The sequence below is a fragment of the Chionomys nivalis genome, chromosome 1 (genome assembly GCF_950005125.1).
Source record: "Chionomys nivalis chromosome 1, mChiNiv1.1, whole genome shotgun sequence".
In the NCBI taxonomy this organism is placed as follows: domain Eukaryota; kingdom Metazoa; phylum Chordata; class Mammalia; order Rodentia; family Cricetidae; genus Chionomys; species Chionomys nivalis.
This window is the reverse complement of record NC_080086.1, coordinates 27,494,991-27,555,938: the sequence shown is the minus strand read 5'-3', so window position 1 is coordinate 27,555,938 and position 60,948 is coordinate 27,494,991. Positions and strand designations below refer to the sequence as shown.

The following is a 60,948-nucleotide window of genomic DNA, read 5'->3' as shown; positions in this document are numbered from 1 at the left end:
CCCAGAAGTCGGGAAGGGTAGTGGGACTTGAAGGACCCGGAGTGAGACCGTCCCCACTCCTCACCGCACTCCAGACAGTTCGGGACTTTGGAGGCCGAGAGAAAGGGAGCCATGCCTGTGGAGTAGGCACCCCGCATCCCACCCAGTACTCACCGCGGAGAGGCGTCCTGACACGCACAAGCCAGGACTCTCCGGGGAACCGGCAGCAATCGGTTCCAGTTTGCTGCAGAGTGGAGGACCTCGCCCCTCAACTTCCGTGCACCTAGACAGTGGACCCGGGCAGAGCCCCTCCGCTCAGATCTCCAGCAGACGGAAAGAGCCCTCAGCCCCTGAAAGAGCCAGTTTGGGGGAAAGGGGGATTCCCCCAAGGGGGAGGAGACAACTCCTGGTTGGGAGAGGCTCCTCCCCTCCTCCCCAGGGTAGCAGGCAGGGTGTGGGGGGTGTGCCACCTTCCCCAGGTAGGTCCTCCCTCTCCCCCTCCGTCGACTCCTCTTCCTCGGGAGACAGAGTTCCCCGCTCCAGCTTGGGAGGCTCCGCCAGGCGCTGGAAGAGTCACAGAGGATGAGCCCCGTCACCTGCCTGTGAAGAGGGGAATCCCTGCAACCACAGACTTCTGTACCAGGTGGTTTCCTCCGGTAGCTGGGGGAACCTTGGAGGCAGGTTAGTGCTTTCTTGCATCTTCTCTCTGTGGTCTTTACGCACCAGTAGTATGGGGGGGCTGAAATGGTGGATCTCGGGGTTCATGCCGGTGGAAGGTAGAGTTCCCTGGGGGATGTTTTCTGATGGACCTTCTGCACCGGAAGCCACATGTTGTTACAGAGACTCTGAGAAACGGGCTTTTTAGGTAGGTTTCGGAGACCAAAGAGATGGGCCATTTGCGGTCCCTAAAGAAGTGGATGCTCTCTCTGCACTGAGAACAGACAACAGGTGCGTTTCAAGGACGCCATGGTTACTGTTAGGAATGCAGGACACAGCATAGCCAGAATCCCACAGCACTGTTTGGGTCTTGTCCTCTGCTGAGTGGACCTGCCCGTAAAGTCATGGGGCATCTCGTGTCTTGTCTAGGGCATGCTTACGTCAGCTTAATGGCCAACAGAAGTCTTCCTTCCAGTCTGTGACAATGACTGTTTGCCTGACTATCTGTCCCCACCTATCTATCTTGGGTACCAGGAGGCCTTTCTGACATCCCTGCTTCAGGTTGGATGTCTGCCCTCCATAAGAAGGGTGAATTCACATGTCCGGAGGTGAGAAAAAACTGTCCAGGGTAGTGCACACTGCTGGGCTGAAGTCTTCCCCAGATACTGGTTCTGCCTCAAGTCCTCTATATTCGCTGACAGTTGCTCCGGAAAAATCAGATTGTGGTTTAGAGGCAGCGAGTGTTTCCTAGCGCCCCCCACCCCCACACACCTTGTCTGTGAGTGAGTTGACCACCAGGGAGGTCTGACCTTCTGCGGAGTTTTTTTTAGAGTTTCCTCCCAGGAAAACATCTACTGGTCTCATCCCCCACCCCCACACACCTTGTCTGCAGGAGTTGACCACCAGGGAGGTCTGACCTTCTGCGGAGTTTTTTTTTTTTTTTTTTTTTTTTTTTTTTATAGAGTTTCCTCCCAGGAAAACATCTACAGGTCTCATCATCTCTCTTCCTGTTCTCTTGTTTAGTTCTGGGTCCCAGGAACCTTGTGGTGAAAATTTTCATCCTACCTCAGGGAGTTATCAAAATCCAGAATCTTTAGAAAAAGCAGGACAAAAGACAACCAAGAAATTTTTTCTGGTTGAGCCTGGACTGTGTCTGGAGTGTAGCTGAGTTTTTACCCGAGGTCACGCGACCTGCGGGCATGCTCTCCCGTCTGGTCATTGGACTGTGCATCATCTTCTGTATGGGGCTTCCCCCTCTTGGGTTTTCAGTGTCTGCCTTCCTAGATGGGCCATGAGCAGATTGCCTAAGTCTCTGTCCTGTCACTTGACCCTGGAGGTTTCTGTAGTGACGGTGTGTGATTCAGGGCTGGAGTTGACAGGTTTGGTGGCCATGCTGTACAATGATGTGCGTGCTTCTCAGTGGAAATGAACGTAGCTCGGTGTCTGTGTTTTAAGTGTGTACACGGAGAAGGGTACATTGTTGTGTTCAGACTGCTCTCAGATCCCTTAGCATCGTTTGTGGCAGGCCTGTAGAAGCAGGTGACCCTCTCTGCAAGGACCTAGAAAAGGTGAGGGTGCGGATAACCAGTTGGGAGAAAAGCTTAGCCGTCCCCCTCCCCCACCAGTGGGAATTCTCACGACCCCCTCTTGGCAGTCATCCCTGGCAGCAGGGCAGCCCTTTCTCAGGTTGGGCCTGTTGCTTCCGCGACTGGTAGGAGAGCCTCATCATGGGTGCCTCCAGTCTTAAAAAGGATGAGGGTCCTTTACTTCCACGTCTAGCACCGCCTCTCCTCCTTTTGAAAAACAGATGTCTGGTGTAGCGGGGTGTGTTTCTTACACAGCACCTCACCAGACGCTGGGGTGTAGCTTCTGAACGGCTCAGTGTGACCGGCTCAGCGCCAACTGTCCTGTAGCTGCTCCAGGCGGACCCGCTCATTCAACTGGCTCTGCCGGGACAGGACTCCGTGTGGGGCTGGGCGGATTAACTGTGATGTGGACTGTTCTGTTTTCCAGACTGTATCTTAGGCCTGCACCTAAATCCCCTTGAAAGACAGTGATATTTCCCCATCCCTTCATCCTTGGAGGTTCCCCGATCTTACATAGTCAGGACTGGATTGGTAGGAACGTGCAGGAAGCTTGCGTTGGAAATTCGGATGTCCCGACAGCCTGCAACTTTGCTCCAGCCTTGCAACACGACCGCTGCACCTCTGGTCTTTCTGATGCTGCCTCTATGATCTGCTGTAATTTCGACGTTCTCTTTTCTTTTTCAAAAAACACGTATTTTATGTATATGAGTATTTTCTCTGCAAGTATGCACATCAGAGGAGGGAAGCATCCCATGGGACTACAGTTATAGATAGATGTGAGCCACCGTGTGGGTGCTGGGAATTGAACTCAGGCCTTCTGGAAAAGCAGCCACTGTTCTTAGCTGCTGAGCCATCTTTTCAGCCCATAGTGTTCTCTTTCCATTAAAAGACTTTGGTGCTTGGTACTGAACTTTGGGCTGCACGTGCATGTTAAACACACCAAGCCATACGTACAGCCTACTAATATTCTTTTTTTTTTTTAAAGATTTCTTTCCTCTTTTTTTTTTTTTTTTTTTTTTTTGTTTTTCGAGACGGGGTTTCTCTGTAGTTTTAGAGCCTAGCTGGGAACTAGCTCTTGTAAACCAGGCTGGCCTTGAACTCACAGAGATCCACCTGCCTCTCCCAAGTGCTGGGATTAAAGGCGTGTGCCCCCACTCCCTGGCTTTAAAGATTTCTTTATTATGTATACAGTGTTCTGCCTGCCTGAAGGCCAGAAGAAGGGTCCAGATTTTAGCACGGAGGCTGTGAGCCACCACATGGTTGCTGGGAATTGACCTCAGGACCTCCAGAAGAGCGAGAGCTCTTACCACTGAGCCATCTCTCCAGACCCCCTAATATGCTTTTCTTTTTTCATTCAAAAGTAAAGGTTCACCTGATAAGTGCTTTAGGCATCTTAAGAAATATTATATAATCTTTACAACAACTGTTGTAGGAATAGTTAACCTTTATGTAAAAGAAATTTAAACTGGTCAGTGTGGCACACACCTTTAATCCCAGCACTGGAGGCAAAGGCAGGCTGGTCCAGTTTGAGTGAGTTCCAGGGCATCTGTGTAGCCAGCCAGTGTAGCTGGGGCTACCCAGGGAAACCCTGTCTTGAGAAATAAACAAAATTTTTTTTAAAAATTTTCTGGCCGGGCGGTGGTGGCGCACGCCTTTAATCCCAGCACTGGGGAGGCAGAGGCAGGCGGATCTCTGTGAGTTCGAGGCCAGCCTGGTCTACAAAGGGAGTTCCAGGACAGGCTCCAAAGCTACAGAGAAACCCTGTCTCAAAAAACCAAAAAAAAAAAAAAAACTTCAGATTTGTGTGTGTGTGTGAGAGACAGAGACAGTGTCTCACTGTATCGCAGTGGCTGGCCTTGAGTTTATTAAGCAGCTCACAATGACTTAAATAATAGTAATCTTCCTGCTTCAACCTCCCAGAGTGCTAGGAGTACAAGCTTGAGTCACTATATCTAACTTATTAGAATGTTTATTTTATAGAGATAGAAATTAAGATACAGAGACGTTAAATGACTCGTCTTTAGGAGCTGGGCTGGAAAGGCAGGCAGTGTGGCTGATCACAAGATACACTCCGCCACTGCCCTGTTAGTTTTGGCACTAGGTACAGCCCAGGAAGTTATCTCTCTGAAATACCCAGCTTGGGTTCCACCGGGAGGACAGTTATTAGCTGTCTGGGTAAGATGGGCAGCAAACAGCTCAGGCTTTTGTGACGCTTGCATACAGGTCCTGTACCTTTGGCCGTGGCTTCCCGAGAAGACGTTCTGTTTGCCTTTGTTTTGTTTTCTGCCTTTTCCCAGCACTGAAGTCTTCATTAGCTCTCCCGTGGATGTGATGGAGCCTGCCCTTTGGCTGCCTTTCCCAGATTCTCTATTTCCTTCCAGTCTTCCAGCATGCCGAGAAGAATGTGGCCCGACTCAGGTTCTGCCTCAGCCTAGTGGCACGCGGCCCACCTGGAGAGAGGTCTGGGTAACTAGGTTGGCCGGCCTGAGAAATGGAACCACCTCTTGTTTGCTGTTCTAATAATAGCCCTGGACATTAGCCTAGTGCCATTATTTTGGGGAGTGTGGAATGTGTGGCAGCTATGAGCGCCTTAGCTTCATTCCTGTCCCTCCAGGGATAAAGCTTGGTAGGGGCTATGACTTCATTTCTTTTACTGGAGGGGGAAACTGAGGCATGAAGACTTCATCAGGGAGCGAGGGGATGGCTAGGGGCAATTAGTGAGTCAGTGTTGGGGTTGGGAATAGGATGGAGGAAGCTCAATCTCCACTGCTCTTTACGAATGGGGAAGTGAGGGGGTAAGGAAGTGGGCCAGGCTAAAGAGCAGAGTGCTGGGAGACCCAGAGACAGGCCCTGTGAGCTTTGTGGATTTCATGCTGGAATGGATCCTGAGCACTGAGGTTTGCGTTTGGAAGGAGGGCTGCCTGGGAGGGGAGTGGAGAAAGGTGTCTGACTTCAGGGTTCCCCTGTGTGAGGCAAGGGGGGGAAGGGTGCAGAATAACTCAAAAGAGCGGGGAGTGTTCCCCTTCCAGGAATTCCTGGTGGTTAGCATGTGTCAAAGGGGTTCTGTAAGGCCTCTACACACTTTGAATCCACCTTCATGCTCCAGATTGCGCTCAAGAGCAGTTCAGAGGGAATAACTGAAATATGTTGGCTCTGAAGATGAGACTTCCCTGGGTTATTTAGCAGGAGATAAAAAGGGCTAGGAACTGATGCCCTGTAGTCCCAGGGAAGCTGATGCAGGAGGATTGCTTGAGTCCAGAAGTTTGAGACCAGTGTGGACAACAGACTCAATACTCACACGCACGTGAGCGCACTCGCACAGATACACACACACACCCCAGGTTGAAGAGGGCAGTGGCCGACTGACTAGGGAATAGGGTAATACCTTTCTAGGGATGAACTTGGTCCTTGAAAATTTACTAATTGACATGTCACTGTTGATCTTAGAGTATCCAGCTATGGAACAGATACTGTCAAGCTCCCTGCTGTAGTAGTCCAGAGGCTGGGATGTTTTAACCCAGCAACAGGCTAGAAGGTGTGTGGCTTCCTGGAGTGGTGATGTGTCCCTGTTGTTTTCCAAGTTTCCAAGGTTTGGGGCAAGGTGATACTATTAGGAAGAAACGGTTGGCACTGAAGGCCGAATGGTCAGGCTTTCTTGGTACAAGTTACAAACATGGCCGCATTGTTGTTCTCTGCTCAAACAACTGTTGGGGTGCAGTTAGATCTCTTGCTGACTGGGCTACCGAAGATGTTCCCTTCAGCTTTTTGGACTAGGTGTGTTGCTGATGGGGAGCACCGGGCCAGGTGCATGTGAGCACAGGTTGATTTCCAGGGTGGGACCTGGTCAGGAGGGGAGTGAATCAGAATTCTGACCTGTAGGGGAAAGGGCAAGTGTCTATGGCAACTGTCTATGGCAACACTACAGTTGAGGATGAAAAAGTGAGAGCCTGAAAGGTATGTGGTGTCCTGGGGTTAAGAGAGAGGCTAAGGGGTCGGTCCTGTGTGAGACAGAGTTTGGGCCCGCCAGGTGTGTGAGTCTGTACGTGCTTACCTGTGTCTGGTCTGGTTGTGCACCTTTTGGCTTTGGATTGCCAGAGACATCGCCCGAAGAACAGGGTTCTCACCAGCGTCCCAAGTTCTGAGGGGTAGCCGTGGCTGGTGCAGAGCACCGTCCTGCTGCCACTGAGCAAGAAATGCTCGCTGGAATCCTGCAGCGGCGCAGGCACAGACCTGTTAGACAGCAAGAGCTTAGGGGCTCGCTGGCTTCAGCTCCATGGAAGTGCCAAATGGCTACGCAGAGGTTCCTGTCAGCCTTTCTAGACCGGGCCACACAGCTACTGTCCCCCGTTCCTCACCTTCCTCCACCAACACGTCACTAGCTAGTTACACCTCCCTGGTGGTGAGAGCCTAGGCGGTTTGGTTGGCGGCTGGGCGGGCGGCAAACATCAGGCGTGGGCGGATTCTCAAGCTCTAGGAGTTTGCATGGAGGTGCAGCCAGTCTGCGTGCCTGGCTGGGAAGGAAGGAGGGAGCAGGGCGGGGAAGGGGAGCCAGCTCTTAGCCCCACGGAGGCTATTTTTAGCCAGGCTATCTGATTGTTACCGGTGTGCACACAGCTGGGTGGCTCTCTGGCTTGGTGAAGCACAGCAGGCCTGGGAAGTGGGAGGTCCCCGCTGATGACTTCTTCCTGGTGGTGTCTGTGGGCGGGAGCCTGCCAGGGGCAGCTTTAAAGGTGTGAGGGTAGCTGTGGACTCAAAATCTGTTTCCTCTGTGTGACTTTGTTTGGTAATGTACGCCGTGTATATGCTGTGATCTCTGTGCACGGGCCACTGTCCCTGGGGCAGTCTTGTATCCTGCTGTTGGTGGTTGTCATCATTTGTTATTTCTTTATTGTGGTGCTGGAGACAGAACCCAGGACCCCAAGCAGGTATTCTACACTGAGCTACACCTTCAGCTCCCCTTTTGTTTTTTTAATTTATTTTTTTAAAGTTATTATTTATTTATTTATTTATTTATTTTGGTTTTTCGAGACAGGTTTTCTCTGTGGTTTTGGAGCCTGTCCTGGAACTAGCTCTTGTAGACCAGGCTGGTTTCGAACTCACAGAGATCCACCTGCCTCTGCCTCCCAAGTGCTGGGATTAAAGGCGTGCGCCACCACCGCCCGGCTAAGTTGTTATATTTTTTATGGATGAGTGTTTTGCCTACATGGATGTATGTATGTGTATTGTGTGTGTGTGTGCCTGTGCATCATACTCTAGGAGGCCAGAAGAGGGTGTTGGATTCCCCGGAATTGGAGTTTATAGGTGGTTGTGAGCCTTGGGAATGGAACCTAAACCCTCTGCAAGAGCAACAAGTGTGCTAAACTGCTGAACAATCTCTTGCCCCTCTCTTTGCCTTCTTAGTTTGAGACAGGGTCTCATTGCCTAGGCTGCCTGTGAATTCACTGTGTAGCCCAGGCAGGCCTTGAACGTGTGATTCTGTTGCCTCAGTCTCTGGAGCAGTTGAGGATACAGCCCTGTGCTCCCAGACTCAGCTCAGGTGGAACCTGCCCTTGGGAAATGCTTAGCATGCCTTATGTTAGATGTGTGTAGCAGAAGATTGCGTGCTCTAGTTTAGTCTGGAACTCTTTTAAGAGTGTTGATGTGTGCTTCATTGGTGTATACTTGTGTTTGCTCAGACTGTCTTTATATGTGCTATTGCTATGTACTTTTGGATGCTATATATAAACATACAAGTGTCATGTAATTGGAGAATGGACTTCAGCTAATTTTACCTGCTGCTTAAGTGGGGTTGATTTTTTAAAAAACTTATTGTATACAGTTTAAAAATACTGTGTTGTAGGGCTCTAAGGAGAATTGGAATATTTCAGCTTTTGTGGTGTATGCTATCTGGTCCTGCACAAAGGGGTCTTGAGGCTGTTCTGGATGTAGAACTCAGAAGAAACTCCAGAAGAGGTCCTCAGAAATGTTGGATCATCTGGGTCATCCACTCTCATTGGAGATTTTTGAGGGGGGGGTCTTCCTTGATCAAATCTGATTTTTCTTAATCCGGAATAAATCCACAGCCTCTCATTTCCTGTGGAAACAAAAGCAAAACCTCTTCTCCAAAGTCAGTATCTTTTGACTTAAATTTTGAAGTCAAAATACTTAGGTTGAATTAATCCAGCAGTACTTATAATCAAATCTTTTAGCAGCTGTTGCTCCTTCCTCAGCCATCAAACAATTCAAAGACAGCACAATAATATACAGTATCCAGATTCTCTGTGTAGTTTCCATCTTTATGTAACTTTATTTTAAACTCTTATTTATTTATTTATTTATTTATTTAATTATTAAAGATTTCTGCCTCCTCCCCGCCACCGCCTCCCATTTTCCTCCCCCTCCCCCAATCAAGTCCCCCTCCCTCATCAGCCCGAAGAGCATTCAGGGTTCCCTGCCCTGTGGGAAGTCCAAGGACCTCCCACCTCCTTCTAGGTCTAGTAAGGTGAGCATCCAAACTGCGATCAGGGAAATGCAAATCAAGACAACTTTAAGATACCATCTTACACCTGTCAGAATGGCTAAAATCAAAAACACCAATGATAGCCTTTGCTGGAGAGGTTGTGGAGAAAGGGGTACACTCATCCATTGCTGGTGGGAATGTAAACTTGTGCAACCACTTTGGAAAGCAGTGTGGCGGTTTCTCAGGAAAGTCAGGATCAACCTATTTTTTTTAATTTTTTATTTATATATTTTTTAAGACAGGGCTTCTCTCTGTATCTTTGGCTGTCCTAGAACTTGCTCTGTAGACCAGGCTGTCCTTGAACTCACAGAGATCCGCCTCTGTGTCCTGAGTGCTGGGATTAAAGGTGTGTCCCACCACACCCGACTACTCTCTTACTTTTTTTTCTCTCACAAGTCTACATATATTTTTAAACACAGTTTAAACCGTTTAGAGTTTGTTGGGTTTTTTTTGTGTGTGTCTGAATCTGTCTTTACTGTATATCTTTTTCTGACCACATGAGTCTAATTTGCTAAGAGATATGGCTAGGATTAAAGCTGGCTTTGGTGGCTGGATCCGCTTCATTCCTTAGCTTTCTGAGAGTCTAGCTTCATAGTGGAGGTACTAGCGGGAGCCATGTTTATTGCCACAACTCTGTGGAGTATCAAGGTCCTTGCCACCACCAAGAAGCATGCTGTCGGCTACCCATAAACACCATTTAATTGTTTTGTGGCGGGGCCTTTAAAAGACCTGCAAGGTTTTTGTAACTATAACTGAGTCAGGAAGCCTGTCTTAAATGATAGATGCTTGCCTCTAGCAAACAGACTCCACCCAAGAAAATGCTACTACCAAGAAGCAGTGCTTAACGCTGTTCTTTTGGGTCTAGAATTACTTCCCAAGCTGTCTTAGGTTTTAAGTGGATTTAGTTGTCCATGTTCGTACCATTTGTTGACAATTTTTTCGTCCCTTCCAGTCCCACAGTCGTTCAGTCCCAAAGAAACACACAGAGGCCTACATTAATTATAAACTGGTTGGCCTATTAGCTTATGCTTCTTATTAACTAACTCTTACATCTTAAACCGTAATTCTTGTGGCCAATCACAAGACCATTGTCCCACAGTCTTATACTCTGTAAAGATTTGTCACTTGTATTGTTTTAATAAAACATTGTTTGGCCAGTAGCCAGGCAGGAAGTATAGGCAAGGCGACCAGAATAGGAGAATTCTGGGAAGAGGAAAGGCTCAGTCTGTAGTTGTCACACAGACACAGCGGAAGCAAGATGAGAATGCCTCACTGATAAAAGGTACCAAGCCATGTGGCTAACACAGACAAGAATTTTGGGTTTAGATGTAAGAGTTAATAAGAAGCCTGAGCTACTAGGCCAACCAGTTTATAATTAATGTAGGCCTCTGTGTGTTTCTTTGGGACTGAACGTCTGTGGAACTGGGAGGGACAGAAAATTCTGTCAACAGCAGGCCAGGCCTTGTAGTGACACTCTCCATTAAGATGGGGGTATGAGATTAAAGGCGTGCGCCACCAGCACTCGGGAGGCAGAGGCAGGCGGATCTCCCAAAGATAAAGATGGGGGTATGAAGCACTCCGTCATCTGGTGGGAGACTTGTGGCACTTGTACTTGGGATCGTGGTTGTCTCAGGAGAGCGTTCTCGAGTAGGAATTAAAATGGGAAGAAGCTGCTTGCCTTATGCATTGGACAAGGGGTTGTTCTGGCTCCAATAAACAGAAAATTAATCTGCCTTCCTCCCCTCTTTGTCCTCTTCTCTGCAGAACCCAGAAGCACAATGGCCTCCGACCTAGAGAGCAGCCTCACCTCCATAGACTGGCTGCCCCAGCTAACTCTCCGAGCTAGTATTGAGAAGCTGGGGAGCGCTTCTCAGGCTGTGCCTCCAGGGGGCAGCCGAAAGTGTTCCCCAGGCTCTCCCACAGATCCTAACGCCACCCTCAGCAAAGATGAAGCAGCAGTCCACCAAGATGGCAAGCCACGCTACAGCTACGCCACCCTCATCACCTATGCCATCAACTCATCGCCAGCCAAGAAGATGACCCTCAGTGAGATTTACCGCTGGATCTGCGATAACTTCCCCTATTACAAGAATGCTGGCATTGGTTGGAAGGTAGGATTTTTTCTACAACCTGGGCTTGTACTTTGCCGTTAGCAATCTTTCCCCTACTTTTATTTCTTCCTATATCCTGGTCTGGTTCATTCCGACTTGTCTCAGGGATATATAAACTCTTACCTTCTACCCCTACTTTTATTTACTTGAGTATAAATCAACCTCAGCACTTTTATCATGGAAACACTAGTGATGCCAAGTAATTAAGTATAGTTATGGGATAGCAGGATGCTGTTGGTTACCACACCCTCTTATTGTCTGGTTCCCCCAAAAGGGCAGTCTTTGATTTCTTGTCTTTCTTGTGGCTCTGCAATGTCCAAGTCATTGAGCAATGCAAGGCATGACTCCTGCTTTGGTAGGAAACTCATCAAATTTCTATAGCTCCCTTGTCATTGTCTTTTGAAACATTGTATGTATATTAAGAAAGAGAGTAACCAGGTCCTTTACCAATAGCTGGTTCACTAACCAAGCAATGATGTTGTTAGGGAGAGACAGTGGGAACCCTCCTTGCAAAAAGAAGGAAGGTTGATATTAAACTACATATTTTTTAGCCAGGTTTAGTCACACACACCTTTAATCCCAGCACTTTGGAAGTATACGTAGGTGGATCTCTGAGTTCAAGACCACCCTGGTCTACATAGCAAGTTCCAGTTCAGCTAGGGCTACATAGTAGGACCCTTCCCCAAACAAAAAAGAAGAAAAAGATGGAGGAGGAGGAAGAAGAAGTAGAAGAATCCAAACAATAAATCCCCCAAAGATCTATGTATTTTGGGACAATGTCTCATATGGCTTGGGCTGGTCTGGTCTGACCTGGAACTCACAAACGTAGCTGAAGCTGACCTCGAGCTACTGATTCTCTTGTCTTGACCGCCCAGTATTGGGATGACAGGCCTGCAGTACCAAGCCAGGCTTTCTTGTAGTCATTTGGAGCAGCAACTCATTTGCCAGATGTTGAGGAGGAGTGGGAATTAAATGTTGTTTTCTCATTTCTCACTCCATAAATCACCATTGACTTACAAACCAGATGATGAGCTGAGGCTGTTGGAAGCATTCAATCTTCCCTTGGTACATGTGTTCCTCTAGGCTACATCTCTCGATATACCAACACATACATACCACGGCTTTTCCTTTTCTCCAGATATGGTCATTCTGAGTGTTGTTGAGAAAACGGAGCTGGTCTGTGCTTTGGTTTCATTCCTGAGTTTTGTTTTTTTTTTTAAAGTCCTTTTCTCTCTGTGTGTGTGTGTGTGCGCGCGCGCGCACGTGCGTGCGTGCGTGCGTGCACTTGCGTGTGTGTTTTTGTATGTTAGTGAGGGTACAAGGGTGCCATAGTGTTGTGTGCCACAGCATATGTGGAGCTCAGAAGACAACTTTGGGTGTTGGTCCTTGCCCTCTATCTCTTTGTTGTTAACTCGTGTGTAGCAGACTGAGTGGCCTGTTGATTTGTGGGCACTGTCTGTGCCTCCCATTTGCAATAGGACAACATAGTGCTCTTAGTGTGTAACCCTGGGGTCATAGAACACCCTGCTGCTCCTGGCTTTAAGTGGGTTCCGGGTATTTAAATTAGTCCTTGCACTGGTGAGCTTTATTTACTGAGCCATCTCCCTATCGGATTATTTTTCTCATCATAATATATGTAAACAGTAGAAAAATACTGTTCTTTTGCTTTTCGTGGGGAATTGAGAAGAGAGGTGGTGGTAGATATGAATTTGAGGTGTTTATTTGTTGGTGTGGGTGTGTTCATGTGTGTACAGGTGAGTACATGCATACTGTGTAGTGTGATCTTCCAGCATTTTTTGTTGTTGTTTGTTTCTGTTTTTTTCTTTCCCCAAGACTAGGTTTCTCTGTGTAGCCCTAACTTTCCTGAAACTCACTCTGTAGCCCAGGCTGGCCTTGAACTCACAGAGATCCACCTACCTCTGCCTCCCCAAGTGCTGGGATTAAAGGTGTGCGCCACCAACCCCTGCTTCTTCCAAGGAATCTTACTCCACTTCACATCTAATCCTAAAGCCTGTGGGATTACAGCTGTGCTTGGTTACACCTAGTTAGTGTGAATTCCAGAGATTTGAGTTTAGGTAACTTAGGTCTCTTGCTTGGGTGGCACACTCTTTATCCACAGAACTATTTCCCCATCCCTACTTGAAATGTATTATTATTAATTATTATTATGTGTATGTGTGCATAGGGGGTGTGTGCGTGCTCACGGGCCTGTGCTACGATGTGCTTGTGGAGGTCAGAGGATAACTTTGTAGAGTTGAGCCTCTCCCTTCTGTCTGTATATGGGTTTCAGGAATCAGGTGCCCCAGGGTTGTGTGGCAGGCACTTTACCCCCGGACCCCCCTGTCTCATTGATTCGTCAGCACCTCTCCTCCCATGGTCTCTCCATGTAGCTCTGGCTGTCCTGGAACTCTCTGTGTAAACCAGAGTGGTATCAGACTCACAGAGATTCCCTGGTCTCTTCCTCCTGAGAGCTGGGTTTATTAAGAGCATGCACCTATGCCTGACTGCTTTTTTGAGAGATGGTCTTTTCACGCAGCCCTGGTTGCCCTAGAACTCATGTGACTGTAGAGCTGGCTGGCTCCTGTGTCTCCTAAGTGCTGGGCGTACAGATGTGGAGCACCGTGTCTGGCTATTTTTGTTGTTGTTTGTTGTTTGTTTTTTGAGACAACGTCAGCGTCTTACCATGTAACTCTTGGCTGTCCTGGAACTCACTATCATCAGGCTGGCATGACCTCAGCGATCCTCCTGATTTGAGGCATAGAACCTGTTGTCAGTTTGGTAGGAAGGCTGAAAAACTGTAAAATTAGCGTTCAGGACCACCTGGTCGCCATTGCCTCTCCCCAGTTAATTCGGTGATTCTCTCTTCTCACCCCTGCCCACTGCTTTCTGTGTGGCTTCTGGGCCTTCCAGCAGTACAGTGAAGAGCTGCTGCGTGTGCCCTGGACTCTGCTGTATGTTCTTCTGTGTCCCTTTGGAGAAGGCTCAGACCTAACTTGCTTCTTTGCTTCCCCAGAATTCCATTCGACACAACCTTTCTCTTAACAAGTGCTTCCGGAAGGTGCCCAGACCTCGGGACGACCCTGGGAAGGTGAGATGCTGGGGAACCCTGAGGGAGAAGGGAGAGCGAAGTAGCTGACACTCAGTCCTGTGGCTGCTCTAATTACCTGGAGGAGGAAGCCATGTTAGTTTTAAAAGCATCGTGTTTTTCCTCAAAGGAAGAACACAGTTGTCAAGCTTCTGGCTCCTCACTAGAACGGGTGACTAAGGAAAACAATGAAATCTTTTTGTTTTTAATAGGGATGTTTATGATAGAGTTGATTTTGAGGTTCTCCTTCTTTCCTTCCTTCTTTCTTCCTTCCTCCCTCCTCACCTCTTCCTTCCTGTCTCCCCCTCCCCTACTCAATCCTTCCTTCTTTTCTTTCTTCTTATGTTTAAGATAGAGTCTTACTGTGTAGGCCTAGAACTTAATAGCTAGCCCCCAATTCGGAGATTTGAGTGGGGGGATTAAAGGCATATACCAAGGTGGGTATTGTGATGCACACCATTAATCCCAGCACTCAGGAGGCAGAGACAGGTGGATGTCTGTGAGTACAAGGCCAGCCTGGTCAGAAGGAGAGAGAGCACGAGCAAGGAACTCAGGACCGCGAGGGGTGCACCCACACACTGAGACAATGGGGATGTTCTATCGGGAACTCACCAAGGCCAGCTGGACTGGGTCTGAAAAAGCATGGGATAAAACCGGACTCACTGAACATAGCGGACAATGAGGACTGCTGAGAAGTCAAGAACAATGGCACTGGGTTTTGATCCTACTGCACGTACTGGCTTTGTGGGAGCCTAGGCTGTTTGGATGTTCACCTTAATAGACCTGGAAGGAGGTGGGAGGTCCTTGGACTCCCCACAGGGCAGGGAACCCTGACTGCTCTTAGGGCTGATGAGAGAGGGGGAGTTGATTGGGGGACGGGGAGGGATATGGGAGGCAGTGGTGGGGAAGAGACAGAAATCTTTAATAAATAAATAAATTAATAAAAAAAAAAAAGGCCAACCTGGTCTACGTAGAGAGTTCCAGGATAGCGAAGGCCTTATAGAGAAATTCTGTCTTAAAAAACAAGAGACAAATAAATAACAAAGGCGTGTGCTGCTATGCCCAGCCTGTTTTATTTTTCTGAGATAATCTTACTCTGTAGCCCAGGCTGCTACTCCTTTGAGTGCCACTTGTTCCTACATGTAAAATGTTAGCTCATCACCTTTTTTTTTTTTGAGACTAGCTCACTGTATAGCCCAGGCTGGCCTTGAATTTACCATCCTCCTACCTCAGTCCCTCCTGAGTGCTGGGATTGCAGGTGTGTGCCAACATACCCAGTTTGCTTACTATCTTTTGGAAGCAAAGTCTTTTCTATGCAAAGTCTTCAGCTTTTACCTTCCAAAGGGAGAAAGGAGGAGGGGGCATTCTCCCCATTTGACAAATGCTAAAGCCCACTGGACTTTTGCCTCAGCTCATAAGGGGAAACGGTTGTTTTTTTCTGGCCATTTCCAGTTCTCTGACATAGCTACCGTTGTTCTTCTGCCCCGTTGGAAAACTTGAAGCTAGTGTTTGCTCTGCTCAGTGACTTTGAGGACAGATTCGTTCCTCACTGGTCCTCCGCTCCCTGGGCTTCTGTCTGGATGTCCAGCACTGTGCTTTTCTCTCCTCTCCTTCCCTTGCCCCTCCTTCTTGCTTGATCTCACTTCCTTCTTCCTTCTTCTCTTCTGTGCTGGGGAATCCAATTTGAGGCGTTGTCCATGCTAGGCAAGCTTTCTGGCACTGAGTTACATTTCCCAGCTCCACCCCATTCCCAGCACGACTATGAGAAGCTTCCTGAGCACCTGTTTCCACAGGAACTTCTATAGGTAATACGTTTCTTCTTGGTGGGCTTGGGTTCTCCTTCCAGGGCTCTTATTGGACAATTGACACCTGCCCTGACATTTCCCGGAAGAGAAGGCACCCTCCAGATGATGACGTAAGTGCTTCCCTCTTTGGGACATCCCTTTCTTGGCTGTTAGTCATTTCTGTGGTAGGTGTGGGTTAATAGCAAAGGGGAGACAAAGGTGTGGACTGCGGGTAGGTGTTTCACCCCTGCATATAGATTTCTCTCTCTCTCTCTTTTTTTTTTTTTTATAATTCTCAGCTGCCCCAAGACTCCCCAGAACAGGAGGCCAGCAAAAGCCCCCGGGGAGGTGTTCCAGGGAGTGGAGAAACCTCACTGCCTCATGAGGGGACTCCTCAGATGTCACTGCAGAGCCCCTCTTCCATGGCCAGCTACAGCCAGGTAGGAATCGGGCCACGGGCACAGGGCAGTTGATGAATGGCTGAGTAGGTTTGGATACTGCCCTGTTCACAGCTACGTGCTAAGGACCTATGATATGCTAGGCAAGGAGACTGAGAAAGAAGGAAGGGGAGGGAACCAGATTGGGGCAGATGAAGAATGGCAGAATGCTGAGCAAATCAGGAAAATAGGTGATGAAAAGAACAAGAGCCAGGAAAGCTGCAGCCGGGACAGGAAGGCAAGGGGACCCTGGGGAAGGGTCTTAGAGCCAGGAAAGCTGCAGCCGGGACAGGAAGGCAAGGGGACCCTGGGGAAGGGTCTTAGAGCCAGGAAAGCTGCAGCCGGGACAGGAAGACAAGGGGACCCTGGGGAAGGGTCATAGAGCCAGGAAAGCTGCAGCCGGGACAGGAAGGCAAGGGGACCCTGGGGAAGGGTCTTAGAGCCAGGAAAGCTGCAGCCGGGACAGGAAGGCAAAGGGACCCTGGGGAAGGGTCATAGAGAAGAAATGGGTAGTGACAGTAGAGGTCAGATTCAAGACATGAGCCCACCAGAACAGGAAGAACAGGTGAGAAACTGGTCAGCTGGAGAAGGTGACAGGAATGGGCCTGAGAGCCTGGTGGCTGGTGGCCTTAGGAGGGTTGTACTGCTCCAGAAGGGACTGAGATATCATCCTTACCTGTTTCTGTAGGGCCCGGGGTCTGTGGATGGTGGAGCAGTGGCAGCAGGGGCTCCAGGCCGCGAAAGCACAGAGGGCGCCCCTCCCCTCTACAACACCAACCATGACTTCAAATTCTCCTACTCAGAGATCAACTTTCAGGACCTCAGCTGGTCCTTCCGCAACCTCTACAAGTCCATGCTGGAGAGGTCCTCCTCTTCCTCACAGCACGGTGAGTCTGCAGCCAGGACAGGCGTGTGACAGCCTTAGGTTTCTTTTCTGTCTTTCCTATTTTTCTTTGACACCAGGTATCTCTATGTATTCCTGGCTTGTCTGGAGTTCACTGTGTAGATCAGGCTGGCCTCAAACTCGCAGAGATCTGCCTGGCTCTGCTTCCTGAGTTCTGGGATTAAAGGCTCCTTATATTGTCAAATAAGCGGTAACATTCTCTCCTCTTCTGGCTTTCTGTTTTTTGGTTGTTTTTTAAAATTGCATCTTTGTGCCTTTAATCCCAGTACTTGGGAGGCAGAGGCAGGCGGATCTCTGTGAGTTCGAGACCAGCCTGGTCTACAAGAGCTAGTTCCAGGACAGGCTCCAAAACCACAGAGAAACCCTGTCTTGAAAAACTAAAAAAAAAAAAAAAAAAAAATTGCATCTTTGTGTGTGTGTGCTCGCGCGTGCGTGTGTGTACACTGCACATGCCCATGCACACATGTTGTCAGGACAAACGTGTGGGACTCAGTTCTCTTCTTCTACCATATATGTCCCAGGGATCAAACTTGGGTTGTGCTTGGCAGCAAATACATTTAGCTGATATGCCATCTTGCCAGCCCCCAGTTTCTTGTTTTAATATATGAAACTGGTCACTGGTCAGAGGAAATATAAGGACTAAACTCTTTGGTGCCAGACAGTTGATTGGGTTATTATCTTCAGAAAATGAATTAAGACGATCATCCCTCACCCCCTCCCTCAAGTAGTGGGGATCCGAGCTCGGGTCCTGTGTGTGTGTGTGTGTGTGTGTGTGTGTACGTGCGCTGCACCAGTGTGCCACACCTCTAGTTCTGGAATAGCAGTGGACTCTGAGCCAGTCATTCAGAGCATGACCACTAGGGGGCAGTAGTAGTATCCTTGCCCAAAGAATCCTTCCGCTTTATCAAAGTAAATAACTTGCTTTTCTTTCTAGTTAGTTAGTGAGATTGAGAGGTAATGGCAGATGTCTCAGGCTGGCCTTGAGTTTGAGACAGTCTAGCCAAGGATGACTTTGAATTTCTGATCCTTCTCTCTCCTGGGTGCTGGGATTACAGGTGTGTTCTGTTACGTGTCTGGTTTAAGTGCTAGGATGGGAACCAGGACTGAATACAATCAGAGCAAACACTGAGCTGTGGCTGGGGCAGCCAACTGAACCTCATCTTCAGCCCCTAGCGCTTTATTATGATTGTTATTTCCTTTGAGACAGGGCCCCACTATGAAGGCTTTTGTCCTGAACCTCTTTCTGTAGACTAGCCTGGCCTCGAACTCAGGGAGATCCCCCTGCCTCTGCCTCCTGAGTGCTGGGATTAAAGCTAGTGTGTTTTTTATTTGTTATTTTTTATTTTAAAATATTTCAAACAGATACCAGAGCAGAGTGGATAAATAACAAACCCCTGGTTTCCGTCACTTAACTTTATTTTATTAAGCTTACTGTATTTGCCGCGGAGCTTGTTTCGAAGTGGGAATGGCTGAGTGAATTTCCCAGACATCCTATCATTCCCTATGAATTCCGTTTCTGCATGCATTGCTCAGCGGTGAGCACCTCTCCTTTAGTCTCCACCACACCTTACCATTCCCAGCACGATGAATACCTAGTAATTTCTCAACAGCAGCTGATATCTTGCCCATTTGCAAATTTCCACAGTTGTTGAGTGAGAGCTACTTAAAAGTCCTTATTGGGTGGCGTCCTGAGATGGTGTGGCCCGGTGCTCTGCTGTGATTGTATCTGTACAGTATTCTGGTTTGCTTCCTGTCGCTGTGCTACAGACCATGACTGAAAGATGGATACCTCGAGAGGACAGGCAGGAACTGAAGCAGAGGCCATGGGCAGTGCCACTAACTGACTGACTTCCCATGGCTTGCTCAGTCTACTTTCTTTCTTTTTCTTTTTGAGACAGGGTTTCTTTATGTAGCCCTGGCTGTCTTAGAACTTACTATATAGATCAGGCTGGCCTGGGATTCAAAGAGATCTGCCTGCCTCCGTCTCTTTGAGTGCGTGTGCTGCCATGCCCAGCTTCAGCCTGCTTTCTTAACCCCTTGCACAGGGATGGCGCTACCCACAGTGGTCAGGGCCCTCCCACTTCAATCATCATTAAGAAAATGACCCACAGAAATGCCTGCATACCCAATCTGATGGAGGCATTTCCTCATTGATATTCCTTCTTTTCAAATGACCCTAGCTTATGTAAAGTTGACCAAAAAAGCAACCACACACACACACAGATACACACAATTGCACGCTCATGCACACGTTTTTGCATGTGTATGTTTTTGTATTTGAATATTCAAATGTGTCTGTCTGTGTAAAATGTGTATGCTTGTGGAGTTCTGAGATCAACATCAGGTGAGCCCTAGGGCTAGTCACCTTGCTCTGGGACCCTCCTCTCTCTGCCCCCTGAGTACTGGGATTACAGTGTCTGTACACGCCCCCAGCATTCACATAGGTGTTGGGGATCCGAACACTGCATCTCACAAGTGCACAGCAAGCACGTTACCCCACTGAGCCATCTTTACAGCCCCAGTTCATATATTCCTAAAGAAGAAGATGTATTGGTAGAGCTGGGGGTTCAAGGGAGGCATCAGGTCTTCCTGTATATTGGGTTGTCCATTGTAGGCAGCATGGGCAGCATTGAGGGACACAAGGGCCTCCGTCACATTAACTCTTCTGTCTGAGGTCTGTCATCCCAGCAGAGAGAAAATGTAAACTTGGGTTGATCCCCTTTCAGAACCTGCTGATATGTCGTGAGTTTCCTCTCCGCTCCTCCCTCCTTCCAGGCCGCCTTTGTCATCCTCCTTCCCTGTTCCCTTCTCTCCCTTCTGTTTTCTCCTCAGCAGGGTCTCTTTAGACCAGGCTGGCCTTGAACTCACAGAGATCCTCCTGCTTCTGCCTCCCAGGCGCTGGGATTAAAGGCATGTGCCGCCACTGCCCTCCCAGAAAACACAATTTAAGAAAACTACCTGGTAATGTTTAAGGAACTTAATGATTTTGAGAGCTGGTTGAGTGGCGGAGAGTTTGGGGTTATGTGCTGCCGTATTTGCCACTGTCATGAGCTGCCTTCCTCCTGGGAGCTGCAGGCTGGACACTCCTCCAGGTTAGCTCTTCCTTGCCCAGTTGCTGGAGAGATTAACCAGTCCGGATGCTGCTTCCCACCCAAGCTGCATTTCCTGATTGTGAATACGAGAAAGCAGAGCCACAGAGACCTGCAGAGCCAATCAGGTGGAGCAAGCCATTATAATTTATTTCTTTAATTTCATCTACGATGTGACTTCCTTTGAAACTGATCCCAGCCCTATACCTAAGTCCCCTAAAAGTAGCGTTAAAGGTCACCAATGAAGGTTTTAAAAATTCTTATTGCCTGGTCTACAAGAGCTAGTTCCAGGACAGGCACCAAAGCTACAGAGAAACCCTGTCTCGAAAAACCAAAAAAAAAAAAAAAAAAAAAAAAAAATTCTTATTAATATTTCTGTGGTCACCAGTGCGTCGAAGCTTTCCTGTAACCTAACTGATTTTCTGGTCTGTTACCTTGTAGGAGGGGCACAGGGTCCTCACGGTCACAGATTATGCTCTTGTCCTTTCAGCTCTTCTACTCGAGCTCTCGTCCTAAGAGAAGATGCTATTTAGTGAAACTGTCTAGCTCAAATCACTTCCCTATTTCCTCCTCCCTGGCAGGGTTTTCCTCACTCCTGGGAGACATGCCGCCTTCTAACAACTACTACATGTACCAGCAACCTCCACCTCAGCAGCAGCAGCAACAGCAGCAGCAGCCGCCGCCGCCCCAACAGTCACAGCCACAGCAGCCACAAGCACCCGCACAGGGCCCCTCAGCTGTAGGGGGTGCCCCTCCACTGCACACCCCAAGCCCTGATGGTTGTACTACCCCAGGGGGAAAACAAGCCGGAGCCGAAGGCTATGGCCCCCCCGCTGTGATGGCCATGCATCCCCCGCCACTGCAGCATGGCGGCTACCACCCTCATCAGCACCATTCCCACCCTGCCCAGCAGCCACCGCAGCAGCAAGCACAGAGCCAGGCGCCCATCAACAGCACTGGCTTTGGTGAGCACGGAGGGGACAGAGGAAGCTGGGAGGAGGGTGAGTGAACTCTGTCCTGCCGGCGTGGAGGAGCCATGGGTGGAAAACCTAGCAGCTGGTCTTTTAGGTTCAGTCTCTTACCCTCTTCCCTCATCTCAGCCAATGGAAGTCGCTCCATAAAGCCCTGTACTGTGGGGGATTGAGGTTGGGGGTCTCACTGTTTCCCATTCATGGTCACAGATGAATTAGCATTGGTTTGCAGTGCTAAAAGGACAGGTCACAGGTCACTACCATTCCTGAATCTCCAGTGAGGGAGCGGCCATAGCTTTCTAGGTCAGGAAGCTGTTAAACTGGGTGGGTCGCGGTGAGCGACTTGCACGTGTTGCCTGCTCTCTCCTGCCTAGCTCACTACCCGCCTTTCTCTCCGCAGCCTTCCCTCCAGACTGGTGCTCCAATATCGACTCCTTAAAGGAGAGCTTCAAAATGGTGAACCGGCTCAACTGGTCCAGCATTGAGCAGTCCCAGTTCTCAGGTTAGCACTTTAAGGACCACTTCCGGAGTGGGAAGAGGGATGTACCAGGACCCAAGTGATGCCCATTTGGGTTGTGGGACTGAGAATTTCATCACTGCTGCATGTTATACAAGACAGATATAAGTCTTTTTTTTTTTTTTTTTTTTTGGTTTTTCGAGACAGGGTTTCTCTGTGGTTTTGGAGCCTGTCCTGGAACTAGCTCTTGTAGACCAGGCTGGTCTCGAACTCACAGAGATCCGCCTGCCTCTGCCTCCCGAGTGCTGGGATTAAAGGTCTGCGCCACCACCGCCTGGCCAGATATAAGTCTTTTCAGGTTGACTCAGTGTTTGCCATTGTTGTAATACCACAATGCTTTGTGCTCGTCATCTTTGTCTTGGGGAGGAAGAGAGGCTCCTGGGAGTCAGATACCACCGTTTTGTAGTTTTTGCTTTCTGACAGAGAAATGATAGGGAATTCATCAAGTCACTTGGAAATTTTTTAAAAGATTTGTTTAGTATGAATACAGTGTTCTGTCTGCATGTACTCCTATACACCAGAAGAGGGCACCAGATCTCTTTATAGATATGACCCACCATGTGGTTGCTGGGAATTGAACTCAGGCTCTCTGAAAGAGTAGCCAGGTCAAGAGTAGCTCTTAACCTCTGAGCCATCTCTCCAGTTCCAAACATTTTTAAAATAATATATTTACATATTTTATGTACATTGGTGTTTTGTCTGCATGTATGTCTGTGTAAGGGGGTCAAAGAGTTACAGACAGCTGTTAGCTGCCATGTGGATGCTGGGAATTGAACCTGGGTCCTCTGGAAGAGCAGACGTTGTTCTAAATTATTGAGCCATCTCTCCAGCCCCACTTTGAATATTTTTATTCATCAATGAGATGCAAATTAAAATAAGAATTTGCAATGAGATGCAAATTAAGAATTTGGCAAGGAATAAATAGAATGGAAAGTTGAAAAGATGTAAATCATGGCCTCTGGATGGTCACTTTGGGATTCCCCTTTGAGAAAAAAAAAGGTAGTTTCAAATTTTGCAAGAATCATCCTTAGCTAGACTGAAATGAATAGGATTATTTATAGTCTTTTTTTATTCTAAAATTGTGAGTATAGAATAAGGTTAATACAGTCCTAGAGAAAAACAATTCTAATTAAAAACTGCCACATTTAATGATACTTGTTGACATACTGCATTTCAATATGTACTGACACAAGAAAGAAAAAGGTATACGTCGTTATTGTTAGTACACAGTGTTGGTGGTACAAGATGGGAGGAAGCTGCACCAGGGATGGGGTGGTGGGGGCTTTGGTAGCTCCTCGGGGTTGGCCTGGCTGATGTTCTCTCTCGTTTGCAGAGCTGATGGAGAGTCTACGGCAGGCAGAGCAGAAGAACTGGACCCTCGACCAGCATCACATTGCCAACCTGTGTGACTCGCTCAACCACTTCCTCACCCAGACTGGTCACATGCCCCCACAAGGGGGCTCCCACCGACCATCTGCCCCCGCCCGCATCACTGACTCCTGTGCTCTTACCAGCGGCAAACCAGAGCCATCCATGAACCAAGGTATTATGCAAAGTTGCCAAAGAAGTGGACTGTGAAGGAAACGAAGGGTGAAGGGAAGAGAAAGGAGGAGCCAGTTTGATAGGCAGCGACCAGGCTGAGCCCTGGGACTGGTTTATTGACGCAGCATCTGTTGATCAGTGAAGTCCGGCAGGAGGTCCTAAAGAACTGCAGAAGCAGCAGACCTGGTTCCTTTTCATACCGTGGTTTTGGAGATCAAAATACTTTTTAGAAAGGGAGGAAATTTGGCAAAGAAAGTTTTTATTCCAAATTGTCCCAGGAATAATCTTCACCTGACTTACACAGGAGGTTCAAGCCAGTGAAAAGGGATCTGATGATGGTGTTTCTGGTCATTCTCAGATCTTTGATATTTCACACTGCCAGGATCCATCCCTTGTCACCCTAAGAACCGAGGACTGGTAACTTCTGCAGAATGCTTCCTGCTTGCAGGATCCATGAACCAAGGCAGGAAGAGAGACAGAGGCTGATGGGACAAGGGAATGTGGTTTTTTTGTTAATTTGTTTTTTTTTTTTTTTTATGGTTTATTTAACTTTATTTTATGTGCATTGGTGTGAAGGTGTCAGATCCCCTGGAACTGGATTTTCAGACAGTTGTGAGCTGCCATGTGGGTGCTGGGAATTGAACCCGGGTCCTTGAGAAGAGCAGTCAGTGCTCTTAACCGCTGAGCCATCTCTCCAGCCCCCTGTTTTTTGTTTTTGAGACAGGGTTTCTCTGTGTAACAGTCCTAGCTTAACTCTTGCAGACCAGGCTGGCCTCAAACTCATAGAGACCCACCTACCTCTGCCTCCCAGGTGCTGGGATTAAAGGTATTAAACTGCCCAGCTGGGAATGTGTTTTTCTTCCTGCTTTGTTGACTACAGTAAGCCCCTAGTCAAATAACTCTTGTTTTGCTTTGGTAGTGAACTCTTATGGGCATCCACAAACCTCCCATCTCTACCCTGGCCCAGCACCAATGTACCCAATCCCCACCCAGGACACAACAGGATACAGTCGCCCAGGTAAGAGCTGGGGAGTGTTTCAGACAGACAAGCATGCTCATCTCTCAGTGTTGTTTCTCTTTCCTCCCAAGCCCTCTCGCTGTTCTGGCTACACTTGGTAGGATGGGTGAGGGGTGTGGTTCCCAAGGCTGAAGGATGAGATGAGCCACCCTCTAGGGAGGGGTAGTCTTTTTGTTGTTGTTGTTTTGTTTTGAGACAGGGTTTCTCTGTAGCTTTGGAGCCTGTCCTGGAACTCACTCTAGACCAGGCTGGCCTCGAACTCATAGAGATCTGCTGCCTCTGCCTCCCAAGTGCTGGGATTAAAGGTGGTGCACCGCCACTGCCCGTCTAAGAAGAAAGAGTTTATTTAATTAAATTTTTTCTATTTATAGTTCTGGGAGTGGAGCTAGACCTTGCACATATTAGACAGGCTTTACTTCTGAGCTACAGAACTTGGGATTGCTTTAAAATTGCCTTATGTGGCAAGAGAGATGGCTCAGTGGTCAAGAGCACTAACTTTTTCTTCCAGAGGACCTGGGTTTGATTCCCAGCGTCCACATGGTTGATACAGCTTACAATAGTCTGAAACTCCAGTTCCTGGGGATCTGATACCCTCTTCTGGCTTCTGTTGGCACTGCATGAATGCGATACACAGACATACATGCAGGCAAAACACACATACAATAGAATGATTTTTAAAAATTAAAAAGATTGCTTTGTAATCGCAATATTAAAAATAAGTAAAATTATAAACGTAAATGAGAGATAGCTCTGAGGGGTGTTCATGTCCCGTTGTGGAGTCAGGACGGGAGACAGGCAAATGGAATGCATGCTTTATGTAAACATTTTACCCACATTTGGATTCATGTTACCTGACCATTAGTATCAGGGATCAGGGATCTAGCTACCATTTTTTTTTTATATTTGTTTTTGGCAGTGTTAGGGTTAAACTTAGGGTCTCTTAGTGTTGTACCACTGACTGAGTTGCTTTCTCAGCGTGGGATTGAACTGTCTTTGGGGCGGGCAGAGTACAGGGAGACACGGGACCACTGCAGACGGCACCTATGAGCAGATTGCTCGTGTTTGAAGGAATTGTAGGCACATCCCTGTTGGCATCTCACGTGGGCACTAGTTCAGTTTTTAGGGTGACACCTGTTTCTTTGTCCATGCACTACAAATAGGACTTTCTATGCTGCTGTTTCATATAATAGCACCTTCTTAATAACTTAAGAAGGTGTCAGATAGTCTTCAAAAATACAGAGTGTATGACGTGTACTTTGGTGTGTCTCCTGAGCTGTCGCTGAATTAATAGTCTGTCACAGGAAGAACCGCAGGCTGATCAGTGTGGTGCGTCTCTGTTTCTTCATGGTGTCATTGGGCAGGACATGCCCCATCTAGACGATGGACTTGTGCTCATCCAGTTTCCCTTATGGCCTGTCTTTCTCCTTGACAGCACACCACATGGTTCCTCGACCACCTGTCCCACCTCCTGGTGCCAGTGAGGAGATTGCTGATGACTTCGACTGGGACTTGATCACTTAATGAATCAGAGTGGACATCAGCCCACGGCCTGGTGGTGAAGTCTCACCATGGGGGAAGAACAGTCCCCGCCCATCCTCCCCAAACCTGTATATAGATATATAGCTTCTTCCCATTCTCTCTGTCAGAGAAGCCACCGCAAGATGCTGCCGAAGATAATCCCATTTCCTTCCGCATTCTCTGTTCCCTCCTAGTTCTTTTATTATTATTCTAATTATATTATTATTATTATTGGTTATATGCTGCCCAGTCTACTGCCCCTCACCATGGGCTAAGCCCTCCTCTTTCCTATTTGAAATTTTCAAGCTGCAAATCTTGGCCATGGTAGCCGTAGAGAAAGGTTTGAAATTCTTATTCACCTTTCTCTGAGAAATGCAATGCTACTTCTACCTTTCCTCTCTAGATTGTGTTCTGTTCCTGTCTGTTTCAGGCTGGCCTGAAGAGGCCTCAGCAAGGGGAGGGGGTCTAAGACACTGTTTGGCAGCCATGACTTTGCAGGTTTTATTCAATGGTGCTAATTGTGTCCTCTGAACTCTTCCTTTATGTACCCAGCCTTTTCTTCTGGTAGTCCTCATTCCCCATGGAGGGTAGAAAGCCGTGGAGAAGTGCTGGGCTGTAAATCAGCATGAGGTTAGGTGGCACTGCCATGTCAGGGCATCCCTGGTTTCTTTCCACCATGTCAGGGCATCCCTGGCTTCCTCCTGCCCTATCAGGGCATCCCTGGTTTCTTCCTGCCATGTCAGGACATCCCTGGCTTCTCCCTGCCATGTCAGGGCATCCCTGGCTTCTCCCTGCCATGTCAGGGCATCCCTGGCTTCTCCCTGCCATGTCAGGGCATCCCTGGTTTCTTCCTGCCATGTCAAGGCATCCCTGGTTTCTCCCTGCCATGTCAGGGCATCCCTGGTTTCTTTCCGCCATGTCAGGGCATCCCTGGCTTCCTCCTGCCATGTCAGGACATCCATGGCTTCCTCCTGCCTTGTCTAGGTATCCCTGATTTCCTCCTAGATCACGCTCTCAGGTTAGCTTATATGGGAGGGCATGAGGACCACTGTTCATTATAGGTTCAGCATCTTGGGAACACTTTCAACTTAAAGCATTTGACTTTGGAAAATAATTCTTTCTGAGAATTAACTGTGGCTATTACTGCATATGTAAATTATCTTCCATCTTTTCCCCTTCAGCAAATACTATTTTGTCTTCCTATAGCTATTTGTCCAAATAATCCACCTGTCTTATTTTTGTCTCCCATTTTCTGGGAGCCTCAAATGACAAAAGGAAGCCATTCTCATTCTGGGTTTCCTCATGCCCTGGACGTGCTCCGGAAACTTCTTTCCTGCCTGTCTTGGCAGACCCATATCCGTGATATTGCTGATAGGAGGGAGGGGAAAAAGGAAGTTGGCATAGACGCAGGGCAGGAATGTGTTGTCTGTTTAACAACACAGGGAGTGCTGCTCCTGAAATCCCTATCAGTGGGGTTGAAGCTTTTGCTTTTGACGGGCAGTGAAAATTATAAGAGGGAAATTAATACAGAGACAGGATCCAGTGAGGGCAGGTCACTCCTACCGTAGGATGAGTAATCTCCATTAACAGTAAGTGGCCAGGGCTTACTGCTCAGAGTTCTCAGTGAGTGTGTTTATTGGATTTGACTTGAGAGAGGGAGACCAAGTTTACTTACATTTTTCTGGAATGGACAAAATGCATAGACTAGACAAGGTCGATCTCTTTGTGGTTTCTGAGATTTGTTCATTTTCTTTTGTTTATCCATGATTTCCAGACAGTGTGCTTTCCATTCTGATTTCCCCTTCGCCCTTTCCTTTCTTTAGAAGGGGTTTGTGTATGAGATTGTCGCAGTCCGGTGAGGCAAGGTGAAGGGGCAAGCTAGGGCAGTTCACTGAAGAGCACTTTATCTCTTGAAGAAGCCTTCGTAAGGAAAGAAGGGGGATAAGAAAAAGCCAGTGACCTCCAGCACGATGGGAGATTATATTGGGGAGCGTTTGGTAGGGTTGAACTATGATGCAGTGTTTCCCACTGGGGAAGGGAGTGTTTCTCTAGTGGGCAGCACATGCCTTTGCTTGGTACCCAGTTGGGCATCTCCTTGTTCCTTCCATCCAGGTTTATTCTCCGTAGTTTCCCTTTGGTTTTTCCCCAACCTCTTGCCTTTGCAGAGCAACACTCCTCTTTTCTAAAGCTTTCCTGGTCAGATCTCTACGAGGTTGGGAAGGGCAGGCTGAACCACACTCCTAAAGGCCCCTGGCTCCTCCGTGTCCTGAGAACCAGTCTTGTGAAGAGCCCCAGTGGGCAGCCAGAGCGGCTGAAGTATGGGCTGGGCCTGGAGATGGCCTGAGGCCTCCTGGGCTTCCAGCTCTCCTCCACCAGGCTCAGGCTTGCAAAATGGCACAGGACAAACTTGATTCCCTTTGAGCCTCAGTTTCCCTCCCCTCCGTGAAGCGGAAAGAAAACTACTTCATTTTGTTGGTCCAGTGTTGCTGGACGTGAAGTTTTGTCGTTGTTGTCTTGGGTGATGTGTGCAAAATTGTAGGAGTCACTGCCTCTAAGAGGAAATAAGGGAAAAAGCAGAGGAGGAGGACAGAAGGAGAGGTCATTTGGTATTGATCCGCCAATCCTAGGCTTCCTCTCCTCAACTCCCCATGTTTCTAGTTTGGTGAGTTCTTTATACCACCCATAATGCTTTGCATTGGTGCAGGCTGGGAAGATGGTGTATAGGCTCACAACTTAATTTTTTTTTGCATGCTTTCTTAATAAAAAAACAAAAAGGAATGTTTCCAGTTTTTATCTTATTGGTAGTTCTCTCTAACTTCTTTTCGCCAGGGTGGGAGAGGAGGGCTGTGCGAGGCTTGGCTCCTGCTGGTACCGTGCTACCCTCGTCCATCCTTGCCACCAGGTTGCTTATCTGACCGTGACTGTCTGCAGGAGTGGTGGGCAAGGAAGAGACATGGATTTCATAGTTGGTCTTTAAAATGCTATTAAGTATAGCGAAATCTTGTTGGAGGTTGCTGGGTAGAGGAGGCCTGCCGCGCATCGTGGCCCCCCCCCCCCCCCCCCCATGTGCTCTATGCGCTAGAACCCAGTTAGAGCTTCGGGCAAGGGGCTGGATGTTGAGGAAACACACACAGAGAGACAGACACACGGCCCTCCAATCACTGGTACAAAACCCTCCTTTAATAGCACCATGGAGGCTTAAATACCCTGCAGTCAATGGCCACAGGTGAAAATCCCACCCTCTGATCCTCTAGGCGGTTCTAGCAGGGAAGAGCAGCTGGAGGCCGGGACTCCAATTGGTCCCAACAGAGGCCCACCTTGTTGGCATTTTAAAGAGTGGACGCAAAGTCCCCCCTAACCAACTATTTGCAGCTGATACCTGCTGAGAAAGGACAAACCACTTTTCTCTAGTGGAGTGCCACTCGGTCTATAAACTCCACTCCAGGGCTGTCCCCATGTCCGGGAGCAGCCAACACAGAACTGACTTCATGTTTCTTTGTGCTTTTTAATTTTTTTTTAAAGATTTATTTATTTATTATGTATACAGTGTTCTGCCTGTGAGCATACCTGCACTCCAGAAGAGGGCACCAGATCTCATTACAGATGGTTGTGAGCCACCATGTGGTTGCTGGGAATTGAACTCAGGACCTCTGGAAGAACAGTCAATGTTCTTAACCGCTGAGCCATCTCTCTAGCCCCCTTCTTTGTGCTTTTTGTTGTTGTTGTTGTTTGTTTTTGTTTCTCCATGACAAGGTTTCTCTGTGTAGCCCTGGCCATTCTGGAACTCACTCTGTAGACCAGACTGGCCTTAGTCTCCCAGAGATCCACCTGTCTCTGCCTCCCACGTGCTGGCATTAAAGGTGTGTGCCACCACCTCCTGGTGGTTTGTTTTTTTTTTTGTCTTATTAATTTTCCTTTTTCAGTCTGAATGTTTTTTGATTTTTGTCTTTTGTTGTTTTTCCATTTTTTTGAGAGAAAACATGAAGTTGGGTGGGTAGGGAGGTTGGGGGAAGAGAGAATATGATCAAAATATGTTGTCTATTATTTTTTATGTGTATTATATAATTTTTAAGAAGATTCAAGATACTATACTGTAAGGGAGAGGTTGGGTCCTTGTTTCAGACTTTCTAGGGACGAGAGTATCAAATAGGTAAAGATTCTCATCAGAGTTGTAAAATCAGAAATGAGGATATCTAATTGTAGAACTTTCTTCAGAGTACAACCCATAAGTAAGCAGATCTCCCAGGAGAAGTCAGTTATTGCCAGAATTGCTGTACTCCAGTCTTCTCAATATGCCAAGAGTATTCACCCTCTGCCCTTTACAGTAACCCGGGACCTGACGCCCGCCCGGATACTCGGAACCTTAGGGGACCGGAAGCCCGGATACTCGGAACTTAGGGGACCGGAAGCCCGGCCTTGCTGTCACTCACATGAGCTCCATTTGCTGCGTACTTAGCGGTTGTAGTCCAGGTCAAGTGTCACACCAGTTGTTATGAGCACTCTGCTCTTGCAGAGGACCAGGATTTCATTCCCGGCACCCACATGATGCTTCACAACCCCCTGTAACTCCAGCTCTAAGGGATCAGACACCTGTTGTAACCTCCGTGGGCACCAGGCCTGCAGGCGGTGCACAGACACACATGCAGGCAAAACCCTCATATACATAGGATAAAATCTAAAAAGAGAATGAACGGGATCTGTGAGTCCCAGAGCCTTGCAGATAAAAGTGTTTATTCATATGGAATATATAAGCTTACATTAGGAAGGTAAAAGTGCAATCTTCTGCCCTAAATTACCTCGTGACAATAAAAGATTCTTAGTAATTTGAAATGTTTCTGTGCAGTAGTTTATAAAACAGTTGTAGCCTAAGACTCTTCCCTCGACAACTGAACAAATGTTTTTACAGGACACTAACATACGTTCAGTTTCCTGCCTCTAGGTGAACGCATCCATCCTAGGTCAGCCTATTTGTGCAAACAAGTTTGAGGTTCAGTGATTTAACATGTGAGTATAGACATAAGAATAGAAATACCAGGCACTGGAGAGATGGCTCAGCGGTCAAGAGCACTGGCTGCTTTTCCAGAGGACCCAGGCTCAACTCCCAAGTCCCTACGCAGCAGCTCACAACTGTCTGTAACTCCAGTTCCAGGGTACCCGACACCCTCATGCAGGCAAAACACCAATGTACATTAAAAAAAAAATAAGAATAGAAGATGATGGGAGTTGCTAATTTTTTTATTAGGTTAATTTAAAGGTTTAGTGTAGTGCTATGTATAATGGGTAAGATGTAGAACCTGGTGTCTGTTACCAGTTGAGTGTGTTATTCCACCATGAAGATAAGAAATCCTGTTATTTTTAGCGCAAAAGATGGAACTGGAGGACATTATGGGAAGACGATGAAGTGAACACAGAAGTACCACATAGTCTCATATAGGAGAGCCCAAATTGTCAACCTGAGCAGGCTGGGGGAACTAGTTGGTAGGATGCTTAATTAGCATGCACGAAGCCCTGGTTTTGATTCCCAGCAGCATATAAGACGATATAGTGGTCCATGCCTTTAATTCCCGCATGTAGAGGTGGAGGCAAGAAGATTGGAAGCTCAAAATTCTCTTCGCATAGCAATTTTGAGACCACCTGGGATTCTTGAGACCTTGTCTAAGAAAACCAAGTCAACTAGAAAGGGGAATAACGATGAGGTAGAGTCTGGCTGGAAGCGTGAGTGCTGTGTGCAGGTATGGGTCAGTCACATAAATCGTCTGTGGAGGGTTAATGTGCGTTAATACAAAAACGGAAAGAACAAGAAAAGCGGTGCTATTGAAACGTGTTGAAGGGAAAATTGTGTAGTCAGCTGGGGGAGTGTGTGTAACAAGAGACCTGTGAGTCTGGGGCTAGCCTGGGCTACACAGAGAGACCTTGGCTCAAAAGGCAACAAAACCTAACAAAAAGTAAAAGAAAAATGGATGGTCCTGAACAAACTAAAGTATAATATTCACTAATCAACACTGGGATGTTGGGTGAAAATATGAAAACCATTTTATCCTATCTACAAAAATCGGCAGTGTAAGCGCTCGGTGACTTAGGCACATCACTGTAAATGTCAGGATAAATAGCTACCATTCTTGCAAAGATGCTCTCTTGAGATAAGAGGGAGAGATAGGAATTACTGGGCATTGGAGAAACAGACCTCTTGTATTCCATCATTCATCAGTTCCTTTAAAATTGGGAGCATATATTTATAATACCATGGTCCAGGTAAATAATGAGTTGAAAAAAATTCCACAGAGAGTGTGCCTGGCCCTTTTGGCACACGAGGTACCTAGACTCATGTTTCAAACCTTTCTGCAGTGTTGCCGTCAGAGTGCAGGGACCTGGGAGCGAGTTGAAGAATGCCAGTTCCACCTTTCGTGCGTTCCTCCTTCCGTTAGACTTGGGTTTGGAAGGAGGAGAAAAGCATCTGTTTTATTCTATGTGAGGCACGAAGTCTAATGTGGAAGACTAAGAAGGGGGCCAGGCAGGGTGCTGTGTACCCCCATCCCCAGCGAGAGATAGCAAAACCCTGTGCGGAAAACAAAAAGGGACTTCAGCCGGGCGGTGGTGGCGCGCGCCTTTAATCCCAGCACTCGGGAGGCAGAGGCAGGCGGATCTCTGTGAGTTCGAGACCAGCCTGGTCTACAAGAGCTAGTTCCAGGACAGGCTCCAAAACCACAAAGAAACCCTGTCTCGAAAAACCAAAAAAAAAAAAAAAGGGGGACTTCAGGAACTTAAGCAATGGGACATCACCTTTAATCTCGGCACTCAGGGAAGCAGAAGCAGGCGGGTCTCTGAGTTTGAGGCCAGCCTGGTCTACATAGTTCCAGGACAGCCAGGGCCACACAGAGAAACCCTGTTTAGAAAAACAAAAAAAGAAAAGAAACAAAAAGAGAGATAGTTGATTCTATGAACAAGTGGGATGCTCAGGAAAGAGAGCGCTCCAAACCACAGCTTCCAGAACACTGCACAATAGAAAAGTGTTCACGCGTACCTGTGCTCCTTTAGGGTACTCGTGGGCACCTGGAATTATCCGAGGATGCTTCGAGTCCCAGACATGTGGTGCTTTTCTATTCTGTCCCAGTCTCTAACTCATCACTCTTTGCTTTTGTAGGCTTTTTCTTTTTTGAGTCTTATTTTCCCCTCACGAAAACCACCACCACCATCACCGCTATAAAGCTATACAATAAAGGAATATCTTTCTCTCAGGACAATAAAAACAGCCTTTCGTGCAAAACTAAAAGATGATTTAGATGATGCTTAAAAAAAAAGATTAATACTGAAAACAGATGACTAAGTTATTTGTCTCACACAACTTAGGAATAGGCGTAGACCAAGCCAAATGATGGTAAAACTTAACGTTAATCAGAAGCAAAAGGGCCTGTTAAAACACTGGTCCTCATGGGCCAGGGATTCTGAGTCAACAAGTCTGGGATGGGGCTTGAAAATTCGCATCTTTAATGTTTCCAAATGATACTGATGTCAATAATCAGAGCCCTCTCTCTGAGAGCCACCAGACTGTAAGTGTCCTGTTCACCATGTCTTCCTTCATCAGTATTCACCTGGGAGCATCTTAGGTCCCCACTCCACATCTTCACACATCTGTACTCAAATTGTTTCTTCTTGAAGAGGCTTTGTCCTGGGTACAGCTGGTAGAGTGCGTAAGCTCTTCACTAAAGGCCGCCTCCAGAACGCCCTTTATGGACTGTTTTGCTTTTTTCCTAAAGTCCTTCCCCAAAAGGGCATAAAGGAAAGGGTTGAAGCAACTATTGGCATATGCTAAAGCAATGGAAATGTGGTCCCAGGATAACGCGGCTTCCATCAAATGAGTTTCTGGGTCAGCAATCAGCAATAGGACTCCAACAATATGGTATGGAGTCCAGCAGACAAAAAAGACAGTCACCACCACGAGGGCCACCCGTAAGGTTTTGCTCCGAGACTTGGTGAAGCTGGATTTTCGCATTCGGAAGACAATGAGGCTGTAACAAGCCACCATGATGAAAAGGGGCACCAGAAAGCCCACCACCAGTCTTGTGACGTTTATTGCCACCAGAGGTGTTGGCTTGTGATTGCTGTGCGTGAACTGAGTGGAATAGTCATCCCGGAAATCTTGTGACTGCTCAGGGTGGTGTACGTCACTGCTAGAAGCAGTAGTGGAAAGCCCTGTATGAGCAGAGAGAAAAGCGTCGACGTTGTGTGTGTTGGTTCTGTGATCTTCCACAGGAAGCCCACTGGGGATGGCGGGTAAGAGCACACGGGGCTGTTTTACACTGTTGTGACCTCGTTCACTAGACAGTCTTGTTGAATCTAGAGGGAATGGATCTTCAGAAGGTTTTTGGAATATTTGTGACTGGAGGGCCATGACAGCTGTCTGACAGTCATCACTTTTTTGGAAAGAGGAAGGCTCTGATCTGTCGTCCACTTGTCCTATTAGCGGAGCAGTGGCGTTGCCGGTAGTATTGCTTTCTGGTAAGTCTTTATACATGTAGTCCCAATAATCAGAATTCTCGTGGGAATCAAAATTATAGATACACATACTGTGATTGTCTATAGTGAGTAGATCACGGTATATAAATACTGGTACACACATCACAAAGGCCACCGCCCAAACACATCCACAGACGGTGAAGGCTGTTCTCACATTCCGATGATTCTGGCACCAGATTGGCTTGTATACCATCAGACAGCGGTCCAGGCTAATGGCCGTAAGCAGGAAGACGCTGGCAAACATGTTGAGGATGATGATGGATGGGATAAGTTTGCATAGGAACAAGCCATAGGGCCAGTAGCCTTGGAGAATCAGGTTAGCCAGGGAGAGGGGCAAGGAAAGGCAGCAGATAAAATCGGCCAGCGTGAGATGGAGAAACCAAACCGTGTTCACGGTCCGCTTCATCTTTAGGCCAGCCACCCAAAGCACCAGCCCGTTGCCTGGCAGCCCCAGTAGACAAGTGAGGCAGAGAATAACCATGGAGAGGATTTGTTGGGCTTTAAGTGGAGGCGGTGCGTGTGGGTCAGTTGAATTGGTGTCAGCAGAGAAAGACTCCATTGTTAAATCTGCAAAAAAAAAGATGAAGAAAATGTTAAAGCTTATAGTAACTTTGTAAGAATAGGTATTCTTAGGAGGCCTTATGTGGTGATACACCCCCCTCGATGCCAGAGGCTCTCAGTGGTCTGGTTTGCAATCCTTCACCAAAATAGACACCCAACAGCGTTCTCTGATAGGCGATTTAAAATCTATGATATTGATTTAAATGCATATCAAAAAGATAACTTCATTTGGAAGTTCACAGCAGCTAAAACCTCCCCCTTTTGTTGTTTGTTGTTTTTAACCCAGTGTTGAAGTTCAAGCCTAGGGCCTGCACACTCTGGGCCATGCACTCTCCTGAGCTACAGCCTCACCCCTTGACTTCCTGGCACACGATCCATGTTGCCCAAACTGACTGACTTCCCCAACTGACCATATTGTAAATTGACTTGAACCCATGATCCTCCTGCCTCTGACTTGCTGGTATGACAGGAATCGCTACCAAGCTTTGCCGTGATGTGTTCTGTTCCTCATTTCCACAGCTGTGGAGGCCCAAAACTGTGAGCCTATTTCCACCTTGTCTGAAGGTCAGAGAGTTTGAAGTTGCTCAATTGTTAACAGCAATCAGGGTACATCCTGGGTCAGGATGTGGTTACTTGGTTCTCTTGCCGTAAGATGGGCCCGTACAGCTAGATCCACTCCGTGCTGACCCATTGTCAGGAAATTCAAGCATACTTCGGTTCCTTCTTTTGAAACAGGAGGTTTGACCTTGGGAGTGGCTGCCTTCAGGTTACTTGGTCTAGGATGGGTTCACTGCCTAAACAACAGAATGATAATGACTTGATATCTCAAAGTATTGAAGCAAGTAGCGGTTCTAGTTTGTACCATGTTAAAGCAGGTCTTTGTCTTCTTCCCCCTGTGGTATTGGGGTACAGAAGTGTATGGAAAGTTAAACTTGGGGATTTTCAGTATTCACTGGAACTCCCTCCTGGTACTATTCTATGGCTTTTCTGTTTTATTATTTTTACTCACATCTTCATTTTCTTTACTAATATTCTAAATCCCCACAGACCTGCCCTGGCAAGAGGTGATTTTATTGAGACTGGTCCCCGACACACATCTTCTTTCTTCACTCAGTGCAAAGTGATATTTCATTTATATTTTAATAAATAAAACTTGCCTGAAGACCAGAATACAAAGCAGCCACACTAGTCAGCCATACAGCCAGGCAGTGGTGGCACACACCTTTAATCCCAACAGCCACACTAGGCAGCCATAGAAACCGAGCAGTGGTGATGCATGTCTTTAATCCCAGCACTAGAGAGGAATATAAGTCAGGATGAGACAGGAACTTGCTCTCTTTCAGTCTGAAGATTTCGTAGAGGTAAGGGCTCTCTAGTGGCTTGGCTGCTTTGCTTCTCTGATCTTCGGGTTGAACCCCAACATCTGTCTCTAGGTTTTTATTATTTGTGCTACATCAGTGTCCACTACTAAAACGGAACAGATGTTTAAATGAGCAAATAAACAAAAACTTCTAGGTGGACTCTCTCTCATCTGAAGTCATCAAAGAACTTCAGAAAACTTCACTACACTGACAACAGCATGTAAAAGTTAAACTTTGCATATTGGGGACTAGAAAGATGGCTCTGAGGTTAAGAGCACTGCCTGCTCTTCCAAAGGTCATGAGTTCAATTCCCAGCAACCACATGGTGGTTCACAACCATTATAATGAGATCTGGTGCCCTCTCTGGCATGCAGGCATACATACAGGCAGAACACTGTATACATAATAAATAAACCTAAGAAAAACTTTGCATATTGTCATTTTATTTATTTAGTGTGTGTGTGTGTGTGTGTGTGTGCATGGAGGTCAGAGAACAACTATGGGGGCTCAGTTCTAGCATATTCCAGCTAGCTTATACTCAAGCTTCTTTATATCTGTCTTTTTCATGCATATATAAATTTTATAATCAAGGGGCCAGAGAGAGATGGGTCAATGGTTAAGAGTACTGCCTGCTCTTCGAGAGGTCCTAAGTTCAATTCCCAGCAACCACATGGTGGCTCACAACAATTTGTAATGAGATCTGGTGTCCTCTTCTGGCCCCCAGGCATACATGTAGACAGAACACTGTATACATCATAAATAAATCTTTAAAATTATTTTTTCAAAACAAAATTTGATAAAATTCAATTATATTATGCATATTTAAAAACCAATGTTGATGAAATACACATATAGCATAAAATTTACTATCTTAACTACTTCAAATATGCAATTCAGCAGTACCTTAGTTTCTTTGCGACTAATTTCCAGGATGTTTTCATTTAATAAAAAAAAAAAAATCTCTATTCATTAAGCAGCTTTTGCCAGACATGGTAGCTCACGCCTTTAGTCCCAGCATTCAGGAGGCAGAGGCCAGTGGATCTCTGTGGGTTTGAGGTCAGCCTAGTCTACATAATGAGTTCCAGGACAGCCAGGGCTATGTAGAGAGACCCTGTCTTAAGATAGATAGATAGAGGGGGCTGGAGAGATGGCTCAGAGGTTAAGAGCACTGGCTGCTCTTCCAGAGGTTCTGAGTTCAATTCCCAGCAACCACATGGTGGCTCACAACCATCTGTAATGAGATCTGGCACTGTATCCTGGAAAGTGTATATATAATAAATAAATTAATTAAAAAAAGATAGATAGATCAGATAAATAGACAGATAGAAAACAAAATAGATAGACAGATAAATAGACAGAAAACAAAACAAAACAAACAAAAAACACCACAAACACCACACTTTGCTGCTATGAACTTGATTATATACTTAATGTAAATGAAGTCATATGCCACCTGCTTTCCTCCCTTCCGTTCCTGTGTGTGTGTGTGTGTGTGTGTATGTGAACCAGAGGGTCTCAGTCAATAACCCAGGCTTGCCTTCAACTAACAGCGATCCTGCCTAAACCTCTCAGGTAGTGGAATTACAGGCAAGAGCCAAAATGCTCAGCTCAGTCTTTAGCTTTTTACGTCCTTTCGCTTGTGATAACGTCCTCCAAGTATGAGATGTGTCGGGATTTTTGTTTAAAGGCCAAGGGTGCCTCTTGGTGAAGGCCCATAATCTCAGTCACAAGGCATAAGTATCACCACCAGTTCAAAGCCAGTGTGGGCTACATAGTAAGAGCCTGTCTCAAAACAAAACAATGAATTTGATGTTCCAGTGTGCATGTGTAGCGTATTTTATTTATCTAATAGACATTTGGATTGCTTCTACCTCGAGGGCATCTAAATACTATAGCTGTCTTTCTCTGCTTTCTATTGCTGTAACAAAACACTGACCAAAAGCAACTTGGAGAGGAAAGGGTTGATTTCTCATATATTCAAGGTCAGAGTCCAGTGAGGGAAGGCAAGGGGCCTGGAGGCAGAGACTGAAGCAGCCGCGGAGGAACGCGGAGGAACACTGTTTACTGCTTGCTTCTCACAGCGGTTCACCCTGTTTTCTTATGTGTGCCAGGACCGTCTATCTGGCCAGTGAGGACAGTGGGCTAGACCCTCCCACATCAGCGGCAATCAATAAAATGTCCCACAGAGTTGTTTGTGGATCAATCCGATGGAGGCATTTCTCAACTGAGGTTCCTCTTTCCAGATTACACTAGCTTGTGTCAGGTTGAGAGAAAGCCACCCAGGACAGCAGCCACGGATGTAACACAGTACTTTCTAGACTTACTATTTCAGTGAAGTCCCCACACCACACAGGAAGATGCAATTTAAGGAACATCAAGTTTTTAATCTAATTATTTTTCAACTTACTCCCTAAATATATTTTTTTAAGTTTTCATGTTTTTAATTATTTATTTCATCTTATTGTGTGTGTGTGTGTGGTTGTGTGAGCTTATGTACCCCACATGCATGCAGGATTTTGTGGAGCAGAACAGGGTGTCGGATACCCTGGAACTGGAGGTACAGACAGTAGTAGCTGTCATGTGGGTGCTGGGAATTGAACCCGGGTTTTCTGGAAGAGCAGCTAGTGCTCTTAACCCCTGAGCCATCTCTCCAGACCCTAAATATCTTTCATAAGTGGTTTCTCCCCAATGATCTAAGCTGTAACCATACCACCCATTAGGACATGGATTCTACTTCTATTTTTCTATTTCTATTCTCTTCTTCTATTTTTTTTCACCCCAAGATAGGGTTTCTCTGTGTAGCTTTGGAGCCTGTCCTGGAACTCACTCTGTAGACCAAGCTGGTTTTGAACTCACAGAGATCCGCCTATCTCTGCCTCTAAAGTGCTGGGATTAAAGGCCTGTGCCACCATCGCCTGGCCAGGGTGTTAGTTCGTAACTTTAACACAGCTTCTTTCAAGGCTGATGGCTTGTTTGGGGTTTATTTTTCTCAATGATCATTCTCGTTTGTTTGTTCGAGACAGGGTTTCTCTGTAGAGCAGTCCTGGTTGTCCTGGAACTCACTCTGTAGACCAGGCTGGCTTCAAACTCAAGGATCTACCTGCTTCTGCCTCCTGAGAGCTGGGATTAAAGGCATAGCCACAATGCCTGGCTTGAAAGTTCATTCTTAACTGTCTTCTTCAGAGTTTGGGTTTATTTTGTTTTCTGTTCTTATTGCTCTGCTAAGATTGCAAGGAGAATTCAAACCTGAACCAATTTTTCTGTCTTGTAAAATGTAGTTCTTACTGTCTCTCCTCCTGGTCTGTGACGCCCTCCGGGTCAATGCCATTTCATTTTCCTAAATGGAGCTAATGATTTCTGTTTAGAATCATATCCCTTGTATATCTTTTTCCTTTCTCTACACTGCATTTCTAACTGTTAAAATACTTACTCCTCAAGACTAAACTCTATGCATTCTATCTAAAATATTCTCATATAATCTCTTGAAGATTCTCCAGTCTCTTCCTTGCCTGGATGAGTGTGTTGTTGAATCTTTTCTGATATGCTCTCTGAGGTGGCATATTTTATCTTGTGTTGTAATCCTTATCATGACCCTAAACTGTGTGATGACCATGATAAGACCTATTTATTGCCGGGCGGTGGTGGCGCACGCCTTTAATCCCAGCACTCGGGAGGCAGAGGCAGGCGGATCTCTGTGAGTTCGAGACCAGCCTGGTCTACAAGAGCTAGTTCCAGGACAGGCTCCAAAACCACAGAGAAACCCTGTCTCGAAAAAACCAAAAAAAAAAAAAAAAAAAAGACCTATTTATAATTGCCTGTTCGCCTGATTGTATGGCCCAGGCTGGCCTCCAGCTGGAGAACTTCTGCTTCAATCTACCAGGCATTGGGCTCCTAAGGCATGTACCACCATGACCAGGAGGATGCTTGCTTTCCAGGTTTCAACTTGTTCGCTTTCAATTGCATTTAAAATTTTAGTTTTGAGCCTTTTCATTTTTACCCAGATGGCTTTCTTAATTCCTATGTTATCTCTTCTAATTTCTGTTTTGTTTCTAAGTTCTCAATTATTACTGGATGTAATAGCACTTTGCTTTTTTTTTTTTTTCCTCTAGCGGAAGTCCAGATATTTGGAAATTGTTCTGCTGAGCTTGACAAAGTTTGCCACAAAGTCTTACCCGATAAGCAGAAGTTAAAATAATGAGTCAACAAAATAAAAAAAGGAGAAATGATTCCCATCTTCCTGTCTTTTTCTACGCAGATCCCCAAATCCTACTAGTCCCTGATGTGAATGGCAAGACTGCTGATCTATTGTCCCTTCCCAACGTTAATGCACAGATTCATAAGATACCGAGAGAAAAACAGTCAGAGATTGCTAGGAACAAACGAGCACACAGAAATCATCCCTCTTCACTTTGCAGTTTTTGCTGCTGAAACTCAGAGGACTGTGTGGCCCTCACAGGGTCACAGCAGGAAAGGTCACAGGTGCTTCATCCAATAACTACAGGCCAATGTTCTTTTTACTGCAAGAATCACATTGCTGAGAAACCGCAGTCTTGATAAGAAAGTGGGCGGTGCACTTAAAAGAAGAGGCATTGAAAAGAGCAAGGTCCCGATAGGAGAGAAACTGAGCTCTATGCTGTGAGCTGTCGTTTAAATAGCACAAGTTATCTGCTTTGAAAGTGTAGGCAAGCCAGGCCTTAAAAAGTCATCACTTCAAGATCACAGTTCATATTTACACAGCCCCCCCAAAAACACCCTCTATATTTAAGATTATTAGTTTTTTTTTAAGATTTTAGTATTGAGTTAGCCAGTAGTAATTAAAAAGATATCTAAAATCCTGAGCCTAAAATTTACCTGTGATGAGTAAAGAGAAGCAGATTCCCAAATCAAATACTAATTATAGGATGATAGAGCCAGCAGCACCAGGGAAGGGCTCAAAGAACTGAAGGGAAATTTAGCGAGAGAGACAGAACGGGAATCCCATACAAGTATATCCATATCCATGATGTATGGACCTGTGAACAGTGGGTGCCGAAACAAGACTAATGGGAACAGAGTCAGAAGCCAGAAGAAACAGTCATTTTATGAAAGGGAGTGAATGACATAAATATTCATTATTTTTGGAATGAAAATATTAAAAGCAAAGTAGAATGAATAGGATTTAGTAAAAGAAAGTAGACATGGGGATAGGACAGGAGAAATAAAAGCTAGGGCAAGAGTCAGGTATGATGGTGTACATCTTTAATCCCAGCACTCAGGAGGCAGAGACAGGATTGACATCTCCGTGAGTTTAAGGCTAGCCTAGTCTGTGTAGTGAGCTTCAGATCAGCCAGGACTACACGGGTAAAACTCCCTAAAAATATAAATCTTAGGACAAGAATAGAAAGAAACAGAAGATAATGAACTTGGAACCACTGTACATAAGTAGGATAGCAGGCTGAACAAAGCCCAAGGCAACAGGGTCATCTAGGTTTTCTTACCAAACACACCGAGATGGAATCAGTGGGCTCCAGTACTGATCTGCCGGTCACCAACAAATCCTGTCTGGTCCCCACACTTGGCTGAAATGAAGTCATGAAGTACATCGGGCCAGTGGCTGAGCACTTTCTTCCCCCGTGGTAAAGGGAACTCAGGATCAGATAGACTGCTATCTATCTGACTTCACAGGAAGGGCCTTGTCTGTGAGTCACGTCTTAAACTTAGGCGGTTTAGATAAGAAAAGCAGAAGGACAGAAGCGGGGAGTGGAATGCAGGAGCCTGGCATCCTAGCTTCTCAATGCTGAGGCTGGAGGCAAGAAATTTCCAGACCTGCCTGGGCTACGAAGTGAGGTGTTTTTATTTATTTTTATTTTTTTCTTTTAAATTTGTTTTATTTTATTCTTGTGTATGTGTGTGCCACATGTATATGGGTACTCACAGAAGCCAGAAGAGGACACTAGGTCCCGTGGAACTGGAGCCTCGTGTGGATGCTGGGAACTGAGGGTCCTCAGTCCAGAGTATAAAGTGTTTTTAACCTCTGAGCCATCTCTCCAGTCCCACAGAGTGAAGGGTTTAAAAGATTTCCTTATTTGTTTTATATGTAAGAGTTTTGTCTTCATGTATGTGTGTGTGTGCACGCGCATATACAGACTTTGCATACAAGTAGAAATACAATGGAATGCAATGGGTGTGAATATGTTCATGGGGGTGGGGCAATCTGGGAAAAGTGAGATGTAAACAAGCCCTAAATGATAACAGGGCTCGAGTGCACAGACAGGTGCTGAGTATGGAGAAGCTGTGCCGGAGGCAGTGGTAAGTGAGACCGCAGCCGGCTTAGGTGGCCTAGCCTGCAGGCACCAGGCTGTTTTCACCAGGTGACAGCCGAGTCCCAAGAGCATTCCTGCTGCAAATTATCCGGCGTGGCGGCCCACATCTGTAAAGCAGGCACTTGGGATCACAGGAGGATCACACGTTCCAGACAGCACGAGCTACAAAGGGAGATACCTACTCAGTCAGGCAGACGAAGACGGCTCCCTATCATTCTTGTACATGCGACCGAAGCCGATTTTGGTTCTCTATATGGGACGACATAGAATGTATTTCAATACATATGCTCTTCTGTGACAAGCCCAGTCAGCACTGATCGACTCATCCACAGAACAGCTTTGCTCCATTCCTTGTTTGCCAGTGAATAGTCTGGGATGACTGAGTCAGAAAATCTTAAAAAAAAAAAAAGCGAAAGTTGTGTAATGTCCTTTAAGTTATTTCTATTGTTTTTCATCTACGTGAAATAGTATGGACATATAAAGATAACTTGAGATAATGCTAAAATATGAAGAAAAAGGATGAAAATAGGAAAGATTTTTATTTCCTACTTTGCTTCTAGAATAGCCACCTTTAATAGGTTAGTGTCCAATTCTTCTTGATGTTTTTCTGAAATGCAGCATATATATAATAAATTATATATATGTATGTATATATATTGTTTTTTTTTTTGAAACAGGGTTTTTCTGTGTTGCCCTGGCTGTCCTGAAACTAGCTCTGTAGACCAAGCTGGTCTCAAGCTCACAGAGATCTGCCTCCTGAGTGCTGGGGTTAAAGGTGTGTGTCACCACTGCCTGGCACAAATACTTTTTTTTTTTTTTTTATTTTTTTGGTTTTTCAAGACAGGGTTTCTCTGTAGCTTTGGTTCCTGTCCTGGAACTAGCTCTTGTAGACCAGGCTGACCTCAAACTCACAGGCCTGCCTCTGCCTCCCAAGTGCTGGGATTAAAGGCGTGTACCACTACTGCCCAGCACAAATACGTTTTTTTTAAAAGTAGTTTTGAACAAGATGTAACATAATTGCTGTGTGATTTTATGGCTTGACCTTCCACTGAACAAATCAGAATTTATTTTTATGCCCATATACAATGTACACAGTTTCATTACATATTTTTTTCATGTGTGTGTGTGTGTGTGTATTTTCCCCCTCAGTATTTGAAAACATTGAATAATGAAGGTATTCAGAAGGCATACAAAAATAGTATTACAATATGTTGTATATTCATACATGTACATATATTCACATAAAATATATATTGTTGAGACAACTTGTTACCATGGTCAAACATTAAATTCGAAGGATTAAAGTGAAAACTAAAGCTTCTGAAACAGTTTTGTTTCAAGATTTAATTTATATAACCTTTTAAAATTTTATTTTATGTGTTTGATTGTTTTGTCTGCATGTATGTCTGTGTACCACTTGCAAACCTGGAGTCCACAGAGTACAGAGGGGGCATTGAATCCCATGGAGTTATAGACTATAGTTATAGTTATAACTAGACTTATAAAGCTGTGAGCTACCATGTTGATACTGGGAATTGAGCCCCAGTCTTCTACAAGAGTAGCCAATGCTCTTAACTGCTAAGACGTCTTTCCAGATCCTAGATTTATCTAAATTATAATTCTGTATATTTGTGGGCATCTGTGTGTTTGTGCATGTGAGTGCAAGTGCCCAAGGAGGCCAAAAGAGGGCACCAGATACCCATAGGAATGGAGTTACAGGTAGTTGTGAGCTGATGGGTGAAGATTCTGGGAAGTGAACTCAGGTCCTCTATAAGAGCAATGAATGTTCTTAACTCCCCAGCATCACTGATCTATTTTTAAAATAATAAGCAAAATTTATATAAAATGCAAATGTAAACATGCACTTCCATTTCATGCTTTCTTTTTTTAAAAAAGTTTTTGTGTGGATGTATTTGTGTATTTGAGAGAGAGAGGTACATGTGTACCTGTGTGTATGTACAGCTGTGTGTGCTTATGAGGGTGCTTGAAGAGACTGGGTGAAGATGTTGGGTCTCAGGTGTTTGACTCTACCACTGTCTACTCACCTTGAGTGGGAGTCTGTCACGGAACCTGCATCTGGGCTGGGTATTTTCCAGGCCCCAGGATTCTATTCTCTGTCAACTTTCCAGGGTTAGGATTACAAGCATGCGCTGGGCTATGCCCAGCTGTTTATATGGAGCTAGGATCCAAATTCTGGTCCTCATGATTGTGTAGAAAGTGCTCTTAGAACTCAGTCACGTCTCCAGCTTCTCGCATGCTGTGGTAGTTTAAGGGGGATGTCCCCTTTAAGTCCCACGTGTTCAAGCATCCTTGATCCCCAATTAGTGGCTGTTTGGTGAGGATTTAGGAGGTGTGACCTTGATGAAGGAAGTATGTCACTGGGGGATGGGCTTTGAAGTTTCAAAAAGACCCCATTTTGAGTGCACTCTCTTGTGGGATATTTTGGTCACCCTTGGAGACTCCCAAGACTACCAATAAAGTTTATTTTGAATGGAGGGAGGAGCTAGCTAGCTACTGGCTGACCAAAATTAGCACGTAGAGGTTTTGGAGGACCCCAGGATATATACAGAGACACAGGAAGTAGTAGGGAGTGGCAGAGAGAGAGAGAGAGAGAGAGAGAGAGAGAGAGAGAGAGTCACTAGTTGCTTCTCTGCCACTTATCTGATCAATCAAGTTTTTACTTAGTAATTTTACAAACATCTTGGTGTCCAGATTGGCCTCTTCAGGAGTAAAATATTCAGCGTCTAGGGATTGGACTTTGTGTCAGGTAAAACAAAGTACAAGGTCGGTCAAAGGTGTAGGGCTAGAAGGACTGGTAGGAAAATTAAAGCCATGTGTGGCTAACATAGCAATGAATTCATGAAGATGTGATTTGTTTCAACAGTGGAAAACACAGATTAACATTCCTCCAATCTCAGAAACAAACCATAAAATAAAGAATGCTTTTGAGAGAAATATTAAAAGGTATTGTCAAGAACAGTCATAGACCATTCAGATTGTACATCAACAGGGCACAATAGCTGGTGATCTTTCAAAGGTACCAACAGCCCTACCTTTAAAACGGTTAACTGACTAACCAGTCCTTGGAATTCTCCTACATTTGTCATTAAAAAGAAATCTGGAAAATGGAGAATGGCAATGGATCTAAGAGCTATTAATAAGGTGATCCAGTCAATGGATTCTTTATAGCCTGAAATTCCCTTGCCTTCTTTATTACCTAGAGGATGGTCTATTATAGTGACTGATTTAAAAGTGCTTTTTTACTATACTTTTACAAAATCAGGATAGGGAAAAATTTGGCCTTCACAATGCCTCCTTAGACTAATTCTCAGCTTGTTAAGAGGTATCAGTGGAAAATTCTTCCACAACGGGTGTTAAACAGCACAACCCTCTGCCAATATTTTGTAGAACAACCATTGGAAATAATTCATAAATGGTTCCATCAATCTATAATTTACCATTATAGAGATGATCTCTTACTAGTTGATTCAGACTTAGATACCTTAGAAAAACTGTTTGATGATGTAAAGAGAATTTTGCTTTTAGGCGGGTTACAAATTGCTCCTGAAAAAGATACAGAGGAGAGTCTATAAATTACCTAGGACATAAGACAGGTTTGTAAAAATTTCAACCAAGGAAAGTAAAAATCAGGAGAGATCAATTAGGAACTCTTAATGATTTTCAAAAATTGCTGGAAGATATTAACTCACAAAGGCCCACAATTGGATTAACAACTCTAACCCTCTGGAACTATGACTCTAAAATAGACTGTTCCTTTGGTGAATTGTCATGGTCATAGTGTTTTTATCTTGTTTAGGTCTCCATTCAGTTCTGAGATCATGAGTGCAATGGCTCTGTCCAGAAGACACTGTTTTGGTTTTCTCCCTCTTTTTTTTTCTTCCAATACAGAGTTTCTCTCCCTGGCTGTCCTGGAACTCCATCTGTAGACGAGGCTGGCCTTGAACTCACAGAGATCCACCTGCCTCTGCCTCCTGAGTGCTGGGGTTAAAGGCAAGTGCCCGGCAGTCTTACCCTCTTAAACTCTTTCCACCCTGTCTTCTGAGGCAGTCCCTGAGCCGTGGGAGAGATGTGATAGAAATGTCACATTTTGTGACTTTTGTGAGTTTCTGCATTAACCTCTGTATATTGCACAATGCAACTTCTCTGAGGAGGACTGAGTGTTGCACTTATCTACAGACAGATAAAGATTTAGAGGTCAGCTTGATATTATATCTGTTTAATAAAATAATAGGTCCAATTCCAGAGGCTCTGTGCTTTATAACTAAGGGTTCGTCGGCATATTTGTAGCACTAGGCATGCATAAGCTATTACCATTGCACTCAGTTGTTCACCAGTACGTTATGGGAAGACTCCTTTGTTGAAGATACCACACTGGTTAAAGAACATGTAGGATTCAAATTGGTACTGACCAGCAAGCTTCCTTCTTGCTGGATAGATTTCAGAGCACTGAATATGTTATATAGATTGTGGAGTAGGGTAGGGAGAAGGTCATCAACAGTCTAACCCAGCTGTGAACCCTGTGAACTACAATGAAGACCAGTGTGGCAAAATATGCCCATCAATGCAACGGTGGTGCAAATGCTACAGAACTTGGTATGTAGACCAGGCTGACCCCAAATTCACAGAGATCTGCTGTAGGACAATGGTCTTGTACCCTGTAAAGATTTGTCACGTGAGCCGGGCGGTGGTGGCGCACGCCTTTAATCCCAGCACTTGGGAGGCAGAGGCAGGCGGATCTCTGGGAGTTTGAGGCCAGCCTGGTCTACAAGAGCTAGTTCTGTGATGGGCACCAAAGCTACAGAGAAACCCTGTCTCGAAAAACCAAAAAAAAAAAAAAAAAAAAAAAAAAAAAAAAAAGATTTGTCACGTGTATTGGTTTAATAAAATGCTGATTGGCCAGTAGCCAGGCAGGAAGTGTAGGTGGGGCAATGAGAATAGGAGAATTTTGGGAAAAAGAAAGGCTCAGTCTGCAGTCATTACCCAGATGCAGAGGAATGAGAATCCTGTACTGATAAAAGGTACCAAGTCATGTGGCTAACACAGACAAGAATTATGGGTTAATTTAAAATGCAAGAGTTAGCTAATAAGAAAGCCTGAGCTAATAGGCCAACAAGTTTATAATTAATGTAGGCCTCTGTGTGTTTCTTCGGGACTGAACAGCTATGGGACCGGGTGGGACAGAAACCTCTGACATTAGAGATCTTCTTGCCTCTGCCTCTGGAGTACTGGGATTAAAGGCATGTGCCTTACCTAGCATAATATTCTGCTTTTGTTAAATTTAAACTGTTATAAACTAGATGTATCCTTATTATCTCAGTCTCTCTCCTTTCCCTCTGACACAGGGTCTTGTGTGGCCCAAGTTGGCCTTAAACTTGGATGTAACTGAGGATGATCTTGAACTCCTGATCCTCCTGAGTCAGTCTCTCAAGTGCTGGGATTATGAGCATGCATCACCATACCTGACTATGCCACTATTTCTGAAAAAAACACAAACAGATTATTAGAATTGGAAGAGCTAAACCTGAAATCTGCATGCATAAATTTAAAGGTTGATTTATTTTTTAGCTATATGTGTAATGGTAAAATAAAAATGCTGCAGGATCCCTGGTGGCTGCATCAGCAGAAATGCCTGCAGGTCCCTGAGCAGTGGCAGTGGGCAGTGGGTTCCTAGAGCAGTCAGTCCTAGGCAGGGACTGGCGCAGTTCCCTGATTGGCTACAGCAGGCCATGAGTTTCAGGCAGGGAGCCATAATGAGTAAAAGACCTCGGTGGGGCAGCCAGTCACACAAGAAGAGACAGATAGATGGGCACATTATGAGACCACACCTCAGGTCTCCAAAGGCTGCTGCTGGTCTCAGGCAGGGAGTCACGCAGCAGGTGAGAGACAGAGACATGGATAAGCACACCATGCAGAGTGAGGTTGGATATTTATTTAGTGGGTTATGGAGGGGAAAGGGAGAAGGGGAGAAGAGCAGAGAGGGAGGGAGGGAGGGAGAGAGAGAGAGAGAGAGAGAGAGAGAGAGGGAGAGAGAGAGAGAGAGAGAGAAAGAAGAAGATGGGAAAGGGAAGAGACTCGGGTTACAAGCAGGAAGGAAGATCTGCCTGCCTCAGCAAATTGAGAAGTGAGTAGGTGGGACTTGTCTCTTAAAGGGACAGGACAGATTATTACAATGTGTACAAGCGTTTTGCTTGTATGCTTGTGTGCACACCATGTCTGCATCTGCTGCCCTCAGAGTCCAGAAGAGGATGTTGGCTCCTCTAGGCCTAAAGTTACACATGGATGCTGGAAACTCAATCCAGATCCTTTGCAAGAGCAGCAAGTGCTGTTAAATGCTGTACCATCTCTCTAGCCCTATAATTTTTTAAAGGTATGGAAATTTCCTTTAGAATGCTACCAGTTTTACTCCCACTTGCAGTGATGAGAGTATCTTTCCTACTTATAAATGTGTAGCCAGCGGTAGTGGGCACACCTGTAATCGTGCTATTTGGGAGGCTAGTGCAGGAGGGTTATGAATTGGACTCCAGAATAGGTCGCATAACTAAACCACCAACAAACAAGAGGTTTCCATGCTGTTGCTTCATTATCAAAACCTTGTTCTCTGACTTTGCTTTTGATACCCTCATCTTTATTGTGGGAGAGGCAGAAGCTCCAAGGGTTGTTTGTTGTAGAAGGATGCAGGCCTGCTTTTTGTCCCAGCCACCCAGCTCCTGGCTGCCCGGCTAGCTTAACCCCCGAAATAATCAGACAGAAATTGTATTAATTAAATTACTGCCTAGCCCATTAGCTCTAGCTTCTTATTGGCTAACTCTCACATCTTGATTAACCCATTTCTATTAAATCTGTGTATCACCACATGACTGTGGCTTACCTGCAAGATTCTAACCTACATCTGTCTCAGACTGGAGATGCATGGTGTCTGCCACACTTCCCTTCTTCCCAGCCATTCTGTTCTTTCTACTCCGCTCACCTAAGGGCTGCCCTATCAAAAGACCAAGGCAGTTTCTTTATTCAAGCAATGAAAGCAACGCAAATACAGAAGGACCTCCTACAGTTGTTTAACTATGATATAGTAGGGGCTGCCACGGCTGTATAATACATGTTGGGGACATCAGTGTGGGAAAGATTAGTTGTCCCTGAAACAAGCAGTAAGCAGATGCACTGAGGAGATGGGCCTGGAGCCAAGTGTTAAGAAAGGGTAGACCTGACAAACATTAGGTACTACAAATGCTGTAAATTAAGAATTTAACTATCTCTCTCTCATGAGAACCTAAGTTTCTTTATATTCTGTCTGTCTTCTACAGTGCCCTGTAACAGCTTTGTTGCTAAAATCTGAATGTTTGCCTAAAAATGACTTCTGAATATAATATAAAGAGTTAATAAAAATGGCTCCTTAAAATTGTTCCTGGAGTGGAGACAGTTTTCTTGATTTATATCTTTCTAAAGATTATGCATCAGGGATTGGGGAGATGGCTTAGTGGTTATATGAACTCAGCTGCTTTTGCAGAGGACCCAGGTTCAGTTTCTCGCTCCCACAAGGCAGCTCACAATCTCTGTAACTACTGTTCCAGGCATCTGTCTCCCTCTTCTGTCCTCTACCAGCACTGCACACACATGACGCACATACATACATGCAGGCAAAGCACTCATACCCATAAAGCAAAGACAAATAAATCTTTAGAAAGATAAGCAGCAATTTAAAACAATTTGAGAGCTTCCAGCGGTGTTTTCAGATCATTAAGGAAACTATTAATTTATTATTATAATTACTGTTAATTATTATCAGTCTGGATCTCAGTGTTTCCCAGGCTGGCCAGGAGTTCTCCATAAGGAACTGGAATCGTAAGTGTACACTATCATGCTCTGCTTAAGAAATTTTGCTCTGTTTTGTTTTGAGAGAAGATCTCTTGTAGCCCAGGCTGGCCTCACACTTTCTGTGTAGCCAAGGATAACTGTGAATCCCAGATCCTTTTGCCTCGACCTCCCAAGCGATAGAAATTACTGTTTTTGTCTTTGTTGTGTTGGTGGTGGAACCCACAGTCTTGTGTGCGTGTGGCAAGCGTTTCAACCACCCAGCCACACCCCCAGGCTCAGTAAGCGGATTATGGAAGACGTCTTCTGAAGTGTTCCTGTTTTTTTGATGACTTTTCTCTCGTCTATTTCCTAAGTGGTAAACTGCGGATAAGCCCGGGGAATTTATGCTGTTGACTTCTGCTTTCTTCTGTTTTGAATCTCTAAATATAAATCCCAGAGCCGAGACCAGATGTTTCAGGAAGAAATGAAAATTTGTATATACACACAGACTACATTAAAAACCTTTTATGAATTACCAATTAGTCCTACGCTGTCAATGCTAGACAGCTGTACTAAAGTTCGTTCATCAAAAATAAAAAAATTAAATCATAGACTCTGTAGCTCATTTTCTCTGATAATTAAAAACAAAGATATGGCAAATTTTAGTGTGAGAAGTGAATAGATGTATTAGCTCATATGGAGTAATCTATTTTCTAAGTTAAATATAATAGTGTAAAGCTGTGGACGACACACATGCTATGTCTGATTAACAGGCACAAGATGGAAAGACATCAAAACTGGAAATTTTTCAAGGAAGTGAAGACTCTCGGCAGAGAAAAGAACAGGATACTAGGAATTCGGAGATGGGATTTGACTTCCGGTTTATGGTAATAGCTACCATATTAATATTGAGCTAGATGTATGACTTGGAATTTTTTTCTTTTTGCTATTTTTTAGGCAAAAAATTTAAACAGTTAGACTAGATGATGGTACCATATATATCATATACCATATGCACACCACATGTGTGTATGTGTGTATATATGTGTGTATATATATATATATATATATCAGAGAAATAAACAATGAGGGAATATTTCAAATGTAAAGACACAAGCACTCAGATGAGCCAGACATCAGAATGCCACCAATAAAGGGACCCAGCTGAAGCTGAGACAAGCTTCTCAGGATTCAGCATGGGTAAGGAGAAAAGCTAGGCTGGAAATGCATCTTTCCCACACAGCATCATGTGCTGCGTAGTTAATTCTCTTTCGTTTCTTCTGTTTCCATTTCCTCACTTGCAAAACAGGCATCTGTCCGACTGCTGATCGTAGGCAGCCCATCGTGTTCTCCCTTGTTGGCTGTGAAATCCCTAGTAGTGGGTCTCATCTTGCTTGTTTGATTTATCAAGACAGAGACTCAAATATCTAGTCCATGGCCTTGAACTTGTGATATTGCTTCTACCTAAATGTTGGGATCTAATAGAGTGTGTTTGGAAAGTAAAGAAACAGAAATTCCTTTATTTCTCCCTTCTTTTTATTTTTCCCCTCCGAGACAGGGACAGGGTTTCTCTGTTCTGACTTGGATTTTTTTTTTCTGTTTTTTTGAGACGGGGTTTCTCCGTGTAACCTTGACTGTCCTAGAACTCACTCTGTAGACCAGGCTAACCTTGAACTCATTGAGATCTGCCTGCCCCAAGTGCTGGGATTAAAGATGTGCACCGCCCACCTGGCTCCTTCATTTACTTTTCTAAATTAGATTGAGCAAAGAGATTGCAAATTCATCTTATTTATTTATTTATTTATTTATATTTATTTATTTATTTATTTATTTTAGACAAGGTCTGGGTATATCCCAAGGAAGGCTTGAATTATGTAGCCCAGGGTGGCTTTGACCTTTAGATCTCCTGTGCCTTTCTAAGAACATGCCAAATTCATTTTTATTTATTTTTTTGTTTTGTTTTTGTTTTTGTTTTTCGAGACAGGGTTTCTCTGTGGTTTTTGGAGCCTGTCCTGGAACTAGCTCTTGTAGACCAGGCTGGACTCCAAATTCATTTTTAAAGAAAAAATATTTTGTTCTCATTTTACATGCCAAATCCATTTTCCACTCCCTTCCCTCCTTTCTTCTCCTCCCCAATCCTTCTCCCTACCCCGTCCCCCATCCACTCCTCAGAATGGGTAAAGCTTTCCATGGGGAGTCAACAAAGTTGCTTTGCTTTGAGGCAGGACCAAGGCCCTCCCCACTATATCTAGGCTGAGCAAGAATCTCTCCAGAGAGAATAGGTTCCAAAAAAACCAGAACAAGCAGTAGGGATAAATCCTGGTCTCACTGCTCACAGTATGCCCCAGTCATACAATGTCACCAAAATTCAGAGGACCTAATTTGGTTCTGTGCTGTTTCTCTCACTGACAGGCCAGAGTCAGAAGGCTTCCATTAGCTCACATAAGCTGTTTAGGTGGGTATCCCCACCATGGTCTTGACCTCTTTGTTCATATTCTCACTCCTCTTTCTCTTCAACTGGACTTTGGGAGCTTAGCCCAATGCTCTGCTGTGGATCTGTGCATCTGCTTCCATCAGTTACTGGATGTAGGTTCTATGATGACATTTAAGATAGTCATCAATCTGACTACCAGGCAAGGCTAATTCAGGCACCCTCTCCACTATTGTTCAGGGACTTTTAGCTAGGGCCATCCTTTTGGATTTCTGGGAATTTCTCTAGTGTCAGGTTTCTTGCTAGCCCCATAATGGATCCCTCAATCAAGATATCTCTTTCCTTGTTCTCCATCTGTCCTCCCATCTTGACTATCCAGTTCCCTTTAGTTCTCCCCTCCCTACTTCTCTCCTCCTCCTCCCCTTCTGCCTTTCCTTCTCCCCCAACTCCCACCATCCCAACTTTCTCAGGAGATCTTATCTATTTCCCCTTCCCAGGGGTATCTATGTATGTTTCTCTTAGGGTTCTCCTTGTTACTTAGCTTCTCTGGGGTTTGCTTTACAGATAGTATTCACCTATGAGTGGGTACACACCATGCTCATCTTTCTGGGTCTGGGTTATCTCACTCAGGATGTTTTTTTTTAGTTCCATCTATTTCCATGCAAATTTCAAGATGTCATTGTTTCTTACAATTGAGTAGTACTCCATTGTGTAAATGTACCACATTTTCTTTTCTCTATTCTTTGGTTGAAGGACATCTAGGTTGTTTCCAGGTTCTGGCTATTATGAATAATGCTGCTACAAACATAGTTGAACAAATGTTCTTGTTGGGTATATGCCCAAGAGTAGTATTGCTGGGTCCTGAAGTAGGTTGATTCCTAATTTTCTGAGAAACCACCATATTGGTTTGCAGGATGGTTGTACAAGTTTGCATTCCCACCAGCAATGGAGGAGTGTTCCCCTTACTCTGCATCCTCTCCAGCATGAGCTATTTATTGGTGCTTTTATTCTTAGCCATTCTGACAGGTGTAAGATGATATCTCAGAGTTGATTTCATTTGCAATTCCCTGATGGCTAAGGATGTTGAGCATTTCCTTAAGTATCTTTCAGTCATTTGAAAATCTTCTGCTGAGAGTTCTCTATTTAGATCCGTACCACATTTTTAAGTTGGATGATCTGATAATTTGATGTCTAATTTCTTGAGTTCTTTATATATTTTGGAGAGCAATCTTTTGACTGATGTGGGGTTGGTGAAGATCTTTTCGCATTTAGTAGGCTGCCTTTTTGTCTTAATAACTGTGTTCTTTGCTTTATAGAAGCTTCTCAGTTTCAGGAGGTCCCATTTATTCATTGTTGCTGTCAGTGTCTGTGCTACTAGGATTATATTTAGGAAGTGCCCATGCATTGAAGACTACTTTCCACTTTCTCTTCTATCGGGTTCAGTGTGGTTGGATTTATATTGAGGTCTTTAATCCATTTGGACTTGAGTTTTGTGCATGGAGATGGATATGGATCTATTTGCATTCTTCTACATACCGACATTCAGTTATGCCATCACCATTTTGAAGATGCTTTCTTTTTTTCCCCCATTGTATAATTTTAGCTTCTTTGTCAAAAATCAGGTGTTCATTGGTGTGTGGGTTAATATCTGGGTCTTCAATTCAATTCCATTTGTCAACCTGTCTGTTTTTATGCCGATACCAAGCTGTTTTAATTACTGTAGCTCAGTAATAGAGCTTGATGCCAGCAATGGTGATGCTTCTAGAAGTTTCTTTCTTATCATGGATTTTTTTGTTCTTCCATATAAAATTTAGTATTGTTCTTTCAAGGTCTGTGAAGAATTGTGTTGGGATTTTGATGGGGATTGCACTGAATCTATTGATTGCTTTTGATAGGATTGCATTTTTATTATGTTGATCTTACCAATCCAAGAGCATGGGAGATCTTTTCGTTTTCTGATAGCTTCTTCAACTTCTTTCCTCAAAGACTTAAAGTTCTTGTTGGACAGGCCGTTTACTTGTTTGATTAGTGTTACACCAAGATATTTTATGCTATCTGTGGCTATTGTAAATGGTGATATTTCTCTGATTTCTTTCTCAGCTTCTTCATCATTTGTACATATGAAGGTTACTGGTGTTTTGAATTTATCTTGTATCCTGCCAAATTACTAAAGGTGTTTATCACCTGTAGGAGTTCCCTGGTAGATTTTTTGGGGTCATTTAGGTATATGATCATATCATCAGCAAATAGCAAAGTTTGACATTTTTCTTTCCAATTTGTATCCCTTGATCTTCTTTTGTTGTCTTATTTCTTTATCTAGAATTTCAAGAACTATATTGAACAGATATGGAGAGAGTGGACAGCCTTGTCTTATTCCTGATTTTAGTGGATTCTCTCCATTTAATTTGATATTGACTGTCAGCTTGCTGTATATTGCTTTTATTATGTTTAGATATGTTCCTTGTATTACTGACCTCCAAGACCTTTATCATAAAGGGGTGTTGGATTTTGTCAAATGCTTTTTTAGCATCTAATGAAATGATCATATGGTTTTTTTCTTTCAGTTTATTTATATAGCCAATTATATTGATAGATTTTCGTGTGGTGAACCAGCCCTGCATCTCTGGAATGAAGCCAATTTGATCATGGTTGATGATTTTTTTGATGTGTTTTTGGATTTGATTTGCCAGTATTTTATTGAGTATTTTTGCATCAATGTTCAGGTGGGAGATGAGTTTGGAATTCTCTTTCTTGATTGAGTCTTTATGTGGTTTCAATATTAGAGTAACTATAGCCTTATAAAAACAGTTTGGCAATGTTCCTTCTGTTTCTATTATGTGGAACCATTTGAGGAGTATTGGTATTATCTCTTTTTTGTGAAGTTCTGGTAGATTTCTACACTAAAACAATCCAGGCCTGGACTTTTTTGGTTGTGAGGTTTTTGATGACGGTTTTTCTTCCCTTGCAGGTTATAGGTCTATTGTTCACTTGGCCTTTATTTAGTTTTGGTATGTGGTACCTCTCCAGAAAATTGTCCATTTCTTTAACATTTTCCAATTTTGTGGAGTACAGGTTTTTGTAGTATGACCTAATGAGTCTCTGTATTTCCTCCATGTCTGCTATTATGTTCCCCTTTTCATTTCTGATTTTATTAATTTGGATGCTCTTTCTCTGCCTTTTGATTAGTTTGGATATGGGTTTCTCTATTTTTTTATTTTTCCAAAGAACCAGCTCTTTGTTTCATAGATTCTTTGTATTGTTTTGTTTATTTCTATTTTATATATTTTGGCCCTCGATTTGATTATTTCCTATTGTCTACTCCTCCTGGGAAAGTCTGATTCTTTTTGTTCTAGAACTTTCAGATGTGCTGTTAAGTCACTTCTGTGAGCTTTCTCCTCTTTCTTTCTTTCTTTCTTTTTTTTTTTTTGGATTTTCAAGACAAGGTTTCTCAATAGCTTTTGGTTCCTGTCCTGGAACTAGCTGTTGTAGACCAGGCTGGCCTCGAACTCCCTCCCAGAGATCCGCCTGCCTCTGCCTCCTGAGTGCTGGGATTAAAGGCGTGCGCCACCACCGCCCGGCTCTCCACTTTCTTAATGTAGGCACTTAGTGCCAGGAACTTTCTTCTTAGCACTACTTTCATAGTGTTCCATAGGGTTGGGTACATTTTGCTTTCATTTTTGTTGAATTCTTTGAAATTTTTAATTTTTTTATTTCTTTCTTGACCCAGGGGTGATTTAATTGAGCATGAGTTTGCAGGTTTTCTGCAATTAGTGTTGTTGTTGAATTATAACTTTAAACCATGGTGATCCAATAAAATACAGGAGGTTATTCCGTTTGTTTTTTTTTTTTTTAATGTGTGTGTGTCTGTCAAGGTTTGCTTTGTTACTAAGAATGTGGTCAATTTTAGAGAAGGTTCCATGAGGTGCTGAGAAGGTATATTTTTTTGTGTTTGGGTGAAATGTTCTATAGATGTCTGTTAAGTCCATTCGAGTCACGACGTCTGTTAGTTCTCTTATTTCTTTGTGAAGTTTCTGTTTGATTGACCTGTCCAGTAGAGTGGGGTGTTGAAGTCTTCTACTATTAGTGTGTGGGGTTTTGATGTGTGATTTAAGCTTTTATAATGTTTCTTTTGCATATTGGGTGCTCTTATATTTGGAGTATAAATATTTGGGATGGAAACTTCATCTTGATAGATTTCTTCTGTGATGAGTATGAAGTGTCTTTCTACATCTTTTTTGATTGATTTTAGTTTGAAGTCTATTTTGTTAGATATTAAGATAGCTACACCTGCTTGTTTCTTGGGTCCATTTGAATTGAAAATCTTTTCCCATCACTTTACTCTGAGGTAATGTCTATCTTTGAGGTTGAGGTGTGCTTCTTGCATGCAGCATAAAGATAGACCCTGTTTTTCTATCCATTCTATTAGCCTGTTTTTATAGGTGAATTAAGTCCATTGATATTAAGAGATATTAATGACCACTGATTGTTAATTCCTGTTATTTATTTATTTAGGTGGTGGTAGTGTTTGTGTGTTTCCCTTCTTTGGGGTTTGCTAGTTTGAGGTTGTTTTGTTGACTGTTTTTTGGGGGGTGCAGTTAAATTCCTGGGTTGGAGTTTTTCTTCTAGTACTTTCTGTAAGGCTGGGTTTCTGTGTAGGTATTGTTTAAATTTGGTTTTGTTATGGAATATCTTGTTTTCTCCATTGAGGGTGATTGAAAGCTTTGCTGGGAATAGTAGTCTGGGCTTGCATCCATGGTTTCTTAGTGTCTGTAGCACCGTCTGTCCAGGACCTTCTGGCTTTCATGGTTTCCATTGAGAAGTCGGGTATAATTCTGATAGGTCTGCCTTTATATGTTACTTGGCCTATTTCTTTTGCAGCTCTCAATATTCTTTCTTTATTCTGTATGTTTTCTATTTTGATTATTATATGCAAGGGTACTTTTTTCTTGGTCCAATCTATTTGGTGTCCTGTAATCTTTTTTTTTTTTTTTGGTTTTTTGAGACAGGGTTTTTCTGTAGCTTTTGGAGCCTGTCCTGGAACTCCCTTTGTAGACCAGGCTGGCCTCGAACTCACAGAGATTCGCCTGCCTCTGCCTCCCAAGTGCTGGGATTAAAGGCGTGCGCCACCACTGCCCGGCCCCTGTAATCTTTTTGTACTTTCATAGGGATATCCTTCTTTAGGTTGGGAAAGTTTTCTTCTATGATTTTGATGAATGTATTTTCTGTGCCTTTGAGTTGGAGTTCTTCTTTGTCTATCCCTATTATTCTTAGGTTTGGTCTTTTCATGGTGTCCCAGATTTCCTAGATGTATTGTGTTAAGAATTTGTTGGACTTATCATTTTCTTTGACCAATAAATCTATCTCCTTTATAGTATCTTCAACATTTGAGATTCTTTCTTTCGTCTCTTGTATTCTGTTGGTTATACTAGCATCAGTAGGTAGTTCCTGTTAGTTTATCTAAATTTTCCATTTCCAGAATTCCCTTGGATTGTGTTTTCTTTATTGCTTCTATTTCAGTTTTCAAGTCTTGAATGACTTTTTTCAACTGTTTGATTGCTTTTTCTTGAGTTTCTTTAAGAGGTTTGTTGATTTCTTCCAACTTTTTGTTTGTCTTTTCTTCCATTTCTTTGAGGGAATTTTTCTTTTCCTCTTTAAGGGTCTCTATCATCTTCATAAAGTTATATTTAAGATCATTTTCCTTTGCTTCTTCTGGATTAGGATGATCAGGTCTTGCAGTTGTATGACCACTGGGTTCTGTCGCTACCATGTTGATTTTAGGTTATTAAATGAATTTTTACTTTGGCGCCTATCCATGTCTTTCTCCATTTGATGCCAGCAGTGTCTTTGCCTTTTGGTCCAATCCTTGCAGTTGCCGTCTGCGTCTTAGGGAGCTGCTCTTAGTCTGTTCTGTGCAGTCGCTGTCTGTGTCTCAGGGAGCCACTGAGGTCTGTCTTGGCCCATTCTCTCGATGTGCTCTGTGCAGTTGCAGCCTGTGCTTCAGCGTTCCTCTGAGGTCACAGGGGATGTGTGGGTTTGGGGGCAGAGTGGGCCTTGTAGTTTACAGGATCTGATGTATGGGGTTGGTATGGGAGCAGCCTACCTGCAAGAAGTTTGTCTGCTGGCTGGCTAGTGAAGCTTAGGCAGGTGGGGGAGGGACTTGGGGTTTTGCCCCAGTACTGAGGGACTAGAGAGTGTAGTGCCCAGCTGGCTGGCTGATCACTCACATCTTGATTCTCTGTGTGCAGTTGCAGCCTGTGCTTCAGAGTTCCTTTGAGGTTGCAGGAAATGGGTGGGTTTGGAGGTGGAGTGGGCCTTGTAGTTTACAGGGTCCAACTGATGCAGCGGGGAAGGGTGTGTTGGAGTAGCCTACCTGCAAGACTTTGATGTAGATTTTTGAGGAGACTGCAGCAGAGGAATTCTGAGAGGGTGGATCACCTGGGATATTGTCTTTATTGTTATCTGATTCTTTTTTTTCTGAAAATACACAAACTTTTAAAGGCTACATACATATTTGTATTAACACAAACATGGAATGTGCAGTGTGTACGACTCAGCTAAAAATGAGTCTCTGCTCTGTATTTGAGTAGGTAAAAGACATCTGTCTACTTTAGGGGCTCGTTTGGACTGAATAACCAAACCGTAATATAAATAAATCTCTATCCATGTCATCTGAAAGGAAGGCATGTAATAATAAGTCATGAGGACTCTGTAGCCAACAAGATTTGTCGTTACTCAGAGCTGTTCTCACAGTAGAGGGGTCAGCATATGTGTCATTTGTCTTGTGTTTTTTTCTTTGCTTTTTGTTTCTTCATGTCTGTAGCCAAGATTTTCAGGAGGTTTCCCCTGGCCAGATTTGACATTTAACCCTAATCCTAACCTGTGAATCACAGCATAATTTTTTTTTCTTTTTCTTTTTCTTTCTTTCTTTCTTTCTTTCTTTCTTTCTTTCTTTTTTTTTTTTTTGATTTTTCGAGACAGGGTTTCTCTGTGGTTTTGGAGCCTGTCCTGGAACTAGCTCTGTAGACCAGGCTGGTCTCGAACTCACAGAGATCCGCCTGCCTCTGCCTCCCGAGTGCTGGGATTAAAGGCGTGCGCCACCACCGCCTGGCCATAATTTTTTTTTTCAAAACAGGGTATAGTGGTAAATAAAGCTTGCCTGAAGATCAGAATACAAAGCAGCTATACTAGTCAGACATATAGGCCAGGCAGTGGTGACACACACCTTTAATCCCAGCAGGCACACTAACTTGCCATAGAGGCTGAGTAATGGTAGTACATGCCTTTAATCCCCACACTAGAGAGAAATATAAAACAGGAGGAGACAGCTCTCACACTCAGTCTCAGTCTGAGGACTTGTGGAGGCAGGATTGTCCATTTCGGTCTGAGGTAGAGGTAAGAACCAGTGGCTGGCTGCTTTGCTTTTCTGATCTTCAGCTTGAACCCCAATATCTGTCTGGTTTTTTTTTTTTTTTTTTTTTTTTTTTTTTTTTTTTTTTTTTTTTTTTTTTTTTTTATGAATCATGCTACAACAGGGTTTCTCTGTGCAGCCCTGGCTGTTCTGGAATTCACTCTGTAGACCAGGCTGGTCTTGAACTCACAGAGATCTGCCTGTGTCTGGAATTAAAGGTGTGCACCCCCTGGAGAGATGGCTCAGAGGTGAAGAGCGCTTGCTGCTCCTCCTGAGGATAGGAGTTTTATTCCCAGCCCCACGAACACCTGTAACTTCCTTTGCAGATGATCTGACCCTTTGTTCTCTGAGAGCTCTCACAGCCATCTTCACGCATGCACACACACATACAGACACACACAAACACTCGGGGAGCGCTCACAGCTGTCCGTACACACACACACACACACACACTCACTCACACACACACACACACACACTCACATACACTCTGGAAGTACTCATAGTCATCTGCACGCATGCACACACACATACAGACACACACAAACACTCGGGGAGCGCTCACAGCTGTCCATACACACACACACACACACACACACTCACTCACACACACACACACTCACATACACTCTGGAAGTACTCATAGTCATCTGCACGCATGCACACGCACACACACACACTCAGGGAGCGCTCACAGTCATCTGAAAACACTCACACTCATTTGCATAATTGAAAATAAATAAGAATAAGATCTTTTAAAAAAAATGCTGGGTGAGCCGGGAGGTGGTGGCTCATGCCTTTAATCCCAGCACTTGGGAGGCAGAGGCAGGTGAATCTCTGTGAGTTCGAGACCAGCCTGGTC

General features: G+C 44.8%; 2 protein-coding genes across 3 annotated transcripts; one reads left to right on the top strand and one right to left on the bottom strand.

Annotated features, from left to right (window-relative positions):
- Positions 1–527: 527 nt before the first annotated feature.
- Foxj2 (forkhead box J2) lies at positions 528–28,469 on the top strand. Of its 2 annotated transcripts, none has more exons than XM_057780244.1 (11): positions 528–660; positions 10,486–10,832; positions 13,846–13,920; positions 15,764–15,832; positions 16,001–16,141; positions 16,827–17,025; positions 20,713–21,096; positions 21,503–21,604; positions 22,953–23,162; positions 24,081–24,179; positions 25,612–28,469. In XM_057780244.1, exons 2-11 carry the CDS (start codon positions 10,500–10,502, stop codon positions 25,698–25,700), a joined length of 1,701 nt encoding a protein of 566 aa, XP_057636227.1. In that variant the 5' UTR covers positions 528–660; positions 10,486–10,499; the 3' UTR covers positions 25,701–28,469. The 2 variants fall into 2 exon arrangements, with proteins under 2 accessions (XP_057636227.1, XP_057636219.1); XM_057780236.1 differs by having other exon boundaries at positions 20,713–21,132.
- A 3,980-nt stretch (positions 28,470–32,449) lies between these two features.
- C3ar1 (complement C3a receptor 1) lies at positions 32,450–41,738 on the bottom strand. Its single transcript, XM_057778646.1, has 2 exons — positions 41,611–41,738; positions 32,450–34,778 (listed from the first exon to the last, which is right to left on the bottom strand). The coding sequence occupies exon 2, from the start codon at positions 34,768–34,770 to the stop codon at positions 33,319–33,321; it is 1,452 nt and encodes a 483-aa protein (XP_057634629.1). The 5' UTR covers positions 34,771–34,778; positions 41,611–41,738; the 3' UTR covers positions 32,450–33,318.
- Positions 41,739–60,948: the final 19,210 nt, after the last annotated feature.

What these genes read in the sequence shown, in the direction of transcription:
- Foxj2 (XM_057780236.1), top strand. Translation starts at nt 10,500, where the DNA reads ATGGCCTCCGACCTAGAGAGCAGCCTCACCTCCATAGACTGGCTGCCC. An exon ending in CTCGGGACGACCCTGGGAAG is followed by an intron (nt 13,921 to 15,763) that starts GTGAGATGCTGG and finishes TTCTCCTTCCAG; the next exon opens with GGCTCTTATTGGACAATTGA. An exon ending in CCATGGCCAGCTACAGCCAG is followed by an intron (nt 16,142 to 16,826) that starts GTAGGAATCGGG and finishes CTGTTTCTGTAG; the next exon opens with GGCCCGGGGTCTGTGGATGG.
- C3ar1 (XM_057778646.1), bottom strand. Translation starts at nt 34,770, where the DNA reads ATGGAGTCTTTCTCTGCTGACACCAATTCAACTGACCCACACGCACCG.